Source organism: Lynx canadensis, chromosome B4 (assembly GCF_007474595.2).
Source record: "Lynx canadensis isolate LIC74 chromosome B4, mLynCan4.pri.v2, whole genome shotgun sequence".
In the NCBI taxonomy this organism is placed as follows: domain Eukaryota; kingdom Metazoa; phylum Chordata; class Mammalia; order Carnivora; family Felidae; genus Lynx; species Lynx canadensis.
In genome coordinates this window covers 107,820,933-107,893,021 of record NC_044309.1, presented here as the reverse complement: position 1 = coordinate 107,893,021, position 72,089 = coordinate 107,820,933, and the positions used below count along the sequence as shown (strand labels likewise).

The following is a 72,089-nucleotide window of genomic DNA, read 5'->3' as shown; positions in this document are numbered from 1 at the left end:
ATTTGGAATTCCCAGGCCAGTAGTCTTTTCTTTGTATTTTGATGGCTTCCCATAAATGTGAATGATTTCTGTTCTTTATTCACTGCATTAGTCTCAGGCAATAAGTTAGAGTTTCAGGAAGCAGGAGTATAAATCTTCATTGAATTGTAGTGTTAAGTTTTAATCCTAAAACATTCTAAATGATGCACTGTGACATACATAAGTCAGATAAAAAGGCAAGCCTGACTAAATGAATTTTCAGGGTCTAAAGTTATATCAACCGTATTATTTTCCAGAATATATTTCAAGAGACTTAGTATATATCACAACTGTGGCTTCACAATGTCCTAATTGTGTCACATCCATCCCAATTGTTGTGAGAAGATAAAGTCGAAAATAGGTGTGATGGATAGAATTTTTCACTCACAAATTTAAACATATGTTCCGGTGCATAAGTAAAGGTGCACGCAGTATTTATTGACAGAGACCAGGCTCATAATGTATTGTGACAGAGTTCCGCGTCTGCTTGTCTCTCTCACACTCCCAATAATTTTATGTCCACAGATTTTTTTTTTTACAATCCAAAATCAGATTTTAAAATAGTAATACTCAAAATACAACAAGGCAAAGCAGTGAGATGTTTATTGGGCATCTCTAATGAGAAATCATTCAAATATCTTGGTGTTTTATTTTCATAACAAATATATGACTACCGCCCCGGAACCAGCTGCTTTGTTGTTAAGAAAACACAGTGGGAGCTTTGCTTCCAGACTCTAAATATTAATAGTGGGCATATGTTGCTATCAAAATTATTACTGACTTAATATTTCCCTTTATACCTGAACTTACAGATCTTTACACCTTTAAAAACGTCTTTTTTTTAATCTCCTACCTTATCTCTTACCTCTTAACTATTTGTTTCTTCAAATTTTTTTTAAGTTTATTTATTTGAGAGAGAGCAAGTGCGAGCAGGGGAGGGACAGAGAGAGAGGGAGACACCAAATCTGAAGCAGGTTGCGAGCACTGTTGGTGTGGAGCTCAACATGGGACTTGATCTCAAGAACTGCGAGATCATGAGCTGAGCCAAGATCAAGAGTCCACCGCTTAACTGACTGAGCCATTCAGGTGCCCCATTAATGATCTTTTTTTTAAATGTTCTAAACAAGTAACTGAAATGGCACATGTAAGTTTGTGCTATCAATAAATTTTCGTATCCTATTAACCATCTAAAGACATGAATCCTTGTCATAATACAGACTTCAAGATTTTATGGATGTCTTTGCGTATACTTTGAAACAACTGTTACTGCATCTAGTAAATCCTAGATAATTTGTCTCAAAACGATGCCACAAGAAAATCTGTACTCTGAATGTAACAACAGAAAGCTGAATATTTGCACTGTAACACTTGTTTTTCCATATAGAACATATTTCTTCATAAATGCTTTTTAATGTTTTTATTAATTTTTGAGAGAGAGAGAGAGAAAGAGACAGAGAGAGAGAGAGAGAGAGAGAGAACCAGCAGGGGGGGAGGAGCAGAGAGAGGGAGACACAGAATTTGAAGCAGGCTCCAGGATCTGAGCAGTCAGCACAGAGCCTGACAGGGGGCTCAAACTCATAACTGAGCAGAAGTCGGATACTTAACCAACTAAGCCACCCAGGCGCCCCCAGAACATATTTCTTTATAAATTTGATTCCTTCATTTCAATGAAGCTTATTTTTGATAGATTAATTAAAAACAAAAGTACCTAAGCTTATTTCTATGTTGTTTTTTTTTTAAGTTGATTCTCTTAACTCAATAAATTGAAATACCTAATCATTAAGGATTTCCTTTATGAGAAGAACAAAATTAGATTAAGTGTTGTGAATTTGACATAAACTAATATTTACTCTGTTTTAAATACCTGAATTTCAAACCCAGGCATCTGACTTTTGATCTATGTAGCAAAAGAGATTTATTTGGCTGAGGGCCCCTCACCATGTTAATAAAGAATACTGCAATCTCTATTGTTTTCTCATTTTCTTTCATAATATTTACAAATTTTAATAGCAATTTAAACACTTAGAACTGCAACTCCAGGCATGAAGCTTTCATCTATTTTAAGGTATATGTGTTGGGGCGCCGGTGTGGCTCAGTCGGTTTAATTCTCCGACTCTGCTCAAGTCATGATCTCCCACTTAAAAGTTCGAGCCCCAGTCCAGACTCTGTGCTGAAACTCAGAGCCTGGAGCCTGCCTCAGATTCTGTGACTAGGCCTCTCTATCTGCTCCTTCCCCACTCACGTTCTAATCTCTCTCTCTCTCTGAAAAATAAATAGACATTAAAAAATATTAAAAAATGAAGGTGTTCATGTTCAGATTTCAATTTAAGATAATCTCAGCTTTTCATAATTTAGCACTGACAAAAATAACTCATGTTTAAAGTTATTCCTTTAAACAGTGAGTCTCAGCAATCACGTTTAATCAAAGAAAAATATAAAATATGAGAGGCACCTGGGTGGCTTCAGACAGTTAAGCGTCTGGTTTCAGCTCAGGTCATGATCTCACAGTTGTGAGTTTGAGCCCCGAATTGGCTTCGTGCTGACAGCTCTGAGCCCAGAACCTGCTTTGGATTCTGTGTCTCCCTCTCTCTCCTGCCCCTCCCCTCTCACCCTCTTGTTTCTCTTTCCCTCAAAATAATAAACATTTTTTAAAAATATTTAAAAATATGATACAGTATTCATTTTTAGTTGAAATGACTGGGTAGATATGAATTTTAAAAATGGTAATGCAAAGGCACCTGGGTGGCTCAGTCGGGTAAACGTCTGACTTCAGGTCAGGTCAGGATCTCACGGTTTGTGAGTTTGAGCCCCACATCAAGCTCTCTGCTTTCAGTGTAGAGCCTGCTTCAGATCTTCTGTATCCCTCTCTCTCTGCCCCTCCCCATCTTCCTCTCTCTCTCTCTCTCTCAACCCCTCTGTCAAAAATAAAGAACAAAAAAATAAAAAGATGGTAATGCAGATATTTTGGAATTTATAATTTCCGAAGTATATGTTTTTAGAAAGTAAAATGTATACACAGTATAATACTGTGTCATTCTGTTTAAGCCAATGGTATTTGTGAAATCCTCAAAAGAGCTATATAATTATATTATTCACAAATATAAAAGACAATAAAAATCATATAAGTGAAACAGACACTTAAATGTCATGATATATGTATAGAAGAGAAAGTACAGAGTTTTGTAGAGCTTTTCATACCTCCTTTCCTGCATATTTTCCAACTTGTTAATGTGCACATAGAAATACAGACAAAAACTCAAAATACTGCTCCCAATAGCCCTTCGGAGGGTTATAACGCTTTACATCAATGGCTGGAAAATTCCATCTTGTTTCTTCTGACCCATGGTTATATTAGTAAAACTTCCCATTAACAAATACTGAACAAACTTTCTTTTCAAATGCCTGTGGAACATGGACCATGTGTCTTAATTGACAGTAGGTTGAAGCAAATCAAGTCTCAACAAATTTGAGGGACTGAAGTAACCCAATATTTACTCTCTGATCACAGCAGATTTATTCTAGGAACCATTTATTTTAAAATATTATTGCTATTTGTAGCTTTAATCACCTAAATCCAATAGGAATCCAGTCAACAAAGGGAGGCTAGGGGATGTAGTTCTGGGTTATGGATAGGGAAGACGGGCACTCTTGAAATAAATAGCATCGTGGCATTCTACCTCATTGTTCCCTAAATTTTCTGAGAGAATTTACCATTGTGTTTCACATAAAATTAGGGAACGGAGTCCCTTTACCATATATTTATTCTGAAAATGTAGATAATTGAAGCCAGCATACTTCTGAATTGGAATGATTGCCACTATTTTCATTATATTCTCTCTATAAACTCCCTTTGAAATTTTAAACAATAGAAATTCATTACATGAAGAAATGACATTTAAACTATAAATGCACATTAAATTATGTTCATATCAAGAAAAGGAAGTGCTCAAATGTCCGTGTCTCACCCAGGAAAGAAAAAATAATAAATTTGTTCTAGTTATTACTGTTTACGTAACTAGGCCCTTACTTTATTTTTTTAGATGCTTACTGTAGCAATGAGGTTCTCAGTATTTTTTCTGTTAAATTATAATTTCCACAAAACATATTCTCATTATATTTAAAAACTGCAAATTATAATTACTAGAGTTTAGTGGTGCAGAATGATAGTGAATAAATAAAATCCAGAATTTTACTTTATAATTTCAACATATGCAGCTGTCGTGTTTACCTTAGTAACTAAACAAACAAATGATCGTTATGACTAATTACCTGAAGAGACTCAGTTTTACACTGTGACAGACAATTAAATCACAGCGGAAGCAATAATCTGGATAAGAACCATGTAATATATCTATATAAACTCAGGTGAGAAATGACAAAAGGTATTTGAAATACACCATCCATTTCTGCTGCATGTGAACATACCTCCATATTTTAAATTTCTTTTCAACTCCCAATAAATGAGATTGGGTATCCAAATGTTAAATGTATAAATTAATTATCCGTTTTATTGTCATCCACAGCCCCAAGACTAGTTACTGATTTTTATCCAGTTCTTCCACCCTCTATTATAAATTCCCCTTCTCAAAGGGCCTGGGTGGCTCAGTTGGTTGAGAATCCAGCTACTTTTAGGCTCACGTCATGATCCCATTATGATCCATGATTGACTGGATTAGCCCTGTGTTGGGCTCTGTGCTGAGCATGGAGCCTGCTTGAGATTCTCTCTGCCTCTGCCCCTCTCTCCCACTCACATACTCTCTCTCTCTTCCTCTCTAAAATAAAAAGTAAAAATAAATACCACCGCATCTTTGGGCCACCACATCTACCAGACGAGGTGATCACGATATTCTTCTCAGTTCATGGTGACTGAAAATATGCTGGACAAGTGAGTATCAAGAGATGCCCCACGATATCAATGGAGCACATTTATTAAGTAAATGCATCCCTACTGCCTGATAAAATGGAGTCAGTTATCTCTGGCAGTATCATAAGTTTGCCTGCTGATGTACTGGCACAAAGAACCCAGAGTTACCAGTGTTACAGACAACTTTAAATTTAGTACCAATCTTAACTAGGTTGCATGTTGAAAGAATTCTTTCCTCTGGAAACAGAACTTCTTGACCCAAAAATACCTAAGCAGGAATGGAAAGCATAAATTCCACAAATTAGGAATGGGCAACTGTATGTAATCGTGAGCAAGAACACCAACCCTTGATTCTTGGATCAACGTATGCCTGTCAGGGACACAACACCGTATGATAGCCATGAGTGGTAGGCAATATGAGAGTCCTTGTAAAGTTTATTCTCTAGACCTTTTATTTATTTTTTTAATTTTAAGTGTTACTTATTTTGAGAGAGAGAGAGAGTGCCATTGGCGGGGGGGTGGGGGCAGTGAGAGGGGGACAGAGGATCTGAAGCAGGCTCTGTGCGGACAGCAGAGAGCTCAGTGTGGGGCTCGAACTCACAGACTGTGAGATCGTGACCTGAGCTGAAGTCAGACTCTTAACCGACTGAGCCGTCCAGGTACCCCATGCCTCTAGATCTTTTAAAGCTGATCCCAGATACATCACATCTACTTTACAATGCTTATGGCAGTTTGTTGATACTTATGTCTTTTGATTTGGTGGGTCTTAAAATGTCCAGCTTACAATGAGCAGCAATAGCCATATAGGCTGTTGATAACCCATGGTTAGATGCTCTGTCTCTCTCAGGACCTAGTAGCACGTAAGGGGCTGATATTTGTGCGATGCACATTTCCCTTCTGCACTTGGCCTGGGGCTTTGCTGGTTTGCAACCCTCTTGGGAGCATCCCAGGTGTAATCTGAAACTAGTCCCTGTACTCAGAAGGCTGGGAGAGATAGAGACAGCCCGCTCCAATGGCAGTTGGCAGTTTCGATAAACAAGAGGACCTTATATATAAAGCTTCCTTGGGCAGTGGCAAGACACATGGATCCCTGCACAGGCCCACCAAATCTTAAGAGTTTATAGGGAGGCTTTATCTGGGCTAAGTCACATATACCATGCAGGTATTCTCAATACCACATCACTTTCTCAAGGCTATATCCTGGGAGGAGATTTGGGAGCCTGAAAGGCAAGCAGAACCCACATTGCAAGGACAGGGGAGCAGGGGAGGGGTTGATGAGCCTCTGATTGTACAGGCCCAGCTCCCAGGTCCACTGGTTGACATGTCTTTTCAATGACTTCCCCAATATTCTTCCACTTGGGCCTGGCTCTTGTGATCTCACACTCCCCTCTCTTCTGCAGTGGGCCCTGACAGTTTCACTAGCATAGAGGTAGCTCCTTTCGCAGCTGTCTAGCTACATCAGAGACAGATGCCACAGCAACAATACAGACACATGTAAGAAAAAAAAACAGATTGAAACAATCACTCCAAAATCAGTGACAACTTTTTATTCAAGAGCCCATGATCTAAATCACTGATTTATCAAGTCCCTTAAGCTGGGGGTGGGATCATTCAGAGTGTTGACTTGTATCCCTGTGTGACTTAATAAAGATGATGCATCAGCTGGCTCATCAGGTGTGAGCACACAACATTCTGTTTGGGTAACAGTATAGGTGCCTCCTTGTGAGACAGTAATAATGTCTAAGGCCATCCTATTTTGGAAGATAGCTATTCTCATTAGAGACGTTTCAGTGTTTAGTAAGGACAGGCCTTGTCGGCTATCACTGAAGGCTTGTTGAGTAAATTTAGTATGAGCTTTGCATGTGTTATAACATCCTTCAAGCCAGTGGAAGGAACAAAGATAGCAGCCAAATGATCATACCATGGAGAAGCAGAATGTGCCCATGTGGCCTTGAGGAAAAAGAGGATGCAGCTTTAGAAACGTAACCTGGTTATACATAACATACATGTTGGCTGAATTTCAGGTGCAAGGGGATGAAACAGGGGCAAGATATATCTGACCAAGACCCCTACCTTCTCCCTCTTTCAATGGTGTGTGTCCCATTCCAGGTATAGTATATTTTAGCAGGTCCAACTTGCACTAGGATGATGGGATCCCAATGGAGACTGAGTAGCTTCTCCTTACCCAAGAGTGTAAAGTAACCTCCAACTCAATGGGACATCCCGTTGAAAATTGCAGTAAATAACTCTTCCTCGGCGTGATGGGGCTTGGTGTTCTCAGCAGCGTAGCATGTTGATCCATGGTGAGAGTTGGCACAGTGGCTGTTTCCCACAACTTCCATATGTTTATGGTGTTGGGTGCATCAATAGGGGTTGCCCATCTGGCATATGGGGCACCACTGGCTGGCATTTAAATATATTAAAGCCTGTGTGAAATAGGTGAAGGGGATTAAGAGTACACTTGTAATGAGCACTGAGTAATGTATAGAATTGTTGAAACATCATATTGTATACCTGAAATTAATATAACACTGTATATGAATTATACTGGAATTTTAAAAATAAATTTTTAAAAAGGAAAAATAATCACACTTTAAAAAAAAACTATATATTAAAGCTGGGGATAGTACTTTGGTTTACTAAGCCAAAGTGGTTTTACCTGCTAATAATTTAATCTGCTGCTTTAATAGTCCATTTTTTTCTTTCTTTAACCCTGCTGCTTATGGGTTATAGGGGGGATGGAACCTTCATTCATTGTCCTGTTCTTTTGCCCAGCCCACATCACGACCTTTTAAATGTGACCCCTGATCACTATCTATTCAATGAAAGTGTCCACACATAGCACTCATTTCTCTAATCCACTGACGGTGACGTTTATGATCATCCACCCCTTGGCTTCCCATTGTACAAGCCATCTGGTTAATCTCTTTAGAACAGCCTGTTTGTGCAAAGGGTTAATGGCCAGGGTTCAAGAGTAATCACAAGCCAGTTCACTCTCAGTTTGTCCCCCTGGCTGCTGCGCTGGCTGCTGTATGAGAACCTTTACCTGGGGGATCTCTGTGTACACTTCTAGGAGCTGTTGCTCTGTGGGGGTATGTTGCATTTCTGCCACCTTGCAGGGCTGGCGGAATCCTGAGGGCGTTTGTCCCTTTGGTTGTCTCTGTCATGATGCTTGGCCCACACCTTCCAGAATCACAGATAACTCCACCTCAAATGGTAGCCCTGTTTAGGAGATGCCCAGAGCATCACTAATATTTTTGCTTCTTAAAGGCAGGCAGTTCGGTGCTCTGATCCCCAGTCCCACAAGTTCCCTTTCTTTATCACACAGCATAAGGGACAGAAACACTATTCCATTTGGGGAATAAAAGTCCTCCAAAACTTTAAAGTCCCTATAAAACCTTTCACCTCGTTCACATTCTCAGGGGTAGGAGAGTCTTGCACCTTATCAATCACAGCTCTGGGGACAACATGAGTCTTATGCAGCCAGACAACACCCAAAATCTTATGGTAGTGCCTGAGACTTGAGTCTTCTGTGGGTTCATTGCCCATCCTTTCCCTCGCAGATGCTCCAGAAAACTTGCAGGGTGTCCCAGTGCAGAGGCAAATCCTCACATGTTAATACTATATCACCAATGTAATCATTGATGCGGGGAAGGTGAACGATGACAGGTCCCCAGCTACCATCCCAGACATACTGTAGGGCTATGCAGGTAGCTTTGGGGAACACTTGAAAAGTTCACTATTGTCTCTCCCACATGAAAGCAAACTGATCTTAGTTATCAGAAACCTATACTTGTCAAATTCATGAATCTCCTTAAAGAGGAAGCACTTTCAAAGGAATGTATTTTTGCCAAATCATCAGAGACAATAACTATCTGCAAATGACAAAAGACTACAAAATGGCCACGTTTAAAGATCTGATAAGAGTTCATTATAATGCAGTAGACAGGGGAACATCTACAGTAGTCCATATTTTAAAAACCCTCTCCGCACACACACACACACACACACACGTTTTTTCTTCAGTCTCTGTGGCCAATGTTTTGATTATCTCTTGGGGTGTTTACATTTCAAAAAAATAATAAGATCTACAACTCGAAAGGACAGAGAAAAAATGCAAGTTTTCTACCAGAAGTTTGGAGTCATTCCTATTTAAAATTTTTCTTTGCATAAAGCATTTGGTCCATTATTTCACCAATTACCATAAGTCTTCTTTATTCTCATCAACTTCACAGGGATTCCCCCCTAACATCCTAATCAGGCTTTCTCACAAGTGCCAGAAACTTAATCGAAGGCAGCTTCTGCCCTCCTAGTAAACAGCACACTAAGGTTTCTAACTTATTATCCTGTTCTCCCACCTTGTCCGCCAGTTCCCAAAATGGCAGAGTAGTGGACACTCCCAGGTGCTTCTCCAGCTTCAAATCTTCTAACTTTCTAACTGGAGCCTCAACTTCTAATTGGACACTGGTGGCCAGCAGAACTGCCCAGAGTAGAGGCCAGACCATGACAGCTGCCACATGTTTCCCTTCCTTGCCACAGTTTCTCAAACAAATCACTTAAAGTAGCTTTTTCAGGATGTCTACATACTCATGTGGCAATCCACAGACATCTGACGTATGAACCACCCCTACTCATATATAGGTAGCTGGCAACCCAGGATATGCCCTGTGGATACCCTTTTCCAAGGCTAGGAAACTCATGCAAGAGACTTGTATGGGCTGCCCCTCCACACAGAGACATCGATGGCAATTTCATCCACAGATGACTCATTCCCAAGACCCATTTCTTCAATCTCCTGACTGGCTCATCAACGGTTGGTTTGCAACCTCTTTGGGAGCTTCCCAAGTATAATCTGAAACCCACCCCCATATTCAGAGGGCAGGGAGAAACCAAAGAACAAGGCAGGCCAGTCCAGGTTGGTAGGTGGCAGTTTTACTAAGCAAGGGGAAGTTACATACAAGGCTTGTCTTGGACAGCAGCAAGATGAGTGAACTCTCTCTCCCACCCAACCAAATTTTCAAAGGTTATACAGAGGTCTTAACTGGGTTCTGTCACATATACCATGTAGGTGTTCTCAATACTACATCGCTATGTCAAGGCTCTATCCTTGGAGTAGCCACTGGGGGCAGGAAAGGCAAGCAGAACCCACATTGCAAGGACAGGGGAAAGGTGAGGAGCCTTTGATTGCTCGGGGCCAGCTCACAGGTCTACTGGTGACCATGTCTTTTCAATGACCTTCTTCAACTGCCTTTCTCCAACAACCTAGGGGTGCACAATGCATTTTCCTAGTGGAGTTTGCCAGAGGTTTCAGGGGCAACTTTCTGTAACACAGATACTTTAAGCATCATGAGATCTGCCTTGTTGTATGGTGGATGTAGTGAGGCTGCTTTACAACATTCTGAGCCTCCTACCAAACCCCTCTGTTGTTCGGGGCCCCACTCACATCTATTAGCTTTCCTCAACACCTGATAAGTAGGTCAAAGCAGTATGCTTACTCCAAAGCTGAATAGTCCTACCAGTAACTCCACATCTCTCTTATAAGCAGAGGATCCAAGGCTCCATAATTCACCTTTTCATTTAGAAAATAGGTCCTAGAATGTTCAGATCACTGAACCCTAAGAATTCTACCGATGTAGTGGATTCAAGTCTCTCATAAGTTTATCTCCCACTCTCTTGAATGCATGTGTTTCCAAGGCATACAGAATACTTGTGACTTTTTGCTCATCAAGTTCAATAAATCTAACATTTGAGGGACTATACAGATTGCTAGTAACCCTTTAGATTGTTTTGTGGCAGAGATTAGGTGAATTTACATAGCACAAAGGCAAGACCATGAATAAGTACTTTGCCCATTCCACGTGAATGTGAACTATTTCTAATTGTCCTTCCTGATGAGTATTGAAAAGAACACATTTGCCAGATCAATAACCTTATAACATATGCCAGAGACTGTTCTGTAAAGATAGCACATCCAGCACTGTAGTTGCAACTGAGGCTACTCCTTGGTTGAGTTTGTGATTGTTCACTGTTATCTGTCACAATCCATACAGTTCTTCCATAGACCTAACTGGCGAATTAAATGAGAGTTATGATGAGAACCATAACCTTTGCATTCTTTATAATTCTGAGAGTAGTACCAATCTGTGCCATTCCTGTTGGGATGCAATATTGTTTTTGATTTGCCATTTTGGCCTGAGGTTGCACATTCAGGAGTTTGCCCTTGACCTTTACTGGTACTCTATAGAGCAAGAAACCAATGTAATAATTATACCAACTATAAAGTATATCCATTGTAATTATCATCTGGCAATTTGGGAAATGACTACTAGGCAGTTCTATGGAATTATTGGACCCACTGTGACATGGTGTTGGGCTAGGACGCCAATTATATATTTATATCTATGTCTATGTCTATATCTATATCTATCTATCTACCTATATCTATAGATAGAGATATAGATATACAAATATAGAAATAGATGATATAGATATAGATATCTATAGATATCTTCTATATACATCCCTTATCTATACATCTTATCTATACATCTATATCTATACATCTCTTATCTAACAAAGGAGAGTATAATGGTTCCTTGGACACTGTCAGTACATAATCACATCAGAACTTGTGCCAAATCGTCCTCAGAAGACAGGCATTTCTCTTTTCCTGGTATATAGTGATCTGAGTAAATGGCTGGAGGCCCTCTGGGGCAGGATGGGAAGGTCTCTATACACTTGCCATTTGTTATAGGGTTCTTGTTCCATTGACAGATTCTGGTAACTGTGTCTGATAACTGACTCAGTTCTGGAAACCAGGCATGGGATCACAATGTTTTTATTATAGAATCCTACCTCAGGTTTTGCTCATCCATTTTTGAATGTCCTTTGATTATATAGTTTAAGTAACATCTTTTTGGCTGTGCATTATTCTTCCCTTAGGTACACATTGTGTAGTCCATATATATGCCATATAAGGACATCACAGGTGCCCCTCTAACAATCACTCCAAACCTGCTGATTATTATGAGACTTTCATCCAGTTTTTTCCCCTGATATTTAAGAGATTCCACCTGACCTCTATTTTTCCTGAATCCTCTCATCTTAATTGCTATGCACAAGCCTAGATATGGTAACAGCATCTTCTATTAGCCTCAGATTATAGGTAACGACTGACCCTGAGCTTCTCAAGGATTCTTCTAGAATGTTCTGCCCCCTCACCAGACTATTCCTTACTCCTTTGATAAATATATGTCTTCCTCTGAACCATGATGAGGAACATCCATCCTAGCATGTCCCCTGCTCTGAGCCTTTTCATTTTTACCGCCTAATTTGCCCTGGCAGTTCTGACAACTGTGCTGTGAGCCATCACTTTTTCTGTGCTTGCAAGAACCTTTTGAGCAGCGGATTAGAAGCAACACCTGGGGCCTTGCCAGGATGTCAACTCTCAGTCACAGGAGTGTCCCACATAATTATAAATGCTCATATCCAGCTTTATATTTTGTCCACCCTCCCTTGATCCAGCACCTTCAAGAGCCATTTCTAGGCATATCCTCCAGTTCTGGCCTATTCACTCTAAGCCAGATCCTGCAGCTCCTTATCCCTATCCTCCTTCAGGAGCATTTTCCCAGTTAGACCTTGCTAAGTTTTTAGCTTATTTATGGACTTGATATTCAGAAGAGAGCTTAGGACAGATCCTATAGGCAAGCCATGGCTTATGAAATGCATGTTACTTTTGAGGCCTCTTTGACTTCAGGGGATTTCCCTCAATGAACTGAAGGAAGTTCTTTGACTCTCAAAATTTGATTTAAATAATTAACTGATAAATCTGATCTGTCATTTCATTTCTGTTTATCAAAACCCACCCAAGAACATAATCCTTGTAGTTATTATTTCTGTCATACCTATTAACTTATCAAACATATTACACTAGTTGGTGCATCCTTTTTTACTTTGTATCTTCTCCAAATCACCACAAATGAAAGTCTCATCAGTTGTATCATTATAGCATGTTTGGCATTAAGGATATTCCACCTACCATCAGTGAGAGAGTTCTCATTACCATCTGGCCAGCCTATGATTCACTTCCAGAATACCATCTTTAGACATTGCTTCTTGGAATGATTCCTGGTACTCACTGTTTTAGGTTAGGTTTCCTAGACACAAAGACAAGAATCCTTGAGAAAGTGATTGATCGGGAAAGTGTTCTCATGAAAAAAATGAGAAAAGCAGGACAGGCCATGTAAAGAATGCTAAGCAAAGATACAGTTTCAAGTGGAGACTAGCTTCAGCTTGATTCCATTGGGAGATATGGAGTAAAAATTATACCGGGGCACTGGACCCACCTTCAGACAAGTGTGGCCACCTGGCCTCTGTCTTTCTGGATCCCTTTATATCTCCCATGCCAACTAGTCATTGTTTGCAGGCACCTGGGTATGATGGTGCTCTCATGTGAAGAAGCTCTTATTTGGCCAAAGGCAAGTCTTTATGGGAGGGGCAGGTGTGAGTCAGTATCTGCCAATACTCTGGTAGCAGCGAGGAGATGAGCTACCCGGTCAAACCTCATTAATGACCACTGTGCCCAGTATATGCCAGCACTAGCCACAATCTTGAACCCTTAGATATTTAATTCAATAGTCACGATAAATGGAAGTAACAAAGAAGCACAGGCCTGAATATCTGTTTTATGCCTTTGTGCAAACGATTAAATGAGAATTTTCTCATTTACAATTGTTTCTTTCTAAAATAAGACTGTTTAAAAAAAAAAGTAGACGAGTCTGCTATATAGTGTCCACACCGTTTTTGGTCTCAAAAATGACTGTAAAATAATGGAGTTGGATATTGCACAGCACATTTTTAAAATCTGGCTTTAACATGACTAGAATGCTAATGAAAATCAACAATAGGGTTCCTCTCTGCTCACAGATTTTAATTCTAAGACTCATGGGATGTATGAAACTATAAAAATAGTGTTCCAATTTATAATAAACTCATTGGAGTTACAATGGAGTAACTCTGAACTGATTTCTGTATAAATAGATACTATGTTTATGCATTTTTACATAAGTTTACAAAGTGTGTTTACTTAACATATTTTGCTGTTAAAATAAAATGTAACATCACAAAAAGGACTACTACAACTTTCTAGAATATACAATTGACAGGTTCACTACCAGTCAAGCCAGTGAGAGAATTACTTCACTACATGATTTTGCTTCAAATTATTATTGTTGTTATTATTTTGCTCCCTTCGCTTGAGAAAATTTAATGCTTGGTCATATTCAGATCACAGCAAAAGGAAACCCATCTAAGTTAAAAATGTTTGATTCAAGGTTTTTAAAAATTTATAAAAATTTTTAAGTTTACTTATTTATTTTGAGAGAGAGAGAGAGAGAGAGAGAGAGAGAGAGAGAATGAGCAAGGGAGGAACAGAGAGAGAGGGAGAGAGACAGAATCCCAAGCAGGCTCTGCACTGTCAGTGCAGAACCCGATGTGGGACTTAACCCATGAACCCTTGAGATCATAAACTAAGCCAAAACCAAGAGTTGGAGGCTTAACTGACTGAGCTACTCAGGTGCCCCTGGTCCAAATTCTTTTATGAAAGTCTTCAGAATAAATTCCTTACCACTAAAAATGTTTCAGCATGGAAAATTAACATATTCTACCATTATAGTGGTGCATCAAACAGGATAGTAATACTATGCAAGATAAGTTAAATAGTAAGGAGAAAGGAGGGAGAGAGGAAAGAAGAGAAGAGAATTTACTGAAGGCCCAATGTACTGCGATATTTTAGGTTTCTGTATGTTTGTCTTCCTGTTTTTGAACTTACATCTATTGTTAAATTCTCAACACAAGAATGTGAAATATTAGTGTCTTAATTTTACAAATGAGAAAAATAGTTCAGTGTCACACTACTAAATAGCAGATCTGGGATTCTTAGAATTCTGAACCATGTCGTCCCTCAGTGCCCCTCCCCGTTCCAATGCTTAATGATCTGAATTCAATTCTGTCCTTACCACTTATGGGCAAGTCATATTATTTCCTTGAGTTCACTTTCCATCTGTAAAGTAACATGTTCCAGCTACTATATTATTGTGTCATCCTACTGGAGACTAGCTAAAAAAAGCATAGAGTTTCAAAGAAGATAAACTATGTGTGTTGAATCAACAAGCTATTTTTTATTAATTCCAGTCTCAAATCAACACTTATACTAATAGTACTTTTATAGTTACTATAATCATAAAAATCCTATAGTTTTATAGAATTGTGGTTGACAAAGCCCTTATACACTATTTTGCAATTGCCCTGAATCTGGACACTGTTGTCTTCATTTTATATAAGACTGAGACATTTGTTTCCTTAGCCATTTTTAGAAATTAATGTCAATTCGTAAGCAGTCATACATCCAAAAATCACATTATCCAGTGAGGGCAGTGACAATACTTTATATAAAAAGAATATCATAAAATTGCAAAATATATGGTATTTTGCTTACATTTAAGCAGAATAAATCTAGAAGAAAACATCAAACCTTCACCCCAAAATTGAATATATAAAAAAATAGAAAAATTCAGAAAACCATGAAAAATTAAAACAAACTAGAAGTCTAGAAATGACTTCAGGAACTTGGCTAATGACTGAAAGTAGCAGCAAAAATGATCGGTTACAAATAGACAGACATCCGGAGAAACAAAGGAAGTGGGTAGAGCATGGAATCTTATGTGGAAAAGTAGGGACAGCAATGTCTCTGGCTGAAGGAAGCATCAGGGAGGGAGAAACACCTGGAGCATTAGTGCCCTTGCCAAGTGTGATAAGTGGGTAGAGTGGGCTGGATGTTGAACAGTGTGAACATATCAAGGAGTGACTTCTGGAAGTAGATCCACCAGCAAGAGATGTTGGTTAGCCTAAGTCAAGGAGTTCTGTTGAAGAACAGTTTAATTTTTACCTCTTCTCTCTCTTTGATAATATTGGATGCCCATAGCTCTGCAACACACAATGCAGAGCAAAACCCATGATGGGGTTTTGGAGTGTTAAGGGTTCAGAGCTGATGGCCAAGAAAGAATTCTTGAAGATGTCTTTGGTGCAAAAAAGAGTGATTTTATTAAAGCACGGGACAGGACTAATGGGCAGGAAGAGATGCACTGGAGTTGTGAAGAGTGACTGGTTATACACTGTGGAGTTGGGGGAGGGGAAGGCAAAAGGGAGGCCTCCAGAAGGAATTTGATATGCTTAAGAGACTTCCTAGGATACCTGAATCCTTGCTATTGTCAAGCTAAGGTCATTTCCCCCTAGTAAGAGGTTAGAAAATAGGGGGTTCCTGGAGAAGTGTTATACTCTGTATTTGCCTCAAGTATTTGTCAGTGGGCTGCAGGTTAAAAGAAAATTTAATTTTACCTGCCATTTCCTTCTTGCCTTTGTTCCCCATGTCACTATGGAAGGGAGATGTTGGGGCTCCAGGAAGCCGAGTCTATAGGTTTCTGGAGATTAGGTTATTGATAAAATTGCCTTTTGTCTTGTGATTTACTAAGATACTTATAAACTGATGGAGACTCAGGTGCTGCATGACTGTGATCTCTATCAGCTAACCATTTGTCTTCCTTTTCCTTTGTTCTTGGGCAGCCAGGAGTGCCTGAGGAATATCACACCTGCAGGAGGTGGGGAGGTGGGGGGGGTGGGGAGGAGGGTTGCTAACTTTGCCCTCAGCTTGCCTTGTGCTCCCTCATCACCCACACCTATAATTTTATGACTTACTCTAGATGGAGTGGTTGACTTGGAGTCCAGTAGCTGATACCACTGAAAAGCTGGATTTTGTTATTTACTGAGCCTCCTGATTACCAGGAGCTCCCAACCCAGATCACATGACAACTCTGTGCAATGGAAGTATCTGAAGGTACCTACTCTGCTGCTAAAATAACAACTGATCTCTTTAGCAACATTACAAGTTATTGTAATTAAGATGAAGTTGTTACACATGCAGTCACTAATCTAGGAAGCATTTAAATTTTATTCCATTTTAAACTTTCAGGATATTCAAAGGGCCTTCTTGATGTTATAACCCACTTCCTTATTATGGTCAGAGAATTTTAGAAGTCTCTTTGGTCCACTGACAAATGCTTCCTGCACAATTGCTGCCAAGGGGAATGAAAGCTTAATATCTTTGGGAAAGAGCTAAGCTCTGCTACTGTGAATGGCTTAATCTAACAGAGTAGTTCTCAGTTTTGTTTTGTCTTTAAGATCCAGAATACTATACATTGTCTCAAATACACAAAGAAAATACAAGTCTCACGAAACAATATTGACCACTGCCATGTGCATTTCACTCTGCTCTTTTCCTAAGACCTTCTTCCTAAAACCCTTACGGCACACATCTAGACACATCATCTTTATCCCCTCTGTCTCTTTTGCCCTTTTCTATAATTTTCAAGCTCTTGTTTCCCAGTACTTCATTTTACATATTTTTTCTGACTTATCTTTAATGTTGCTGATATTTTCTAAAGCTCTTTCTAATCTATTTAAACCACTCATTGTGTTCTTTATTTTACGGATTGTACTTTGAATTCTAGTCGTTTGTTTGTTTGTTGCGGTGGGTTATTTTTACAGACCTCTGCTGCATTTCTCACTCTTGTTTATTATTTCCTTGAACATATACAGTACATTTATTTTAAACTATCTATGATGGTTTCATTACAAGGATCTGCCTACTTTAGGCATTGAATATGAAAATTTTCAGATATGTTTTGAGGCCTGCAATGATGTTATCCCCCCCACCCCCCGCCCACAGAAAGGAATTATATTTGCTTCTAGCACACAAATAAAGGCACTATGAATACAATCCTTTAGAACTACAGACCAGGTGTTCAACCCTTTACCATTAGGGATATTCAGATTCTCTTTTGTAAAAAAAAAAAAAAAAAAAAAAAAAAAAAATTTTAATTAATTAGGAAAAATTACCTTTAATTGTATTTGCATAAGATTTACCTCTGGCAAAGATGGTAACACTCACTATGGCCTAAAAAATGCAGCTCTGCTGACATTTTTGTCAAAATTTATCCTTTGGAAGTATGAGAATTTGTATTCTAACAGCAGCAGAAAGATTTATTGTAGATAATGGTCTTGTAATTTTTTTAAAGTCATGAAAATATGACAGAAATGTGTTATATGGTTGACTATCTGATTTTAAAAATATCCATTTGGAACAACAAAATAGGTGTTGTTCAACATTATGAAGATTTAACATCATAAAAATCTGTGCATAAAAATATTCTTTGAAACTGTTTTTTTTTTTGTATTGATACTTGTCTCTATCTTCAACGGGAAAGAGCCTGGATAATTGCAGTTTGGTTGTACTAACTTTATGATACTTCAAAACAGAAAGTTAGAATTTAAAAAAAAAACCTGTAGAAATATTACCTATAAACTGCTGTATTTTTGCACTTTAAAAACATGGCTACATAAAGTAAAATATGTGTATGTGATATTGAAATGCACTGGCAAAGTGTTTATGTGAGAAACCACTGATTGACAAAATTAAACATTACAGTAAAAATTGGTCCAGTGGCACCTGGGTGACTCAGTCAGTACGTCTGAATCTTGGTTTCAGCCCAGGTCATGATCTCACAGTTCCTGGGATCAAGTCCCAACATTTAGCCCTCTGCTGACAACATAGAGCCTGCTTGGGATTCTCTCTCCCTCTGCCCCTCTCCTTTCAATCTCTCTCTCTCTCTCTTTCTCTCTCTCTCTCCCTCTCAAAATAAACAAACAAGCAAACAAACTTTAAAAAATTTAATCCAAAAATAATAAACGTTCACTAAACTTCCAAAAGAAATGAAATCTTTGGACAGCTATTTTATTACAATTCTGTGGATTAACATTACCACCTAGTGGTGAAAACCACGCTTCCATAACTGCATTCAATGTAGACGGCTATCTACCTATATTCCTTGCTAATTTTATTCCCCTCTAGCATATTCTTACTTTCTTTATAATTTAGAGTTTTGAATTTTCAATAAAAGTAAAGGAAAAGTATGCTAAACCCATTAAAACATATTTACCTGAAAGGAAAATGGCAGAAATATGTGAGAATATAGAAAAACTATATATTTTAATTCTTCTGCTTTAAATTAATTTTGATGTAATAAAATATGAAATATAAGATAGAGTAAGAACTGAACAAAAATTTACTAAAATGTAAGTGCTTATAATGTATTACTCGATATTTGGAATATTTGAATAGGAGACTGATATTTATAATTACCAATCTTCATAAATACCTCTATGAGAATTTGATTTGCTACCTGACCCCCAAATCATTGCCCTCTAAATAAATATTCATATTTATCTACTTCTGCTACATATGGACTGTAGCTGGATGATTAATTGTTCTCAAATATATCCACATTCTATTCCCTAAAACCTATGTATGTTATCTTATATAGCAAGAGGGACTAGGCAGATGGGAATAAATTAAGGTTTGTGATAGGGAGACTATTCTGGATTAGCTGGCTGGACCCAATGTGATAATAATCCTCATAAGATGGTGGCAGGATGAGTAAAAAGCAGAGGAGAAGGCAATGTGATGATGGGTGCAGAGTTTGGAGTGATGAGCTTTGAAGATGTAGGGAAGGGCTACAGGGCTACAAGCAAAGAATATAGGCAACCACTAGAAGCTGAGCCAAAGAAAGAGATTCTCCCCTCAGAGCCTCCAGAAGGAACCAGCCTGCAGATGCCTTGACTTAGCAGCTAGCAAAACTGATTTCAGACTTCTGGCCTTCAGAACAACAAGACAATAAATTTATGTTGTTTGCAGCCTCTAAATTTGTGGCAATTTGCTATAGCAGCAATAGAAAATTTATGCAAATGCAGTACCTTTAAACAACACTGGCTGGAACTGGACAGGTCCGTTTACAGACAGATTTTCTTTAATAAACCCGGTACCATACTGTAAATATATTTTCACTTCCTTGCAATTTTCTTAACATTTTCTTTTCACTAGCATGCTTTATTGTAAGAACACAGTATATAATACATATAGGATACAAGGTATGCTGTATACATAAGGCTTCTGGTTGACAGTCTGCTATTAGTTGCTAAGTTTTGGGGTAGTCAAATTCTCATGTGAGTTTTTGATTGTGTGAGGAATCAATGCCTCTAACCCCTGCAAGTGTTCAAGAGTTAATTGTACTTTGCTACCGATCACGAGTTTGCTGTTTGTAGAGCAATGTCAGCTTTCTTTAGAGCCAGAAAAACCCTATTATTTCACTGAAAAATTTAGTTCTGAATTGATTTTGATGTGTAGTCATTAGTGTTCCATAAGTATAAACATAAATGTTTATTTAGCATTTTACTTAAAAGTGTTTTCATCTTGAAATTCTAGTTTTCTATTAGTATAGCCTTTTAGAAGAAGTATTGATAGGATTTTCCGTCAGACTTTATATTAGTGTCAGTAGTCCTTACACATTCAATTTAGAAGGCTTTCACTAATATGTGCCTCAAGATACTCTCTTACATGTTTCCGTTGGCAATAACACTGACCCTGGGCCTACCTTGCATGCCAAAGCTACGAACGTTTTTCTTCCTTTATCGCATACTGTAGTCTGTCTTGTTAAACAGTGTTCAGAATACAGTAAATGGGGAAGGTCCTGCAATATGATTTTAAGAAAGACATGAGAAGCCTCACTACATCCTTACAGCTTTAGAGCCTAAAGGTCTTTTAACAATTTTCTGTTTGTATGCTTCTTAGCAGGACACTTATCAATCTCTCTCTCTCTCTCTTATTTATTTATTTAGCTAATTTTGGTAACTGTTGTTATATGTAGAGAATTAATCAGGGTAGACTATTAGGGATGCTGCCACTTGAAGTGCCAAAGAAAAAAATGTTCCACTAATGGACAAAGTAAGATAATTTCTTAGGTTTCCTATTTGCATTCATAGAGGGAAAGAAACTTTTTATAGACATTCGCCACTACAGCCTTATCAGTTCATTTGTTCTTTGAACCATACTTATTTGATTATTTAACAATGACTTTTTACGTTATACCAAACTATTATTCTCTGGACATCTATCAAGGTTTCTAAGTATATCATAATTCCCACAATTTCCACCTGCTCCAAGCATCAGAGAATTGTACATATAACATACAAATCTGACATACTATTAAGTAAGGAGTTAGCAACCCCAGGATTGTGGTTTTGTAATGCAATTTGTACAATTAAACCCCATTAATGGAACTCTTCACTTTTATTTCAAATGTGAGATAAAGATGCAAATAAAGATGCAAACAGCAATATTTTTATTTTAAAATGCATGTTATATCATGTGATTTATGCTCAGTACACATTCAACTCAAATTGTATTACCTATAATGTTACAAGAAATGCTGGTTCACAATGTGACAAATTAACTGACACCCTTCTGTTTGCATGAGCTTACAAACTCCAGGACAGGGGACACTGTTTTGTATTAGCACCATATTTCTGGTGGCCCAGCAGGGAGATTCTCAACTGGTGGGGCTCCTTATAACCAACGATAAAAATACTCTTTTAACATCAAAAGGTAGGATTATTGAACAGGAGGCATATACTCTTTTTAAGTACCAGACAGTATAGTTTTGATAAAGAAATCAACATTCATGACAATAGCGTATACTTCTCTTTAGGTAAGTAGTTCAACAGGAACTGAGTGACATTCATTGCTGGTTCTGAGCCATTTCCTCTCCTACTTTGCAGCAAACTAGTGCCCACCTCTGTGAGCAGATGGACAGAGAAAAAAGAAAAGAACGTTAAAATATATGCAAGAAACAAGAAGGGAGAAGAAACTGGGTTTCCATTTTATTCTGAAAAATGACGTTACGCTCAAAATGATTATGGTAGTATTAAAGAAGGAAATATTTGCAAGCTCTTCTAATCTATTTATCTATCCCTGTCCTGAATCTGGCCAAGATTCTAAAAATCCAGTTTTATGATAAATAGTTAAAGGTTAATCATATAGTAACATATCCATAAATATACATGTGTGTGGACTAAACTTGATTCATTCTCAAACCAAAATACAAGTTTGTAACCACTTTTTGATTAATTTTAAGATAATCTACCAAAAAGAATGTGGATATTATATTTATCTCTTGACTCTTTTCAGTATTTGACTATGATAAAGCTTTCTGACATCAAGGTGTAATAAAAGCTTTGCTTTTCATTCCACTTATAACCATTAGATGGCAATATAATGCAAAAAATAAAAATAGTTAAAAATCTCTAAATTTTCTTTTGTTTGCAAATAGTCTTATGCATATTTTCTGTGCTTCTCTGAAATTTACTTTTAATTCAAGAATAAGATCATGTAATTGATTTATTTATTTTTGTTTCATATTTCCTCCTTCCACATCCTTAAAATTATAAAATGTGTAAGAAAACCATCTGCCTTATACCCCTGACTATGAAATTATTTCTAGACACATAATCACAACAGAAAATTATACCAATGATGACTTTAAAATAAATGGAACATATAATGATATAACCAAGAATACTAGAATAACTTACAGGTTCTCTACTCTGGTAAGATCAGGAAAGACTGTTTTCCAAAGTAACTAAAAATCTAGAAGTATATCCTATCCTTTAACTCATCTTTTTAATTTTTTTAAGCTAATTCATTTATTTGAGAGAGAATGCATGTGTGTGCGAGCAGGGGAGAGGCAGAAGGAGGGAGGGAGAGAATCTCAAGTAGGCTCTGTGCTGTTAGCATGGAGCCCCACATAGGTCTTGATCCCACAACCATAAAATCATGACCTGAGCTGAAATCAAGAGTTGGATGCTCAACTGATTGCATCATTGAGGCACCCCTCGCTCATCTTGGATTATTACAAAGGAGTGTCTTGGAGACCAACCAGAATACATATGAAGTAAGCCCCAATATTCACAATTACTCAGAGCAATAGTCAATTGAGGAGCACAGATGAACTCCATGGTCAGGGAGTTCAAAGATTTGAATCTGACCTATAATAAGTCCCTTAAACTACAAAGTAGATGCATTTAGATGCTTGGTCACACTTCTATCAACATTCTTCCAACTACCTTTCAATTGTTTATTATCCCTTTAAAATTGTCTGCAAATATTTATATTAACCCAGTCTAACTATGATAAAAAGTATTAAAGAAAAATGGAGACACAATCAGGGTAAATGGTTTTGGGTCCACAATCCTTTTACAAGTAATTTGATCTAATATGTATAAAACTCTAAAGATTCCACAAGACAAACAAACTGTTGGAACTAGTAAACAAATTTAGCAAAATATCAGGGTACAAAATCAACACACAAAAATCACCTGCATTTTTAGAAACTAACAATGAACAATCCAAGAAGGAAATTAAGAAAAACAATTCTATTTACAATAGCATTAAATATTATTAGATACATATGAATTAATTTAATCAAGAGGGTGAAGTCTTGTATGATAAAAAATACAAACCATTGCAGAAAGAAATTAAAGACATAAATAAATGAAAATATTTCTGTTTTCATGGCTGGAAGACTTAATATTATTAAGATATCAATGCTACCCAAAATGATCTACAGTTGACCTTTGAACAATATGGGTTTGAACTGTACAGGTCGACTTACACACCGTTTTATTTTTATGAATATAATACAGTACTGTAAATATATTTTATCTTCCTTATGATTTTGTTAATAACATTTTCTTTTCTCTAGCCTACTTTATTGTAAGAATATGGTATACAATACAGTATATAGCATACAAAATAAGATTTTCAAATGTGCAGAGTCAGTGCCCTAACTCCACATTGTTCAAAGGTCAACGCTACATATTCAAAGCAAACCCTACTGAAATCTCAACACAGTTTTTGGCAGAAATATAAAATCCCAAACTAAAATTCATATGGAACTTAAAGGAACCCCGAATAGCCAAAACAATCCTGATAAAGAAGAACAGAGTTGGAGGAAGCACGCCTCTTGATTTCAACACTTGCTTCAAGGCTACAGGACTCAAACTAGTGTGGTACTGGCATAAAGAGGGACATATGGACCATTGTAATAGGACAGACAGTCCAAAAAAGAATGATCACATAGATAACCAAATGATTTTTAACAGTCGTGCCAAGACCATTCAATGGGAGGACAGTCTTTTCAATAAATACATACAGGAAAAACTGGATGTCTACATGAAAAAAAAAATGAAGCTGGACACTTACCTAATACCAAATACAAAAATTCACTTAAAATGGATCAAAGATGTAAAGATAAAAGCTGCAACTATAAAATTCTTTAAAAAAAAGAAAGAAAAACAACGGAAAGTCTTCATGACTTTGGATTCGGCAAAGATTTCTTGAATGTGATACCAAAGGTATAGATAAAAGTAGACAAATTGACTTGGTCAAATTAAATTTTTTTATGCAGAAAAGGACATCATTAAAAGTAAAAAGGCTTCTCACAGAGCAGGAAAAAAATATTAGCAAATCACCTATCTACTAAGGGATTAACATCCAGAATATATATTGAACTATTTAAACTCACAAAAGGCAAACCATCTAATACACACACACACACACACACACACACACACACAACGGACAAAGGGCCTGAATAGATCAGGCTACAAAAGAAATTATATTTCTATGAAGTAGAAAAATAATGTTATTATTTACGAGAGCAATTACAATCAAGTATTTACGAATAAATTAAACAAAACTTTGTAAGACATCTATGTAAAACTTTTTTTAAAAGTTATTATTTTTGAAAGAGAGAGCATGAATGAGAGAGAGGCAGAGAGAGAGTGGGACAGAGGATCTGAAGCGGGCTCTGTGAGGACAGCAGAGAGCTTGATGTAGGGGCTTGAATCCACAAATTCTGAGATCATGGCCTGAGCCGAAGTCAGCCGTTTAACCAACTAAGGCACCCAGGTGCACCCTTTATGTAAAAATTTCTAAAAATAAATTATTGAAAAGGATTAAAGGAGAATTAGATAAAAGAATTGGAAGACCAGTCATGTATATGGATTGGAAGACTCAATAGTATGAAGTTGCTACTTTTTTCCCAAAGTAATCTATAGATTTAATGCAATTTTTATAAAACTCCTTACAGGTTTTGTGTGTGTGTGTGTGTGTGTGTGTGTGGTACTTGACAAACGTATTCTACATTTTCAATCGAATGTAAAGTTCTAAGAATAACAGTCTTTAGAAAGAAAATAAAAAGTAGGAAAACTTGTTTAATGAGCTATTACAAAGTTACTTATGAAAGTATATTTATTGCTTCAAGGACAGAAAATTATCCAATGGAAATGAATAAAGAATCCAGATTATTATCCAAGCATAAAGGAACACAATTCTTGATAAATTTGACACTTTGGAATAGTGGTGGGAGTAAAGACTTATCCTTAATAAGTGACGCTGGAAAAATGAGTATCCAATGGAAAAAAAAGAAAATTTATCTTTTCTCCATATTTACACAAAAATCATCTCAAGATGGATTTGGGATCCAACCAAAAAGGTAAAATAATAAAGATTTTAGAAAATTACAGAAACATTTACAAGACAGTAGATGATTTTTTAAACACTAGAAAGATTAATCATAAAGGAAATATTTACAAATGTGGCTACAATAGAATTAAAAATAACTATTTCTTTATAAATACCATCATGAGAATGAAAGACACAGCAATTCTACTTAAAAGATATTTACAGTACCATGCAATAGTGTAAAAAGAGATTTTTTTTAACATTGATTTCTAGGTGATAAGTGTCAAAATGAGGATATTTAAATAGCCAGTAAAGATATGAAAAAGCATTCAATTTTGTTAGTCATTAGGGAAATGTGAATTAAAAACAAATTTCAAGGGGCGCCTGGGTGGCTCAGTTGGTTGGGCGTCGGACTTCAGCTCAGGTCATGATCTCACGGTGGGTGAGTTCCCGCCCCATGTCAGGCTCTGTGCTGACAGCTCAGAGCCTGGAGCCTGTTTCAGATTCTGTGTCTCCCTCTCTCTCTGCCCCTCCCCTGCTCAAGCTCTGTCTCTGTCTATCTCAAAAATACATAAACATTAATTTTTTTTAATTCAATATAACTGTATATGAGTGAGAATGACTAAGATTGTAGACTGACAATTAGTAAGTGTTGGTAAAAATGTAGAATATTCAGGGTTGCCTGGGTGGCTTAGTTGGTTAAACATCCAACTCTCGATTTCAGCTCAGTTCATGTTCTCACGGTTTCTGAGATTGAGCCCCAGTCAGGCTCTGTGCTGACAGCACAGAACCTGCTTGGGATTCTCTTTCCCTCCCCTCTCTCTCTGCCCTTCCCTCCCCCCTCTCAAAATAAGTAAATAAACTTTAAAAAAATGTAGAAGAATTTTCATATATCACTGGTGGGGTTATAAATTCTTACAACATCTTTATTTTTTTTAATGTTTATTTAATTATTTTGAAAGAGAGCCAAAGTGTGAGTGGGGGAGGGAGGGATGGAGAGAGAGAGAGAGAGAGAGAGAGAATATCTCAAGCAGGTTCCACTTTTTCAGTGCAGGTCCCAATATGGGGCTTGATCTCACAAACCATGAGATCATGACTTGAGCTGAAATTAAGAGTCAGAGCCTTAAGAACCACTCAGGAGCCCTAGTATGACACCTTTAGAAAGCAGGTGACTTTCTTTAGAAAATATGAGAAATGCATAATCTAAGAGCCAGCAACCCCACTCCTAGATGCATGTTTCAGTCTAGATGAATATGTAACTATGCACATCAAGAAACACATTTAAAAATGTTCATAGCCACATTACTTGTAGTAACAAAAGATTAAAACTATCCAAAAGTCCATCGAGAGGAAAATGGATAGTATGTGGTGAGTTCCATTTAGCAAAAAAAAGGAAATGAACTACAATCATGTACAACAACATAGATGGCTCTTGCAAATCAATGTTGAGCAAAAGAAGCAAAGCATGAATGAGTACGTGGTGCATGATTTCATAAATAAGATAGGCACAGCTAAGATACAAAGAGGGGTTAGCAAAACATCCTTTGATGATAAAAAATATAACAAAAAGCGAGGGCGATTACCAGAAGGGTCGGGACAGCGATTGCCTCAGAGAAGGGTAGATCATTGCTCAGGATTCTGGGGTTCTGGTAGTGTTCTCTTTCTTCTGCTAGGTTATGATTACACGAGATTTTGTGTTCTAATAATTTATGAAGCTGTACTTTGGATTTTATGCATGTTTATGCATTATATTTCCCAGTAAAGAGTTTACACATAAAAAATAAAAGTTTTATCATTTAGAAATTCATCAAAATCTCTATGAAAGATTTACAAAGATTTGTAAATTCAACCTAAGTATATGGGGGGTTTTAAATCTGAAATTTTAACTCAGGAAGTGACCATTTCATATACTTTTGGAGGATCTGATCACCCAGCCTAACGTAGCCCCCATAATTTTCATGCCATTTTGTTTTATTTTTCTTCTTAAGCCAATTTACTAAGTTAAATTTTATTGCTGTTTATTTCCTTTCTTATTTATCATTATCTTTGTTCCTGTGTCTAGAAAAGAAACTTCAGGAAGTAGTGACCTTGGATAACTTGTTCTCCTTGTATTCCTAGTACCACAACCATGCCTGGTATATACAATGGATTCAGGGAGTAATTAAGTTAGTGTAGGTGCAGGGGATATTTTTCAAAATGTGTATGCATGGACATTGTCAAGAAATGTCCCAATAAAGAGTTCCCTGGTTCAATATGTTTAGGAAATTCTATATCTTATATTTTCCACATGGTGAAAGGCATTGTACAGCAGCATATCATGGGTGGTGCTGAATCCTAAAATATAGTTAATTAACTTGTCAGAGCATTTTCTAAACTTCGTGTAAGACATTTTATCAGGGGCACCTGGCTGGCTTAGTTGGTTGGGCGTCCAACTCAGCTCAGTCATGATCTCACAGTTCGTGGGTTCAGAGGCTCAGAGCCTGGACCCTGCTTTGAATTCTGTGTCTCCCTCTTTCTCTGCCCCTCCCCCACTAGCACTCTGTCTCTCAAAAATGAATAAACGATAAATTAGGTTTAAAAAAATGAATAAATGTGAAAAAAATTAAATACTTTCTCAGAGTAGCAGGCCAGAGGCTTGTCAAAAATGAAGAGTCAGAGGAGCCTGTGTGGCTCAGTTGGTTAAGCATCCAACTTTGGCTCGCATCATGATCTTGCAGTTTATGAGTTCAAGCCCCATGTCAGGCTCTGTGCTAAAAGCTCAGAGCCTGGAGCCTGCTTCAGATTCTCTGTGTGTGTCTCTCTCAGACCTCCCCCCGCCCCCCCACCCCTCTCTCTCTCTGTCTCTCTTTCTCATCAAAAATGAAATAAATATTAAACAAATTGTTAAAAAAAATGAGGAGTCAAATCCTAAAGAAGTTATGGCCGACTCAAAAGAGCATACAAGAGTTACCAGTTTGGTGTTTGGTGTGGTTTCTCAAGTTTCTAATTCCTCATAGTAGACAAAATTTAGTAGCTGATAATGATATTCTTCCTGCCCCAGGAGAGGTCCTTCATGTCAACGGAAATTCATAATGTGTTTTTCTATATCTCTTATATCTTGAACATGTCTCTATGAAACCTTACCCTAATTACCTTAGATGGTTATAAAACTACCTTTTGCAAGCTATATCTCTTTGGAGCTCACATCTGGGTTTGAGATATAATTGCTTATTGAAGTGACTTTTAATTATGACCAGGCATCAAAACTGTAGAGTTTCACTGAACCTACAATGTGATGAATAGTCCTAGGACACATACAAGTTTTTAGCAATGTCTTGAAGGGAATGACCACACTAGGCCTGATGGGGCTTCCTCTATCAAGTAAACTTAAAAAAAAAATTAATATCCCATGGAAATAGTATTATATGCAAATATTTTGGAACAATTCAGTGAGCAAATACAATAAATATCTATACATTAATTGAACAGTTGTTTTTTTTTTTTTTTACTGAACATTTATTCTGTTTAAACTTTGGATGAAAACACTTTCATAATGTTTCAATTTTCACATAAGTATTTTTCTATCAAATAAATAAAGTCAATGTCAACTAACAATATTTTTCAGGCAATCCCAACCTAAAGGTAAAACTTGGATCGCCCTTCCTTATTTTAGAGCCAAACTTCAAAGTATACTGAACTTTATATTTCATTCAATTCTCCTTTTGCTATTAAGTTGATATTTCCTTTGGTTATTTTATAATATTGAATTCTTTCATCACTTGCTGTCATTGAGCTCTTGAAAGAAGAAAAGGTTTTTTCTCAATTCTCATATTGGCAAAAATTTTCCCACTCCTTTATAAAATCACAGAAGCTATTTTCTTTTACATATTTATGGAAAACTTTCTGACTTATGGGCCAGAACATTCAACTGAATGTAGAATTCTACCCCTTCCCCAGTTAATGAATGTGACCTTGTTGCAGAGACAGAGGGCTTCTGGGAACTGTTTTCCCTTAGCTTTTAGTCACAAATAATGGAGCAACACAGGCTCTGCATCATTACCGAGAACTCTGGATTGATGCAGCATGCTGATTGCTTCAATAAGAGGTACAGTGAGAATGTTTCTCAGAAATCACCTATTGCCAAAAGCATAGAGGTGACCTGGTTGATGTATGGTTCATTACAAAGAGATGAAGAGATTCTTTTCAAAGAAGTAGACAACTATCTACTGGATACTTTTCATCTTGGCATCTGGCTGAAGGATCCAAATAGAACTATATACATACTTATTTCAAAGACTGTTTTGGTCCTGGGAACGGGGCAAAATAAAATTCGCCATAGTCTCCTAGCATCAATCATAGATGTTTTTGAAGGTGCTGTGCTCCTTTGTAGTTCATATAAATGTCCAAAACACATGTTGGTTCTTTGTCCATGAATACATAGAAATTCTGACTCTGGTCTCAGCATGTTTACATATTATGTTATTTCTCAAAGTAGGACTGAAAAAAAAAAAAAACAAAACACCGAACTAAAATGAAAAGGTCATCGGTGGCTGGTGGAAAACAAAATTAGTTTGGAATAACTCTAACAATTCTGCAAGCTAAGTTTTGTTCCATTTTGTTTTGTTTTTTAAAGTTTCTATTTAAAATACGTTCATTCCAAATCTTCACCTCTAAAACTCTTGCCATCTGATGCAGACAAATGCACACAGTGTTATGGAGGAATTAGGCTTTTAAGCTGATTGCTATTGGAATGAGAGAGAGTGCCTATGATAATAAAATAGGGTGAAGTTCAGCCTTTATTACCTTCCTATTTCGTTTTGAAAGTTGACAATATTTTAGTGTTTCCTCTAATTAATGAGTTTCATATTCTGTCGTGGATACAGTACTTTCCATATGCCCTTATGGATACTTGAATAACAATAGTATTAATAAATGTGATTCTAGTCCATTCTCTTTCTTCTTGCCAAATCCCTCAACATTTTAAAAGGCTTTTAGGAAAGCAGCATTATAAATACCTAGATAAAATTAAACTGGTCTTCCCAAGGCATGAGTCATGTAAGAAAATGTAGATTTTATTCCCTTTCTCAGCATGCTCTTCAGGTTGTTTTGGGTATTAGTGTTAAAGTAGAGTTCTATTGCTAAGAAGTTTGGGAAACAGTAGGCAGATAAAATTAAACAAGTTTCTCTGCTGCAGAACTTCTCAGAGCCTTGAATACTCTGGTATGCTTTGTAACTTTCCAAGACAGGAATGAATGATGCAACATCTTCTAACTTTTTTGTTGGGGGATTAAAAGTTCTAGTCACACACACACTGGGAAACACTGTCCCATCTTGGTTAATGACCAGGAATCTAAATGGTAGATCAAATTAGAAAACTTTTGGCTTTTTGAGGCCATATTCTCTATGCCTCCAATTCCATTAAATGTATCCTTCATCATTGCTCTTAGCTTCTTTCTTAGTGACTCAAGTTAGGTGCTACCATCCCCAAGAGTCCTTTATTAACATCACTGTGCTGAATATGGTGCAGTTTCTCTGCATACCCATGCTGCTCTGGTGTCTCTGTGAGTGTTTCCCAGAGATTTCATGAAAATATTTTGTCAGCCCTTTATCAGTTTCATTTTGGCACATTTTAGGCAGCAGGAAGCCATTTCAGGAAGAAATAAAGTGAACATCTCTAAGTTGTTCTGTCTGTAGGCAGCTTTCTCTTGATTAAAAATTGGTTAGGAACGGCAAATGAGTCAGATTGCTTCCTTGAAGACAGTTAAACAGCAGGCGTCTATCTACTAGAGAAGTGGTAAGTTCTTAAGCGAACAGGAATTAGCTTCACAAGCACAACTTTGAGGGTATTTTTACACGCACTGAATTGCAATCTTAGGGATATGAAGCCTTTTCTTGTAAATGTCAGATGCTTTGTCTTTCATGAGGCGGTGCCTGGGTAAATGAAGCTGCCCATTAGGTTGCTTTACACCTCCTTTCAAGAGGTTCCAATAATAATATTGCAAGAAATGGCTTAAATTATCCCCCTTTATTTTTCCCCAGGACCTTGCTAATAACACCAAAATGCTTATTTAGGTTCACTGAGCTTATATTTCCCACCGATAGCATTTCAGTATTTGTTTTAATTCTCTTAAAGTGAAAATCCATATATTGAATGCCCTGTAAAAGTCTGAAGTGATTTAAATTGAAACAAGATAAAAATCAGATGGCATTATTTGCAAAAGGCTTCAAAGCACTGCAAGATTTTCTGAACAGACAGCCTACTCTTAAATAGGGAAAAACTGGTTTGTTTTGGTCCCTGTCAGGGTAACGATACAGGTGGAGGGAATCAATTTGTTGACCAGGGTAGCTGGACTCTGTAAGAAGATATTAAACTTAAGATGTTTCCTGGATGGATCTCCGACAACTAGGATTGCTCTCTTTCAAGAAGGACTTTGCTTTATATGCTACTCACTCCACACTGAGTGCTACAGGCGAATCCCTAAAGCCACTAGTTCTTTAAGGTGCTGATGGCACTCCAGATTTTGGGTGGGCTCCATGGCCATTCTGAAGTAAGAACTGGAGAACTACTATAGGTAAAATCCTTCTCCCCAAAGCGAATCCTGCAGTTGAGTCTACAAAGAGTTAGATCTGGTTTTTCCTGGAGGGCATCTTTGTAGAGGATTATCCACAAAGAAGTAGGTTGAGGGTGAGAGATTGCCATGATTGACAGTCATCTATCTTAGCTAGACAGTGATTTACTCACTCAACAAACATCTTCATTAGTGTGCCGAGAACTGTGCGAGGAACTGTGAAGGGACAGAGAGATGAGCAAGGCATAATATGTAACTTAAAGACATTTGGACAATTTTCAGAGAAACATACAACCTATTGCTATATAACAAGTGGTGAATGTGCCAACAGGGACATAAAGGAGTATTAGAGCAGTTCAGGAGGAGACCTGAGTGACCTCTGGGTGGTGAACTGGTAGGTTAGAAAACGCTTCAGAAAAAGGAAAGGAAGGAAAGGAAAGGAGAGGAGAGAAGGGGAGGGGAGGGGAAGGGAAGGGAAGGGAAGGGAAGAGAAGGGAAGGGAAGAGAAGGGAAGAAAGGAAAAGAAAAGAAAGGGAAAGGCAAGGCAAGGCAAGGCAAGGCAAAAGAAAAAGCTTCCAGGAAGAAAGAAAAAAGCATTTTAGTTTCAAAAGAATGGGGCATGATCAATTGGATAAGGGTAGATGTAAACTGTAGGTAGAATAAATGGCTTAAGAAAAGGTGTGGAACAAAGAACACGAGAAAAAAAATCACTGTAAATGCACAGAATGTGAAAATGAGGGAAGATAGGGGCACCTGGGTGGTTCCGTGTATTAAGCATCTGATTCTTGGTTTCAGCTCAGTTGAAACCATGATCTCACAGCTTTGTGAATTCTAGCTCTGCGTCAGGCTCTGCGCTGTCAGAGATTCTCTCTCTCCCTCTTTCTCTGCCCCTTGCACTGTCTCTGTCTCTCTCAAAAATAAATAAATAAAATTGAAAATGAGGGAAGATGACGCTAGAGAGAAACAGATTATATCCTAGTGTGTAACATGCGTCATGCTATATATAGACTCTGTGGCTTATTCAGATGTGCTTTTACACTCAAACACATTTGGGGCAGAAGGCAAGTTCAGGCTCATTTTCATTATAATTTTAAGTTTTATCAGTGTGTGAAAATTTAAAGCCTTGTATTATTTTGATCCTGTCAACTGAAGTGTCTGAATGCTTCATTATATCAAGTTCCACTGGCTTCAGGAGTATTTCTGTGCCATCAACAATCATTCCAGGGGAAAACTGAAAAATTGATAACTAAATGAAAAGTTTCCCCACATGTGACACCCAGCAGATTTCCTATCTCAGTGTGGCATGAAACTTTTGTGGAGTAATAAATCAGGGGAGATAAGTTAAAATACACAAGTCTCCTGTTAACATTCCTTCTTCAACATATTTCATTTATGAATGTTAATGGAGGGTAACAATAAAGCTTTATTTAGTGATTTTAAGATTTTTAGTATTTTGGCGGTGCTTGGGTGGCTCAGTAGGTTAAGCGTCTGACTCTCAATCGCGGCTCAGGTCATGTCATGATCTCACAGTTCATGCCCTGCATCAGGCTCTGCACTGATAGTGCAAAGCCTGCTTGGAATTCTCTTTCCCTCTCCCTCTGCCTCTTCCCCACTCATTCTTGCTCTCTCTGTCTCTCAAAATAAATAAATAAACTTAAAAATTTTTTTAAAAGAAAAAAAAGATTTTTAGTACTTTGACACATTATCTTTTTATAATCCTGAAAGGAAATTTTAATACAACTATAATTTTCTACATCTGTTTCCTTATCTGAGTTAATACTGATTTCTTTTTTATTATTATTTAGCCTGGAACGTGATACAAAGAAAATCTATTAAACCAAATAAATTATCAGGTGGGAAATAAATCTCTAAAAATGGCTAACAGCGGTGTTTCTCAAATTTAACTATGTATCCAAATCATCTGGATAGCTTATAAAAAATGAAAGTACTTCCAGTACAAACTTCCAGTTATAAAATAAATAAGTCATGGGATGTAAGGTAGAACATGAGGAATATAGTCAATAATATTGTAATAATTTTGTATGCTGACAGATGGTTGGTACACTTTTCATGGAGATCATCTGGTAACATATAAAAGCATTGAATCGCTATGATATATACCCGAAACCATAGAACCTTATGTGTCAATCATGCTTCAGTTAAAAAAATTATATATCAACCTTCACCCTCAAAAATTCTGAATTACTAAATCTGCAGTAGAGTCATAGAACCTTGGGTGAAGAATCCAATTCTCATTTGTGAAATACCGATCTGGTGTCAGTGATCCACAGGAATGAGAAGATCCACTCATGTTCCCTGCTCCAAACTGGGGCTTCTGCTCTCCTTGCAAAGTAACCTCAACCTAGCAGACTAGTTTGAAAGTTTGTAATGAACTGGCTTTATTTGCAAGTTCTTTCTTAGTCAAGAGCCTACGTGAGGAACAAAGAGTCCTTCCTTGTTTCTAATCCCAGTTTTGTAATAAATTAGCAAGAGGGTGCTAAAACATGTCACTTCACTATTTCATACCTCATTATGTCTGGGAAGCTACGTGTGGCAGGTGTGGTCACAGATCACCTGCCTTTCTAGCCAATCAAGGAGAACATGGTAATCACCAGTACCCATAACCCCTCTGCAACAGGAGGAGAAGCTGTTTAAGAGGGAACAGTTCATTTGAGGTTTTTATGATGCAGAATCAGTGAAAGGACAAAGAGAGCAGAACCTGAAGGGTGAGGGACTTTGCAGAAGAGCTTGTAAACTCCTGGTGGAGAAAACTCAGTCTGCCCATTCATAGATTTTATCCACAGTGCCCACCCCAATACCTGGCATAGGCTCAGGAAACATTTGCAGACTAAATGAATGAATGAGGCTAATGTGTTTTAATATTTCTGTAGCTGCTACGAATGATTTCAAAATATGATATTTTTCCCTGTAAGCTTTGATTCCAAGAGAAACTAATTGAAATCCTGCTAATAAATTTACTAAGGGGCAGTGAACAGGTCTGAGTGACTCATTTTAAATTGCTACCCAGAGGAGGAAAAAATGATGAAAGATGGTGGCAGAAGATAAAGAGAAGAAAATTGTTCAATTGCAATTTTGTCCAGAATTAATTCTGACTTCCCCAAATAATTATACCATAAAGACAGACTTGGAATTAACTTTCTTTCTTAAAATCTAATTTGTCACTTCAATCATGAATCAGTAAGTTAATATTTATTAATCAGTAAATGCTGGACTTCCAGTACAGGATTTTTTTCCTCCTTTAGTGTAAAATAAGACTCAAATTAATATCCAGTTGATATTTGAATTGGCAAGCAGTTTTAAGTCCTTCAGGATGGCCAGTGTCTACATTTGAGCAAGATGTGCCCTGCACAAGGATCTGGAAGAGAGGATGGGTGGCCACAGAGCTGACCATATTCTGCTAACCTAGCCATGTACCTGAGCACAGAGCTGTGCCCACTGTGAGGAAGGGCACCCTCTGCTAATTGGACCCAGTGGTAATCCTCTTCTTTATGTATTCTCCAGCGATCTGGTTTCTAAGAAGGATCAAGTTGGCTTATTTGCAGTGCACATCTCAACAGGAGATAAAATCAAGTAAGGGTATAAAGTTTTTGAAAACATTAGTACATTTTTAAATGTCAAGATTCTGAAAGAGACATGGTTTTTATTTAATTTTTTTTTTTCATTTTTGGGAGAAAGAGAGAGGGAGAGAGAGACAGAGAGAGAGCAGGGAGGGGCAGAGAGGGAGATACAGAATCTGAAGCAGGCTTCAGGCTCCATGCTGTCATCACAGAGCCTGGTGTAGGGCTTGACTCACAAACCAGGAGATCATGATCTGAGCTGAAGTCGAATATTTAACCCACTGAGCCACCCAGGCACCCCGACATATGTTTTTATAATACTAATTGTTGTGTTTTACAAGCAATAAAAAATTTGTAAAGGATCAAACAGTTTAATCATTATGTTATTTTTGGTACAATAAAAGTTCTTCCATTTGGGGAAAATAAATGGCTTTTCTTTTCAAGATCTTTATTTTCTGGCCTTAAGTAAAAAGCTGAATTTTATTTTCATAGGCAAATAAGTGGGAATGAATAATAGCTAACCTTTTCAGTCGTTAGAAAGGCAAAAAGATTTCCATTCTTTTCATAGTACATGTATTAAAACACAGATTAGAATTTTGTTGACATTTCTGTATGGCCATTTAATGATTGTATTTTGCACAGAAAACATTTATTCAGCAGGCAAAACAGCGAAATATTTATGCATAATATAATAAATGTATTTGAAAGAGTAATGTTCTAAAAAGTTTTCAGGGGCGCCTGGGTGGCTCAGTCGGTTGAGCGTTCGACTTCAGCTCATGTCATGATCTCAGAGCTCCTGAGTTCAAGCCCCATGTCAAGCTCTGTGCCGGCAGCTCAGAGCCTGGAGCCTGCTTCGGATTCTGTGTCTCCCTCTTTCTCTGCCCCTAACCCACTCGCATTCTGTCTCTCTCAAAAATAAATAAACATTAAAAAAAATTTAAGTTTTCAAATGATTCATCTGTCAATTACTGATAATTATATAATAAAATAATTAGAATGAACAGAAATGTTTTATTTGAGAATGTACATAATTAGCACATTAATACAAAATTGGAAACTAAATTTTCAGAAATATTGCGTCCATTTTCTTCATCTACCAGAAGAATGTTTTTAACTGTTTTTTAGCCAATATTCACATAAAACTTCAAATGTGGAAGCTCACTATCTAAAACCCAAGGATGTTGTCAATAGTGGGTTCTTGCTGGGGTAAACAAGAGTATAGCAACAGGATTATGGGCCTTTGAGTTAAGCACACTTGAGTTTAAATCCTGATTCTGTCACTTACCCTCAGTTCAAAATTGGACAGGTCATTTAATCTCCCCTCAGAATCAGTTTTGTCGTTTGTAAAATAGGGTTAATAATATCTCCCTTTAAATAATATTGTATTTTTATATTTTTATATAATATTGTACCATTTATATAATATTTTAAATATATATTTACAATAAGAGAACATGTAAATGAAATCCCAGAAACATAATAAGACTTCTAATTTTGTAACTCATTTTATAAATATTATGATCACTTCTAAAGTAGATATTTGAAACAGATATTTCATATAATATAGCAATTCTTAGTATAATTTGCATTAAAATCTATGCTTGATTCAAAGCATTCAGACTCCGAAGGCATGAGGGGCAAGGACTGAATTTACTTTCTTCAGCTCTATTTAGATAAAACTGACAAAATTGAAAGATAATTAAACTGTACATGGTGATTTGAGATAGTGAGTGGATTTCCCCCAATAAGCTAGTTGGCACATCCATTACTTCACATATTTACTTAAAAAAATTTTTTTTTTTGTTGAGACCATTTACGTTCTGCTCTCTTAGTGAATTTCAATGGTACAATGCTGTGTTAGCAACTATCATTGTTACGTATATTATACATTAGATGCTCAGACTTCATTCATATAACTGAAAGCTTTTACCCTTTACCAACTTCTCCCAGTTTCCTTCACCCCTTCAGCCCAGCCTCTGGCAACTACTCTTCTACTCTGTTTCTAGGAGTTCAGTTTTTGTTTAGATTCCAAATATAAGTGATACCATGCAGTTTTGTCTTCCTCTGTCTGGTTTATCTCACTTAGCATAATGTCCTACAAAAGGTACACTTATGTTATTGCACATAGCAAGATTTCTTTATATATATATAAACATATATATATATATACACACCACACACATATATATACACACATATATATATACATACATATGTGTGTATATATATATATAATCACACACATATATATACACATACAAAATACATATACAATAAAGTAAATTACATACAGACACACACACACACACATCACATTTTCTTTCTTTCTTTATTTATCTGTTGGCAGACACTAATGTTATTTCCACTCCTGGGCTTTTGAAAATAATGCCACGGTGAACATAGGAATACAGATGTATTTTCTTTTTTTTTTTTTTTAATTTTTTTTTCAACATTTTTATTTATTTTTGGGACAGAGAGAGACAGAGCATGAACGGGGGAGGGGCAGAGAGAGAGGGAGACACAGAATCGGAAACAGGCTCCAGGCTCCGAGCCATCCACCCAGAGCCTGACGCGGGGCTCGAACTCACGGACCACGAGATCCTGACCTGGCTGAAGTCGGACGCTTAACCGACTGCGCCACCCAGGCGCCCCATGAATATAGATGTATTTTCAAGATAATGGTTTTGTTTCATTTGGGCATATACTGTTTTCCGTAGTGATGCACCAGTTTACATTCCCATCATCAGTGAATAAAGTTATTCTTTTCTCTCCACACTTGGCAGCATGTATCTCTTGGCTTTGCGATAATAGCTCTCCTAACATGTGTGATGTGATATCTCACGATTGTTTTGATTTGCATTTCCTTGATGATTAGTGTTGTTGAGCACATATTCATACCTGTTGGCCATTTGTATACCTTCTTTGCAAAACAAAATTTATTCAGGTCCCATTTTTAACTGGGTTATTTGGTTTGGGATTTTTTGTTTGTTTTTGTTTTGTTTTGTTTTTATTTGTTATTTTGGCTACTCAGTTAAATGAGTTTCTCATATTTTGGATATATGGTTTACAAATATGTTCTCTCATTCAATAGGTTACCTTTTCATTTGATTATTATTTTGTTGTGCAGAAGATTTTTAGTTGGGTACATCTCACTATTGTGCTTTGGCTTTTGTTTCTTATGCTTCTGGTGTCATATTCAAAATATCATTGCCAAGACCAATGTCAAGGAAATTTTTCCCTATGTTTTTCTCTCAGAGACCTATGGTTTTAGGTCTTATGTTTAAGTCTTAATCCATTTTGAGTTAATTTTTGGTGGGTGGTGTAAGGTAGGGATCCATTTTCATTCTTCTGCATGTGAATATCTAATTTTCCCAGTGCCATTTATTAAAGAGACTATCCTTTTCCCATTGAGTAGTTTTGACTTTCCTATCAAATATCAATTGATTCCATACTCATGGTTTATTTGTGTTTTTTAAATTAATTAATTTATTATTAACTTATTTTTTATTTGAATATAGTTGACACACAATGTTACATAGTTTCAGGTGTCCAACAAAGTAATTCAACTTCTCTATACATTATGCTATGCTCCCCACAAGTGTAGCTACCATCTGTTACCATACAATGTTATTACAACATCATTAACTATATTCCCTATGATGTACATTTTATTCACGTGATTTATTCATTCCATAACTGGAAGCCTGTATCTCCCACTCCCCTTCACCTATTTTGCCCATCCCTTCTATCCCCTTTCTTCTGGCAACCATCAGTTTGTTGTCTGTATTTATAGGTCTGATTCTGCCTTTACACGTGGTTTATTTATGAGCTCTTGATTTTGTTCAGTTGGTCTATGTATCTGTTTTTATGCCAGTTCCATAGTGTTTTGATCACTATAGCTTTGTAACATAATTTGAAATCAGGAAGTGTGATGCCTTCAGCTTTGTTCTTTCTTAGGATTTCTTTGGGTATTGCAGGGAAGGGGGTGATTTTCTGTGATTTTTTTTTTATTTCTATGAAAACCAGCATTGGAAAAAAATGAGAGACATGCCCCCCAGACTGCCACTGTAAGTGAATGTGAGCTTCAACATTTCAGATTCGCTGTTGCTTCATGTAAGACCAGGGACCTCTTGTAGATACCTGAGCTCAAACTCATCCTTCAGAAATGTAATCTCTAATTTAGGACTTCAAAATCTGTAGAAACTATGTCTAAACCCTATTGTTATAACAGAAAGAGTCCTTTGGTTGCTAATGTATTCAGTCATGAAACCAGTCCTTGCTGATACTTAGCAGGTCTAGTGCTCAACCTTGGGAATTCAATGATGAATAAGGAAGACAAAATCCTTGTCCTCACAGAGCCTTACACATTCTAGTAGGAGTGATATACTACAAATAAGTAAATAAATGACTATATAATTCCAAGTTATGTTATGTGTTGTACTGATGTCCACCAGTCAAAGACCACTGGAAATACACTCACATGAAGTTAGGTTTATTGATACTGGAGATCTCATTCTTTGGGAAGTCATGTGGCCTCTCAATAAGAGGGTTTAAGACTTAGGCTTGTGCTGAGTGCTTTGGGGAATATTCCAGAAGTATAGTTTTCTCTGGTTTGGGTGTTATCAAAAAGCAAGGGCAATTCTGCTTAGGTATTATAATAGTTTTTATCCAGGAAGTGGAAGAACAGAGCAAAATTAATGCAATAGTTGCTAAAGAAGGAGCGATCACTCAAATTATGTGGTAAAGGAGGATGTTTGATCATTTTGTGGTTTATAGTGCTCTTGTTTTTGTTTTGCTCTGACATGATTTCCTCAGAGTAGGCTTGTTGATTGTCTTTTGCCATCACAGTTAGAGTGACCCAGTCTAAAGTTTTAGTTCAGTGAAATTGTTAGTGTTTAACAGGAGAAACCTGAGGCCAGGTCCCAGGTGATGACTGTCATTGACTTTATTTTTTCTTTTTCAAAAAAAAAAAAAATAGAGCAAGTGGAGATATTGACTCATGAATGAAGGTTAAGACGGGATATACATAAGTGCAGAGATCTGATTGCTGTGAAGAAATAAACCATGAGAAGGCCTGAAAACGACCGTAACAATTAAAATAATGGTTGAGATGTTGTATCAACGAGGTTAAAAAATACAGTGCCCTAAGTAAGTTAGAATGCATTTCTCTGTCAAGTAACAGTATGGCTGGCCCCGGATGGTGAGGTAGCTTTTCCACACAAAGTTGTTTAAGGATTAAGCTCTATCAATCAATGCCATCCTCAAGAAAATGATATTCATTTGTGAGGCTAAAATCAATTCATATTCAAGACATAAAACATTAGGAAAAAAGTTTAGGGAATGAAGTTTCTGTTTAAGTTATAAAAGACCCACCAGTTGAACACACTTTTTTCCCACTCAATATCCCATTGGCTTCAACTTAACCATTCCTACCTACATGTAGTCTCTAGCTGGGTGTTTTCAAAGGCTCATATAGGATAGAAGATCAGGATGTTGAGGGTTTCAAGACAGTGATTTTAGTTTTGGCTCACAAAATCTAAGCCAAGTAAATTGCAAAGTAAGGCCATAAGCAAAAGGTATTAAGAGTGAAGGAAGTTGAAATAATGGATTTGTCAGAGTGACAGTGTTAGGTTATACGAACTGGAGTGAAAAGATGATGTGAAGAGTGTAGAATGCTTATAATTGAGATTTTGGAGAGGTTGAAGGTATTGGTAGTAAAAGTTCTGTGGCATGACCATAAAGTGATTGATGATGAACAGGATAGAATTTTTTTTAATTTTTTTTTTAATTTGAGAGAGAGAGAGAGAGAGAGAGAGAGAGAGAGAGAGAGAGAGGAAGCAGGGAAGGAGCAAAGGGAGAGAGAGAGAATCTTAAGTAGGCTTGAAGCCCATCGTGGAGCCCAGTGTGAGGCTCAAACTCAAGGCTATGAGATCATGATCTGAGCCAAAATCAAGAGTCCAACACTTAACCAATTGAGCTACCTAGGCACCTCTGGATAAAATGTTTATTACTGAAAGTATAGATGTCAGGAGCTAAGAAGGGAGATTATTGGATGGCTCTTGTGCATGTATGTGGAAATCCTCAAGGATATTGGATGAAGCGAGTAATTAAGACATCAATAGTTGCTGAAAACAGAGGATTCACATGAAATTGTGTTATGCTCTGTAGTTTTTGAAAGAGAAAGAAAAAAAATGATATGAAAGTGGCCAGAAGAACTGCTAAATATAGGGTGTTATAAATTTATTCCAAGCTCCATTCTAAGCATTTTATGTGTATGAGACCATTTTGTCCCCCTCCAAACCAATTATTATTCATATTTTATAGTTGAAGAAACAGAGGTTAAAGTTGTCCAAGGTTATTAGTGAATAGTGGGGCTGAATCTGACATCCTGACTCAAGAGTATGCACTCTTTTTTTTTTTTTTAATATTTATTTATTTTTGAGAGAGAGAGAACTCGCACCAGTGAAAGGCAGAGAGAGAGGGAGACAGAGGATCTAAAGAAGGCTCTGTGCTGAAAGCAGGGAGCCAGATTTGGGGCTTGAACCTCACAAACTGAACAGTGAGATCATGACCAGAACCAAAGTCAGATGCTTAACACACTGAGCCACCCAGGCTCCCCCAGAGTAGTACTCTTAATTACTGGGAAGTAAATTTTATCTTAGGATCAGTGTCTTTGGTACTTTTTAATATTGAAGCTGATAAGATGGTGAAAGATGGTTGGCTAGCAGTCATTAGAAGTCATGGTTTTACCAGAAAAACTCAGAGACTCGGGCTGTTGCTGTATCCTACTGAGTGAGGGTTTAGCCTAGGCAATCTTATCAAAGGTACATGAAGTTCTGAAGCCTCCTTCATTCCACAACTTAAATCCTGATATTTTTCCTCTTGGATGACTATGAACTAGGTTGCAGCCCTGTGAGGAGAGGACTTTCAAGACACTTGTAAGAGTGAGAACCTAAAAACCCACAGCTATTGGCAGAATGTATAGACCGTGAGGGCGTACGAGTCCGTAGGTATGGTCTTAAATGAAATTTATGAGGAATTATTTCAAGTATTCCTTCTGGCTCAAACATGTTTTCTACTTGGAAAAAAAACAATAGTCACACAAATTCCTCAATGAATTTAAAACTAAAGTTATCATTTACTGTATCAAAGTGTGTGTGGGGGAAGTCAGTAAAGGGTAACTCTTCTAATGGAAGTGCATTTTGGGAGAAACATGGTTCTGATGGATCACTGCTTTTTCCTAGCCGTTAAGTTTAGTTAACAGAAAGACAAATTCAGCTGAAGATCATTCATTAAGATAGGCATAAATGACAATAGTTCATTAATCATCCTTTTAAGATGATCCTATTTTATCACTATTACCTTCCCCATATCTGAGAGAGTTATGTGAGTCTTGAAAAGAACATGTAGTTCTCTCAATTAAATATATATATATATATATATATATATAACAAATAATAAAAGAAGTACTATTACTTTGTTTTGGGTTTATGCTGTATAGGTTAGACTTTGCCATAGGACTCCATTATAATCCTTCATAATTTGGTTTAAAATGTCGAACATTTTGGGGCGCCTGGGTGGCTCAGTCAGTTAAGCATCCGACTTCGGCTCAGGTCATGATCTGACGGTGCGTGAGTTTGAGCCCCACGTTGGGCTCTGTGCTGTCAGTCCAGAGCCTGGAGCCTGCTTCAGGTTCTGTGTCTCCCTCTGTCTCTACCCCTCCCCCGCTCACACTCTGTCTCTATCAAAATAATGAATAAATGTTAATTTTTTTTTTAAAAATGTCCAACATTTTGACTGTTTAAACAAACCACTAAGTGCTTTGCAAAATTACAACACATTCTTTATGTGACTTAATATCTACTCCAATTATACACAACACATTATCATGCTCAAGATCTAGATTTATTTGAAAACATTTAGTCCAATTTATATTAACGCAGAAAAATCACATCCAATAAACCACGATAGTAAGAAGAGACACAATAGTTGTGTACTGTCACATTACCACACAAGTATAACTTGATATTTAAGTGAAGGATTATAAATCACAATCACATATAAATAAAATATTTATCGTCTCAGTAGTAGTAAGAACCTCTTTTCAGTATGTAGGGTCTTCTAGGTTTATTCTCATATAGCTGACGTTTCAGAATGTAAGGGATTTTTCTCTTTATAACTTCTTCCTTTTCATTTTTGTCATTTCCAGCATCAAGAACATCCTCCTGAATTAACTGCAAGAGAGGCAGAATATGAATCAAACTTACATGTGGCATGTCTTTCAGGGTATTTTGCTACATTTCATCTCATTTGCTATTCAGACAGTAAGACATACATGGATAAGATATATGAGGTTTAAAACAATTAAATGTTTTGTCCAAGGACAGATGACTGTCAACTGACTGAGATGGGATGAGAACGTGGTTTTTCCGATTCTCTGTTCAAGGCCATACACTGATACCTCCAACTGAAGCAACATAACTAGTACATCTTCGAGTATGTTTCAGCCTTTAATTTATGATAGAGAGACCAAAATGTTATGAAAATATGTCATAAATCACAACACACATAGAGTTTTGAATTCAGTAAGTCATGTTTGGCCTTAAAAGGCAATAGGATTTTATATTTCTTGAAGTTAATTACTGACTTGTGTTGAAAGCCATTCCAAAGATCCATTTCTCAGTCTCAGAGAGAGGATTGTTTGCTCTGCTTAGCTTAGTTGTTGTAGAAATTAACACATGTGAAACAGTAAAGGTCTCTTTAGATTGTGATGCCTAATAATTAGAAGCAAATTCAGATTCAGTAACGTTAGGGAGTTCATCTCCATGTAGAATCTTACCAAAATTTCATTAAATATGCCACATTCTAACATTAGTTCTGAATACTTCTTTCTGGTATAGTTGCGATTCACAAATTTCAGCTAGCAGAAAATATTTAGAACTCTTCCCAGAATTTTGCACATAATTTATGTGAAATTTAAAAAAATGTTCAAGATAAAAATTGTATTTGTACTTGTGATTATCCTCTAAACTTTAGGGTCATTATAAGAAAAACTAACAGGAGGTTAAGTTTTTAATTTTAATGCATATGAACTGAATCGTATCACCAAGTACTTTATTTCAACCCACAGCTATTCAGTTTCAGAGAAGGAAAACGAACTACTGTTAGACAACCTAATTTCTTAATTGCATGTTTGTCTGTGAACATAATCTATAATTTGTGGTATAATTTGTTCTGAATGATATTATAGTTTTTGTTTTAAATCACTCAATAACATTTAAAATAGCAGAAGTTCTAACCTTATGAGCACCTGATTTGTGTGTATAATAGTTTATTGAGTTGTTGTTGTTTTTAATCCCTGGATAAATAGCACACAACTGACATTTCCCTATGTTAAAATTAGCATTTTTCAAGTTTTATTGACTTAAACAATATTTTGAAGACTAAGTTATTTAGCTGGAATTAGAATTAAGAGATGAGTAGTAAAATTAAACCTAGCTTTTTCAGTCTATCATCTAGAAAACATCTTTTTGTCTGCAAGTTAGAAAAAACACTAGAAGTTCTGTCTTGCATTTCTTCTTTTCCACAAGGTATTTTTGTGATAGTCGTATATAAGGACTGTTATATTAGCAGCAAAGACACCCTCAGAGTCCCAATGTTGGTGTTAACCCAAAATATAAAAGATGAAGCAAATCTCTCTTAGAGATTAATATGAGAGAAATGGTTTCCTTGTTGGGAAATTTATTTATTTACTTACCTATTTAAATGTTTATTCAAGAGAGAGAGCGAGGATAAAAGAAGAGGCAGAGAGAGAGAATCTCAAGCAGGCTCTGAGTTATCAGCACAGAGCCCAATATGGGGCTCAAACTCAGAACTCACAAAACATGAACCAAAATCAAGAGTCGGAGGCTCAAGCACCTGAGCCACCCAGGTGCCTCCCCACCTTTGTTGGGATTTTTTTTTTCTTTAAAGCATTTTCATTTCTGCGGCACCTGGGTGGCTCAGTTGGTTGGACGTCCAACTTTGACTCATGTCTGATCTCACCCTTCATGAGTTTGAATCCGGCGTAGGGCTCTGTCCTGACAGCTCAGAGCCTGGAGCCCCCTTAAAGATTCTGTCTCCCTCTCTCTCTGACCCTCCCCCACTCACTCTGTGTCTCTCTCTCTCTCAAAAATAAATAAACATTTAAAAATAAATAAAAAAAATAAAGCATTTCATTTCTCTTTCCCTCCTTCAAAGTAACACATATTCTAAAACCAAAGGCAATAAATCACTAGTATGGCCTTAAATACAACTGACTCATCCACTACTTAAGTGTAGTTGTGTATAATGGATTTGGCTGTCTTGGCTGTTAGTGGACCTAATTTAGAGGCTAAAGATGCCTGAAATCCATGCATTCAACTGAAATAGGAATATATACATATATGGATTTTTTCCAGTTTTATCTGCTTAATATATTCAAATACAAATCGAAACTTTGTGTTTTATGTTTTGTGTTTGTTTATAGATAATACACATGACTTCGTGTTTCTAAGAACACATTTTGAGTCCTTAAATTTTGTAGGCACACCACCGCCACAAATTGCCTGAGTATGCCATTCGTTTAAGCACAATAAAAGCATGTGGATCAAATCTGCCTTAGGATATTACTCCCCCCCCTTTTAAGACTGAAGTAATAATATTTTGCCAAACTCCAAATATTTGAAGGACACTTTGAAGATCTGAAGGAATGTTAACCTCAACACATGGTTTATTCTTCTTTAATATTTGTAAGTCTTCCTGTTATGATAATGATCGCAGTGAAAAAAAAATCAGTACAAATGAGAGCTAACTAGTATAACGATAATTATATTCATATTTTGTTTTTGCTTTACCTCCCAGTGTTGAAAGGCCCTGCTGTGGCAGATTTTTTGGAGCTGGTATATTGTCAACATCGCTTCCAAGCTAAAGCCGTCTAAGGCAGTGGGAAATTTCCTTCTTGTAATAAGCTCGTCTTCTTGAAGCTCCCCTGTTTCCTCAGCTTGGCTGTTCAGGTTATTTACAAAACTGCAAACATTTAGAAGGGTCATTTTCCAAGAAGAAACACCTGCTTTATTGGTCTGAAATATAGAAAAAAACAGGTACTTAAAATTTTAAAAAGTAGGTAATTAAATCTTGTGTCATATGGATAAGAAATGAATTTCCATTGTGCGAAGCCATTACATTTTAGGGCCTCATTGTTACTCCAGCCTAATAAACACACTGTTATTAGTTTAGTAACTTTATATCGCAGAATTGATTAGTGCCAATTCCTCATACATTCTATTTTTTAAAATGTAATACAGTTATACACAGGCACACATACATAAGCAAAGCAAAAATTTTGAAATAATAGTGAGTGTAAATGTATAAATATATATGTATGCATCACAGATAAAATTTTAAAAATACCAAATTTACCAGAGTTTAGTGTCTAATGGAGCATGGACTATGATGATATTAATAGATTTGCACAATTACAATAATGTAGGATCACTAATCTATTCCATACATTGATAATTCTCATAAACAGCAACACAGCTGATCAATTTATTTATTTGCAAATAATAATATTTTCTAGAATTACTATTTTTTTTCTAATAAGATAGGGTCTGAAACCACTATTTTCATCAATAATTTTCCTGTGTGCCAATAGTAATAAACAAGGAAACATAAGGACTTAGGAGAAACTAAATGTGAAATAAGAAAAAATAACAAAAATTTCAAAGGGCATAGATGAAGGAAAGCATACATTTTTCTTAAAGACACACACACACACACACACACACACACACGTACGTGAATGACCACACAACCACGATGGGAAGATTCAATAACAATACTATCATATGTCAATTCTCTCTGAATTATTCCCCAACTGTAATGCAATTGCAAATCAAAGTTCCAATTTGGAAAATATGGGAAGACTGGAATTTGGCGGTGGGGATTTGGCAAAGTAATTATAATGTTAATTTGGAAGTATGAATGTGTGAGCATAAGCAAGAAGATTTGGAAAAATAAAAATGTAATGAGGAGGAACTTACTCTACCAGTTATTGAAATTTATTTTAAAGACTCAGTAATCAAAGGAGAGAATTAATAAAACAAGAGTAAACATTAAACCCAACAGAAGAAAATATAATATCCCCCAAATTAGTCTAAGTACAAATGAGTTTATAGCATACAGCAAAGTTTGCATTTGAAATCCTTGGGACAGTAGTCTATCAGGAAACTTGGACTTACATCTACTTTTAACTATTGACATATAGTAGTCTAAAAATATGCAGATGGGTTAAATATGAGTAAAAATAAAATAATGTGTAAATTATACAGAATTTACTCTATAAACCTAGATTATTAAGCAAATATCCAAACCATGATCCACAAAGAAAAGGATAACTTTAAACACATAAATGTGTAAAACACCTCTGGAAAATTAATAGCCTGAACTAACACCAGAAGCAAGCTATACGGTAAAAGCTGCCACAAATATTAATATCCTTAACACAGGTAGAGCTCTTCAAAAATAAACTGTTGAATCCACAAATTAAAAAAAAATAATAAAAATAAAAATTTTAAACCTTGGATAAGTGATATAAGTAAACAAGTCACAGATCACTCATCAAAGAAGAAATATGTGGAAAGAACTTGGCCACCATCAGCTCAGAAGACTATCAAAGGCTAGGTACATTCGTTGGTGTAGTTATAGGGACATGGAGAAACAGACACTTCCTTTTCTAAATATTTGTTGATCTGGATGTAGATTGTTATAACTTTTTGAAGGATGTACTGCATTAAAATTGAAAATGTGCACACCCTTTGATTAAGCTTTTATCCTAAGAACATGCAAATATATGAGTATAAAGATATTTACTTGAAAATATTATTATGATATATAATAATGTAATATACAATGGTTTTAACCAGTTTGAAAATACTTTCAACTATGCTCCTTGAATACGATTTTCCAGCCATTGCTTAAACTTTTCTGATATGGGAAACTTAGAGACAACATGCTCCATTATCTGGCAGCAATGCCTTATATCATACCAATTAATGGAATACCTTAATTTTACATTTTCTTCTTCTTTTTATTTTTTATATGTTTATTTATTTTTGAGAGAGACAGAGTGAGCACAGGGGAGGGGCAGACAGACAGGGGGACACAGAATCTGTAGCAGGCTCCAGGCTCTGAGCTGACAGCGAGAAACCATGAGATCATGACCTGAGCCGGAGTCCCATGCTTAACTGACTGAGCCCCTAATGGAGTGCTTTCTAAAGTGTACTTCTTAGAACACTAGTTCTGCACTCACTGTTTTTAAAAGAGTTCCACTGTCAAGTAAATTGGAAAACTTGAATTTAAAGGAAATGTAAAGATTTCTTGAACGTAGGTATCCTCAGAGCCTTGTACTTGCAAATATTCATTGTAACTTTCTAATGGAATCAATACAGTGTCAAGAGTTTCCCAAACTAATTTGACCACAGAAAGCTTTATTCATAAAGTCCAGTCAGGACTAATGTTATCTGATTCTTTCTTTTCTTTCTTTCTTTCTTTCTTTCTGAGGAAACTGAATTAATCATCTCATTTCTTTCTGCTAGTTAAAATAGTCACTACATGACTCAATAATACGATTATTTAAAGTCACATTAAAAGCACAGCTGAGAAAGTATGACTGAAGAATGTGTAAGTAGATAGACATCATGTATTTGAGAACATTTTGTGTAAGGTCTCAACCATTTCGTTCAGAAAAATGGTAAAGACTCTCTTTCCTAGAATCAGGCTCTTCTAAGTCCACTTCTTGACTAGGTCCCAACCTCAGGCTCAGTCCTTAATCCACTTAGCCCAGTTTTAGCAAGAATCTTGCTGAGCCTGTTTACTGCAAATGCCTCACCCATGGTATCTGATCACCCTAGATATCTGATCAAATATCAGATACTTGATGAAATTTCTGGCCCTAATATCACAATCTTGTGTCTTCTAGCAATACTCCTTCTAGCCTTAATGTTTCCTCTTATTCCATCCACTGACCCCCACTCTGTTTCTTGGCTATAAAGGCACACTTGCCATTGTTGTATTTGGAGTTGAGCCCAGTCTCTGCAAAACTCCCATTTCAGTAATTCCTCTTGAATAAAGTCTTCCCTATTATGTTTAGCTAGTGTCATGAATAATTTTTCTTTAACAATAAACATTCTTACTTATTACATTATTTTATACAAATGTTTATAATAGACCTAAGCCTATAGATAAGAAATTTAGAATATCATCCCTTCTTTTCAAGATAAGGAAAATGAGAATATTTGTGGTTCTTACTTACCATTACTTGATTTTAACTTTTCAATACTAAATAAGATTCTGGTCAAATTTTTGTTACCTTAATTAAACAGGACCTAATCCATAAGATGAAGATTTATCCCCTGTAATACACTGAACTCAGATAAGTCCAGCAAATTGTGAATTCAAACATTTCACAGAATTGAAAACAATTAAAGTCATCTGTGGTGAAGCTCTGAAGTTTTATAGTTGCATACAAAATGTGACGGTTAATAATGGATCCTAGATTCCCACTGTTAGTTCAAAAATATTTATTAAACTCCTACTGTATACAAGGCATTAAATTTGATCATAGAAAATTACAACATTATAGCAGCTTTTTGAGATCCTGAAGAAAACATCCTGTACCAGGTTCTCTTTCTGAATAGAACAATAGGAAAGTACTAGCACTGGTAATAAAGAGAACCGTATTGTGAGAAAAAAAAAATATCTTCCACTTTTCAAGCTTTGGGCTCTCTCTCAACCTTCTGTTGCTTAAGCAAATTTTCACATTAATATTTTAATGTCTAAATAGCTTTACTTCACAAGTGAAATTCTTCACATACTTTATTTTTAAAATGGAAAGAAGAAACCTGAAGCTTTCTGAAGCTGTTAATAATGGAGTTAGTTCCACCAATATCAATTATTATTCTCTTAAATTTTTAAATGTAGTAGTTTAGTTAAAATGCTCATAAGTTTGGGGTTTCATTTGCATAGAACGCTACACACACCAAAAATCAATTGAGTCAAGGAGAAAGAAATGATAGTAGTTCTGTAAAACATAAGGAATGAGCTTTTTGTTCCCATCCTAACAGCAAAATTGAAATAATTATGCTTCTTGGTGCTTTCTCATTATAGACTGTATTTTGCTTATTTCAATTGAAAGGAGGCAATGGGATTCAATTTTCATTCCATGATCTGTTTAGAGACATATTCCAAGATTAAATAAAAGAGAAAAAATTTATTATGCCTGTATTTTTATGTATTTATTTTTTAATTATTATCATTATTATTTTTATTTTTGAAGGAGAGAGAGAGACAGAGCATGAGCAGGGGAGGAGCAGAGAGAGAGGGAGACACAGAACTCAAAGCGGGCTCGGCTCGAACTCACAAACCGCGAGATCATGACCTGAGCCGAAGTAGGATGCTCAACCGACTGAGCCACCCAGGCGTCCCATTTATGTATTTCTTTTTAAAAGAAAACCTAACCCACTCCATAAATTGGGATCGTTTTTCCCTTGCAACTCTAGGGAAGGAATCACAACTCTACTTTCACATTTTCACAAGGTAGCTAGCACTCTTGAAACTATACTAGCTTTTGGGGATTATTTAGGACTTTGATGTGTCTGTAAATTTAGAATTACTGAGGTAACATCTCTACTGTGAAATTAAGTCATTTCCTAACCTTCCTCATTTTTAAACATAGACGATTGACTTCACTTGTCTTCCCATTTCTGGGGTGATATCATTGTCACCATTGCTCTTCTGACTGAGTATTCAACAAAGGATCCATTGTCTTAAGGTTATTATTTGGTTATTGTGGTTTAATGACTAAACTAAATCTGATCATTCCTGATATGAAAGCTACCAAATTAAGAAAATATTTGGTGTCAGTCCATTCAGCTTTTGTAGATCTGGGCAATGGTGAAAATATATGCACTTAAATTTTCCCCAAATGTCTTTTAAGGATCATAGCTGGCAATGTATCTTTGTTAGATTTCAGATAATAATACCCCCACGCTCCCAAATACTATTTCCCCTTATACCCACATAATTCTACAAATATAATAGGGATTGTTGTACCTGGAATGTGTTCACTCAGTTAAGGAAGAGAAATCTGAAGTACAAGACCTGAGTTAGGGTATTGCTTCAGAAATTAGACAGAACGTCTGAGCACTTACTTTCTTACCATAACATCTGTCGAATCCTCTGCCTTAATATCCTAGGGCTATAACAGTGATTGAACCAGAGGTCTGCCTCAATTCAAAATTTATTTTTCTTTGAGAAACATCTTTTGGTTGAGAACCCGGTTCTCTATTTCTGCCTTTAGATACCCACTAATTGACTCACTCTGAGGAAATCAGCATTGCATGGTAGCATGGTAATCACGTATATTGTAATTGTGTTTTATTCCTAAGTACAGATTGGGATCTAGGCACCTTGTTTTCAAGACCCCAAGAGAGGAATAAAAGGGTCCGATATACAAAGTCTCAGTTGGTTCAGTAACAGCAATGAGCAGGTGTAGATGACACTTCTGTTATAGGGAGAACGTAAATCTAGGCACGGATTTGATGTAAATGTGAGATCATAAACTCCAACCCTTAAAAATAAGGAAGCAAAGGCAAGCGATGTTAACTAACCCCCTTATTTAAGATCAGATGGTTCATAAGTCACAGTTGCAGGATCAGATCTCCAAGCTTCTGTTTGCCAGTCTACTGATCTTTAGGCTCTACCACATTTCTTTCATGAATTGTCATGAACTTTCATTTGTAATTTAGAACTCCATTTTACTCTTGCCAATATAACAAAAAAGGCTAAAATGTCACTTAGCTTTCATGTATATACTTAACTTGAGGCATACCCTTTGCCATACACGATGTGATAGGAATGGAAACAGGATTCCTTTAAATACATTTTCATCTCCACATAAACAATATGTGACAACTTAATTAAAGTTGCAATATACTGATTGATAGTCACTATAATTTCTGTCCCTGTCACATCAACACCCTTAACTCTTTTGAACTCAAGGAAAATTTTCTGAAAAAGTAAATGCCTCTCTATGAACTTTGCAGTCTTGATGGGAAGTTATTAACTATAGGAAAAGGACACCATGTTTATAATAAGAGCTTACAGGTTTTTCAATCCTTGGTTAAAGAAAAAAAAAGTTACCTTTGATGTATGCATATTGGTCAATAAATCTGCTTCTAATGCTTTCATTTCCTCTTCTGAATCTGAGTAAAATCAAAACCACATGTTTACTATATAATCATAGATAATTATATTGTAACCTACAAACTTTAGATTAATCTCAAAAAACTAGTCTTAGAGGCTTATTGTTTTCCTAAGTATTTATTATCCTTAAAATAATATTCAAAAAATAATTATGGTTTTATTCTGGGCTAACCGACAGCTAGAATAATAGAAGCACTTATAAGAAGATAAACACTTGATTATATGCCAAGAGAACTATTGATGTATTGAAGTTGTTTAATCACTGAATCTCAGTATTTAAAAAAAAAAGCTGATTATATCATATAATAGAGATTTCATCAAAAATGCTGGTTAATTTTTGCCAGCAATAGTTTACATATATAGACTATATGCATATTGATATTTTAAACACACTATAATGAGAAGGTGTGTGCAACAGACTTTTTCAAGACAAACCAAAAGGAATTGTTTACTGATGATTTTAGAATAAGATAGATACTGAGATTTAGTCAACATGAGATGCTGTTTTACAAAACATACTTTGAAAGATACGTTTTTCTACTTTAAATAAGAATTCAGAAATATGTACTTAGCTATTTAATCACAGGCTATTAAGCAAATTGGTTAAGCAAAAGTGGAGCTGTCCTTCAGTACATGTGTAGTTGTGCTGAAAATGGACTTCTGACGTTTTTTAGGATATCCATTCCAGTTTCCACTGATGAATATATTGCAGAGAGGAAAATTTTAGAGAGTACTATATATAAGCAATAGAAATAAAGTTATAGAACACCATAGCAAGATGACTTAATTCATACTCACTGATCTGTCATAAAACAAAGCAGGGGTTTCAATGACTATCTTCCTTGCACTACACACTTTTATTAAAAAGAAGTGTCACACTTAGAGGAACCACTTCTTACATTGCATCTAGGAATTAAATTACACCAGAGATCTTTTTCTCCTCTTTGTTCAAGGCCAAATCTGTTTTTCAAAGGAATGACAAATCCCTTTAGCCATTTATGAGAAATGTACACCAAATTCCCTACAGATTTTGGCTTTTTACATCAAGAAGTTCTAAGACTGAATGAACACAGTGTTTAATCAATAACCCAGTTTTTCTCATACACTCTCACTATACCTTTAGCCTCCTGTAATAGCTAAAATCATAATTGTAGAAAATTTGTTATTTATATCATGGAAATTTTTGCAAAGTCAGTTCAAGATCTTTTCTAGCGATCAAAAGAAATTAAAGATTTTTCGAAATAACATTTATATCTTCTGCTAGATGTAATTTCATAATTTAAATAAAATCAGCAGGAGTTTGAATTAAACATTTCATGTCATATTTATAAAATATGAAAGTATAAAACAGGTTAAATGATCTTACTGCATTTATTCCCTCTGCTTTTTTTTCCACTTTGGTGTGATCATTCAATTATTTTTCAAACATTAATTGGAACATATTGCAACATTTCATGTTACTGTTTTAAATTTAAATCTTATTTTCAAGGTAAGTTATTGATAGATATTGAGCAGTACATGGTCTCTCAATTATCACATGCAAAACAATCTATAGGTAAATAATTTTTATTAATGTAAACATGCCAATTTTCCAATTACATTTTATATCAACTTAAACAGCATGCAGAAAATTAAATTAATAAGATGCTTATTTGTCACATAGACTATATAAAGTGTATTTTCAAAAAGTACTTGGAATATTTATATGTTTTTTAGAAATAATTTTCTATAAATAATGGTTCATTCATTTACTCATTAAACATCAGTTTTCACTTTGTTTGTATCTTAACATATGCACACCATTCAGAAAATAATTTTGGAGGAGGGAGAAACCACTGCTTCCTAAGAGATGACTGAGGATGAGAAAAAAGCATTCTGAATGGAATGGATTCTAACTATGGTTTTGCACTTTGACAGGCACTGCCTCTGTACTTCTCATCAGATAGTGACCAGCCTAATTTAAGTTCTACATATTTTTTTTTCCCTACTCTGGTGGTCACATTCCAAAGGGAGAGCATGAAGGGTTTCATTGAAATCTTTTTATTACCTTGCAGATTTAAAAAGAGAAATGAAATCTTTCCGTTTTTGTAATCATAAAGACAGAGAATGAATATATTCAGTTTCTATCACTAAAAAGCAAATACAGAATAAAGAAGAAGCTCTTCTTCCCGGCTGCATTAACATAAGTAGCAGCACAGTGTAAAAAAAAGAAAAAAAGAAATCACTTCAGGGAATTGTGAAATGCAGCTGCGCTTACCTGAGCACAGACTCCAGGAGCTGAAAGCCAGAAGTATCATGCATACCAGCTGGATTTTCATTGCTGCCATCATCTTGAGCATTCTAGCAAGCCAAGTCCATAAACGTCACAGATGCTCTGAAAGGGGCTTTCTCAAGCTCTTCCTCTGCCTTCAGCTGACTTTGAAAGTGAACTATGAGAGATGCTTTGGCCATTCCCTATATATACATGTAGAAGGATGATGTCATGATAGTACAGGGATTATCTTTTCAGGATGTGCCCTCCTTCGTCTCTACCCCTCCTCTCCTCTCTCCACTTCCTCCTCCCCTTTTCCTTTGTCCCCCCACTCTCCTCCCCCACTTCTGAACTTCAAATGGAAGTGACATCTTCCCTAATTGCTCCGGATTTCTGACGCACAGGAGTCATTCTAAAGCAATTCCATATAGAGCATACTGGAAAAAACTTACAGGATCTCTTTTGCCCCATTTCCTCCCATTCCTGACTCCAAGAAGTTGTTATCTTGATTTTGTGAAGCATGGGATCTGATATTTCTAATATAAATACAATCTCCAGGATAAATGCATGAAATCAGTGATTTTTAAGGCTTGGAAGTGCTTAAGGAGTTGGGGTTCTTTTCTGATAACCCACACTTGTGAGCAAATGTTTTGTGATTTAGGGACTAATATAGGTTTTAGATAATGAATGCTAGAAAAAGGGAGAAACTGGAAGATGATCAGAGAATCAGTTAAGATATAGGGATTAAGAAAAAATACAATTAAAAAAGAAAAACTAGGGGCGCCTGGGTGGCTCAGTCAGCTGAGTGTCCAACTCTGGCTCAGGTCATGTTCTCACGGCTGGTGAGTTCAAGCCCCGCGTCGGGCTCTGTGCTGACAGCTCGGAGCCTCGAGCCTGCTTTGGATTCTGTGTCTCCCCCTCTCTCTGCCCCTCTCTGGCTCATGCTCTGTCTCTCTCTCTGTCAAAAATAAAAATAAACATTAAAAAAAAAAAACTAGTAGCTCTAAGGAATAGGACATTATTTCCTAACACATTGTAAGATTTTATTTTAAATAACTGGGAGAATGACTGAATTGTGTATGTTGACTTTTGGTTAAACGTCTTAGAAAAACAATGTCATGTCTATGAAATCCAACTGTAAATTATTTGTCTGTTAATAGGTGGAAATGCATATTATTATATCACTGATTGATGTTTTCTGATACTTTACTCATTTTTCTGTCTGCATTGCTCTGCCCCTTTTGGATTCGTTGGATGCTATATCCTAACCTTCTTATAACCCCTTCTCACTGTTTTTCACCATTGCATAATTTTTTTCCCTGTTATAAAAGTGAAATTGTACTTTTGGAAAGGAAACAATCCTAAATAACCACCATCTACCAAAGTCAGATTTCTGAGACAGTGTCTTCACATTTTACTTTGTAAGCCACAATGATGCTCATTTCCTAGGTTCTCAGGAAAATAATTGCTTTTTTGAAGTGAAGCTTTCTTCTTGCATTAAGTATTTCAAGATACATGGAATGATCTGAAAATGGGATGCTGTTAGGAATGTGGATATTTGAAGGTAAAAGTGTCTGAGACTTGTTCACTTTTTAAATATATCAATCATGTAAAATGATAGACAAAATAATCTGGATTATTCTCTGTAGAGAGTTGATTTATATTTTATGGTATATTCTATGATAGTAACTTCTCTATTTTACCTTAAACTTAAGAAAAAGGGTAAATTCCAAACATTTAGTCATTATTTAAAATAGCAAGGAATCATTCATATAATTTAATGTTCAGGAATTTAACAATAGGTGATATTTCTATTACTTTTAATTTGTTTTATGAATTTAACATAAAACACAATATTGAACATGACTCACTTGAAAAAATTTCAATGAAGGGTAATTAATTGGCAAAGAAATGTGAAATGTATACTTCTAAACATTTGCTTTCCTACCACAAGAGGGCGCAACAGAAATTTAAAAGGTTTTTTTATTTACACTTAATTAGAATTCTGAGGATTATATATACTTTCTTCTCATTATCTTAGTGATAGAATCTTTTAAAGCCACTTTGATAAAAAAAAAAGTAAAGGAACTTTATATTATTATTCTTTGCGTGATAGTTAAATTAGTTGTTTTATCTGCTTTTGGATTGCCAATACAAAGAATAATCTTTAAAAAATGTGTGATAGCAGCCTACTCGTAAGAAGGAAGTGCGCTTCCTATTGTCCTCATGTGATTAATAAATAAAGCTCAAGTGAATGTTGACAAAATATCACTTGAATATAGCTGTAAATGTGAGAATTGTTTTAAATATATAATAAATCTGAAAGAATTGAGGGAAAATGTGTTAACTAATGTCAAATGATCCAAAATCAAATAGATGCTGGAAACTATTTTTCTTTTCTTTTTTTTTTTTTTTTTTTCAACGTTTATTTATTTTTGGGACACAGAGAGACAGAGCATGAACGGGGGAGGGGCAGAGAGAGAGGGAGACACAGAATCCGAAACAGGCTCCAGGCTCTGAGCCATCAGCCCAGAGCCCGACGCGGGGCTCGAACTCACGGACCGCGAGATCGTGACCTGGCTGAAGTCGGACGCTTAACCGACTGCGCCACCCAGGCGCCCCACTATTTTTCTTTTAAAGGAAAAAAAGATAAGTAAATTTTTGTGGTAAAATTATGATATAGATAAACTTTATCTGATCTCTATCTTGTATCTTTTAAAAAATCTGTTAACGCCCCCCTTCCTTTTTTTTTTTTTTTTTTTTTTAGCTCTGGTGACTTCAAGCAATAGAAAATCCAATTAAATGATTTGTTTTAAAAGAGTAGGCTATGTGTAGATATTTGCCTTTAAAAAATATTCTAGAAAGTACCCAAGTGATGCTTTTAAAGCAGGATTTGAGGTGTTTGCCTATAAAAATGGGTAAACTATTTTTACTTTATTTTTTAGAGTTTATTTATTTATTTTGAGAGAGAGTGAGAGAGAGCAGGGGAAGGGCACGGAGAGAGAGAGTCCCAAGCAGGATCTGCACTGTCAGCACAGACCCCAACACAGGGTTCCATCTCACCATGATCTCATGGTGAGTTCATGAACTAGGCCAATATCAAGAGATGGACACTTAAGTGACTGAGCCACCTAGGTGCCCTAATTGTTTCTAACTTGAAGGCTTTCTGCCCCAAATCCCGCTAACATTTATTTAGCTCTTAAAATAACTTATGGAGTTTGAACATCACCCTTTGATAGTCTTGATGTGTTGGCCTTCCAGTTTGAGGTCACCACAAGTAGCTAACTCTAAAGGGGTTTGTATATTTACACATCTAAATAAGTTTATCTGGGTACCTGTAGATCACAACATCCCTACCTGTGTAGATTTCAGAGCTTCTAGTGCGAATTAAGTCAGATTGTTATTAGGTAATTACTTAAAATCATCCACAGAAATGGCTGAAACATTGGCATTTGGAAAGAGTGGTCTGGAACAGACTTATTTTATTTGGAGATGGGAAGGCTCAGAAACAACTTGATGAGTTCTTCTGTTCCAGATGATTTCTTCCTGTAATTGTGGACGCTTTGTCATCCTCATCAACAGCTTCCTGAGCTCGCTAGGATTTTAATACCTTAATACCTAAAACTTTCTCTGTGGTGTTTCTACCATCTGGAATCTGCCTCCCATCTTCCCTTTGACCTCCGTGTTGTCATTTCTGACACTATCTCTCATTTTTTAAAAGACTGTATTTTATGGCCTTATAAAAGTAAACCTTTCCGAGTTTGAATTCTGACAGTAGTTTCATCTACTACTCTCCCCAGTTTCTACTAAATGCTCATCTCTTTGTGACAAACCATGAAGGAGAGAAGAGAATTTGCCACCCCAAAATATGTCCCTTTGGCATATTGAGTCTCTTGAAATGGTTATTTTTAAGAAACAGCAGACACAGAAGCTCTGAAAAACATGTAGAAGTTACCTTTTTGTAAGAGATATTTGTGTTAATAAGGAAAATCTCCATTTGTAAGGGTGCCTCCCCCTCTGTACCAGAGAGAGAAAGATGACAAACTCTCTAGAAACTCTTATCAGTGGAGAAGGACTTAAATCTGCACAGCTGCCTTACACTTGTTTATGGTGCTTTTCTTGGTAGTCTTCCATAACTGACTCCCTCATCCGCCTCAACATTGTCTTATGTCTTTAGCTGGAGATGGTATTTAAGGTGGTGGGTTGGCCATTTGGGTGAGTTATCGCCCATGGATATCTCCCATGTTTACAGGAGGTAGGCATGTTATTAAACTTCTGTTTGTTTTTTCTCCTGTTAATCTGTCTTTTATTACAGGGTTTCTTAGCCAAGAACCTAGAAGTGTAGAGGGAAAATTATTTTTCCTCCTCTATGACTATAAACTTCTAGAAGGATAAGATTGTATTCATCATTGTATTCTTGCAAGGCTTACAGTCTATTCAACATATACTTACTAAATTGAACTTAAATGGTAATTATTTTAAATTTCTCACATATTTTTCCATGTTTCCATTTGTACCATCTCTTTCAGCCACATCTTTACTTTAATTTCAATTTAAAACTCCTTTATTGTCACTAGTCTTAATATTTGATGTGAGCCTTCAACTAAGTCAGTTTTCTCAACTTTTTCTCTAGTCATTCTCCCCCCCCCCAGATGGGAAAGTCAACTTTCAAAAATTATTTATGAAGAACACCCTGGGATCATGTGCACTCATCAGCTGACTACTTACGATAAGTTGTGGGCTTACTCCATTCCTCTAAATGAGCCTCTGGTTGGAACTGTAACTCTGATTCATCTGAACAAACAATGATGTCAATCTCTTTGTAAACTCAATTGATTTTTCCATTCAATTAAAATCCATTTTCCAGACATACAGTTATGTGCACGTACACACCCACACCCACATATACTATCTTACACATGAAATGCATGTAACCCAGACATTGGAGACTTAGGTAAATGTAAACCAAATGCCCAATTTCTTCATCTATGTGTAACCATGCCTTGCCCATAATCTCTGTAAATTCCAAGCTCATTTCCCTTTGGCTCTTCCTATCTCCACTCTTGCATCTTTATAGGTAATTAACTTGGAAAAACTGATGATGGATTTTGGAGTCAAGCTTATTTTGCAACTTAAACTCCAATTATAACACAAGCTTTGCCTACAATCCACACGTTAATGAGCTGCCATATTTAACTAAGGATGCTCCACATTGTAGTTACTATTGATCATACTTATAATCTTCTCATATCAAAGAAAATATTGAGATGCTCACAAAATCACTACACCCCATGTGTAATGCTCAAATAATTGTCTTATAAATTTCCATTTAGAGTAAGATCAAAATGAGAGCATTACAGAAAAAAAAATAATGTCCCTAGCAACTTTCTTCTTTTGCTTTTCTTAGTTTTAAAATTAGAATGTAATCCAGAGTAAAAACTAGGATGGATTTTTATTCAAAGAAAAATTTTACCTTTTTTTTTTTAAATGTTACAAAGTCTGAGAAAATTTCTGTAGCACCTGTAATACCCAAAACAGAACAGATGCACTAGAGCTACCATTTGCTAAGAGCAGATTTACTGAAACACTTTTTCTTTCTTTACCTTAAGAAGGTAATAGATGCTGAATTTGGAACATGATGGTTTATGTTATTAGTACTCCTTGGTCCTATTTTTTCAAATTAGATTCTTTCCCGAGTGATCCTGATAAGAGTCTCACTGCTTTGAACTCTATCTATTCCCTAACAACCTCCCAAATTGCATCCCTGACTACCCAAATCATATACTCTGTCACATCCTCAGCAGCCCTACTTAGAAGACCATTAAGCAAACCTACCTCCAAAAACAAGTTTTGATTCCTCCAAACACCTTTCTAAAAATATCCTTCTTCTCTAGTGTTCTCCATTTCGGTTGTTGGAAGCATCATTCACTAGGTTGCACACATCAAAAACTAGAAGCTATTTATAATTTTTTCTCACTCCCTATCATTTCCAAGCTATCAAAACCCCCTGAGGTGTAGGTCCACCACCAGTATGTATTCCAAATCCAACTGCTTTTCCTCACTCCATTATCGCATGCAGGTGTAAGCCATCAGTGCTCCCCTGAGTTGCCAAAAGAGCCACTAGGATAGTGTTCTCACCGACAGCCTTGATCTATTTCAATGAAGTCACCACACAGTAGCCAGAAATTTGTTTTCTCTCTCTCTCTTTTCTTAATGTAAACATATTCTCGTTACCCTCTGCTTAAAATCCTATAAATGTTTCCTACTATGCTTAGAATAAATTTCTGTCTGTGGTCTGGATCATCTCGAGTGGGCCTGTTTCCCCCTCTACTGTCATACCCTAAGGTTCTTCCCTTCTGTCTGTCTATGTCAAGCACACTGGCCTCTGGCTCCTTCTCAAGCATACCAACCATTCTCCTCAAAGATTTTCAATGAACACTATAATGTTTAGCAAATATTCATTCCCTGCTTCCTCCTAGAGTGGGTCGAATATTCTTTCCCACTCTCTGACCATGACTTTGGCCATGAGGCTTTCTTTAGTCAATGGCGTGTTAGCAGACAAAAGGAAAACAAAGACTTGAAACGCGTTTGCAGGGGCGCCTGGGGGGCGCAGTCGGTTAAGCGTCCAACTTCAGCTCAGGTCACGATCTCGCGGTCCGTGAGTTCGAGCCCCGCGTCGGGCTCTGGGCTGATGGCTCAGAGCCTGGAGCCTGTTTCCGATTCTGTGTCTCCCTCTCTCTCTGCCCCTCCCCCGTTCATGCTCTGTCTCTCTCTGTCCCAAAAATAAGTAAACGTTGAAAAAAAAAAATAAAAAAAAAAAAAAAGAAACGCGTTTGCAGCATAGGGCTTGCCTCGTTGCTCTTTTGCCACTGCCACAAGAAGAACTTTTCCTGGATGGTCCCCAAATGAGGAGAAAAATGAATCAAAGCTGAACTAGCTGCCCTGCAAATCTGCAGTTAAACTGAGCTTCCTGAGCTTAAAGCTGAGTCACCTTATCTAACTCACATAAAAATGGGATTAAACAATTTGTTTTAAGTAACTGAGTTTTAGGGTGGTTTGCAATGCAGCCTTTTTGTGGTGTTAATTGGCTAATGATACAACCTTCCATTTTAAAACCCATCCCAGTGCTACCCCATTCAATCTCTATAGTCTTTATTTTTCCATTAATATTTTGTCTTTTGTAAGTAACAATAATAATCTTTGTGTGTGTGTGTTATTTCTTGTATTTTCGCAACACAAAATGATTTTCCCTAGTAGTAACTCATTAAATATTGTTAATTGAATGAATTAAACTAATGCAATTAGTTTGTTAAATGAATGAATAAACTAATGCAACTCTAAGTACCTCTCCCTGATGGTTTTAGGGTAGTAATCTCTCCCTTACCTCTCACAAGGACATATTCATTCTCCAATCTATGGAGAATGAAACCCAGGAAGCAAATTGCTTTTGGAGAGACTCCTAGCCACGTGGTATGAGAGAATGCTTTTCTTCAAGGGAGTCTTGAATATTATCTTAAAGTATAATTGACATTTTGTAAATTACCATTAAAAAAATTGAGAGTATGGTAGTCCTAAAGGCACATATTGTTCTTTCCAGTGTGGTGAGCCAATTTGTGCAGAAAGTGCAGGTAAGGTCAAGTAGTTAGAGGCAGAGGTCTAGAGGGAACAAGATAGCCTTCTGAGCCTAGAAATAGCCACCAGAACCAATACCCCAGGCTTCAGAGTAATCTAATGATTAAACCTGAAATTTATTTATTGAGAACCTACTCTATGACAGTCACTGTCATCAGGTTAATCTGATTTCATGTAACAGAGCATACTGTGAAAGAAGATGCACAGAATGATTTTTTTTTTTTTTTTTTTTTTTTTTTTTTTTGCCATTGTGTAGGTTAAAAAACAATAGAAAGGGCGGTAGAGAATTTAAGGATAAGGGGATTTATTAAGTAGAGCCTGGATGAGACTAAACAATGCTTCCTATTACAACAGCTAATCTTTCTAATATTAATACTGGATCCAAGTACAAGTTAAAGAATATCTGGTATTAACATGTTGTAGAAAATAATATGCCAAGTAAAAGACAAACACTTTAAACTTTAAAAGTACATTACTAAATTTTACTAAAAATGTCAGATTGTATTGTATTTTCAAATTGATTGTAATTCATCAGTTTAGCCTTGTTTCTCTCCCTTTCTGGGCTTAGATGTGTTTTATGCATATTAAACAAATAAAGAAACTTTTTTTTTTTTTCAACGTTTATTTATTTTTGAGACAGAGAGAGACAGAGCATGAACGGGGGAGGGGCAGAGAGAGAGGGAGACACAGAATCGGAAACAGGCTCCAGGCTCTGAGCCATCAGCCCAGAGCCCGACGCGGGGCTCGAACTCCCGGACCGCGAGATCGTGACCTGGCTGAAGTCGGACGCTTAACCGACTGCGCCACCCAGGCGCCCCATAAACAAATAAAGAAACTTTTTATGTCAGCGTCCTTTTTCCTGTTATAAGGACTATGTAGAACTTAAGTGGGCTCTACATGCATTGACTTGTTTAAACTGGGGTGGAGAATGAGAAAATATGAACAAAGAATGAGGGAGAAAGCAAAGTTACTTACACCCCAAGGGGAGTCCAAGTGGGCCTGGGAAGGAGAACATTTCCCACTTTGTACTCTAGGTGGAAGCACTGGTATGTATAGAATAAAAACACCAGAAAAGCACTCTTTGGGGTACTAGAGCATATTTGAATGCCATCCACACTCATTAAATCAAAGAATGTAGGAAATGAAAAAGGGCTGTTTGGAACAGCCATATTCTACTTTAATTTTACAGGGAAGGAAATACAGACCTAGATACTCTAAGTACATTACACATTCTCTCCACCTTCCAACCTTTCATCACATTGGTCACGACTGCTCAGTCTAACCTCACTTCTTATGCTAAGAGAAAGGTTATTCTCCAACATCAGTCAAGCTATTTTGAGAAATTAATTAATCTTCTGTGAATTTCTCTATTATTAGTACAGCATTTCCACAACGAGTTGAGAAACATCCAAAGGGTATTAGTCACTATAACACGTGCTTTCCTTTTGGAAAGGCCTCTCCTGTTGTCCTTTTCTGTATGAAATGTCTTGCTTTTGGCATTATCAGTTTCTGTTGCTAACTTTCAGAAAACACAAATCTGTTAGCTTCTAAATCATGTATTCTCTCTTCATATGATCTTTTGTCTCCCCCTTATGTTATAATATCATCACCTTGTTTTCTATGTCCTCTCTGGCCTTAATGTCAGATAACCATGGTTATAAAGCAAGGACCCACACTCAAATGCCTACAGAGACCAGGCAGGTAATATGTCCCACTTAAATCTTGCTTAAGGGAGGGGCGCCTGGGTGGCTCGGTTGGTTGAGTGACCAACTTTGGCTCAGGTCATGATCTTGGGGTCTGTGAGTTCAAGCCCCGCGTTGGGCTCTGTGCTGACAGCTCAGAGCCTGGAGCCTGTTTCAGATTCTGTGTCTCCCCCTCTCTCTGCCCCTCTCCTGCTCATGCTCTGTCTCTCTCTCTCTCTCTCTTTCTCGATAATAAACGTTAAAAAAATCTTTAAAAAATCTTATTTAAGGGAGTTAGCTACTTGCAACTGAGCTTAAATTATTTTTCTTCATATATACATGTAAACATAGACGCAAGTGACAAATCTTCCAATTTTTCAACATTTCACAGAAATTCAGACTTTTATGGAAATGTCACAATCTTTACATGAAAATATTTGGCTCAATTTTCTTTTCCACAACACTCAGCAAACTCTAGGGCCCAAGGTGGGCCACTCTGGCCTGAATAGTATTCTGAGCGGAAGGCAATTGAGACACTATGGGCTCAGCAGAAACTTTTGCCCCTCCCTTAACCATGTAAAAGAATCTAAATTGGGGGTCTTTCCCAGAACAAGAGTTATTAGCAGAAATAAATTGTCTGAGTGACACAACCGTATGGCAAGGCAAACATCTAATTACCAAACATCTGTTCTTCTCATTGCCCTATGGATTGCATTCCTTTCCCGACCCCCTCCCATTCTCGTTAGTTCAAGATGACATCTATAGCTCATTTTGCCTGATTGTCTTTGGGATTTCTATACTGTATGAATTCCCTGTATGTACGTTATTAAATTTGATTTTCTCCTGTTAATCTGTCTCATTTCCATCTGAGTCTTACCCCAGCTACAAGGACCCTTGAAGGAGACAAGAAATCTTGCTCCCTGACACGACAAGTTGAAATGTCTATGTCTGAATTCAACCTCAAGATCCACCATTTTGTTAGTCTTGGTTTACGTCTTATGCCAATAACTGTTGAGCTGTGTCTTTAAATTTTAACTCTCTGAAACTTTTCCATCATCAGTAAATATAAAAATAATAATTACTGTCTAAAACATGGCAATGTAAGTTACATATGGGTACCATATATCACAAAGTGTGTATGGACCGAGCATTCAATACGTTAGCTTATGCATCTGACTCTAAGCTACAAACACTCCTCTCATTTATAATTGCCCCTGTCCTCTAACTTCCTACTTGACATTTACATATGTTAATCTTTTCAGATCATTCTATTATCTGTTCACGAGATCTTAAATTAGACTCCATCTCAGAGATTCTATGGAAACTTTTTTCTTCTTTCTTTCCAAAGACCCTTTGATTTTCAAATTGGAGATCTTTTAATGGTAGTTCAATATATAACTTTTGTTCCTCTGTGGCTTGTTTTTTAATTGAGGTATAATGTACACACAGTGAAACGCACAGATCTTAAGTGTAAAGGTTAATGAATTTATGCAATTCACAACTCATTAAAGATGAAGATCATCCCTTTCACACTTGCAAATTTTCTCAGTGAATTCCTCTGATATCAAAAGCAAACACTTAGTTTTGCTTATTCTTGATTTTCATGTAAATGCAATCAAACATTGTGTACTTTTTTGTGAGCGTCTACTATTTCTCAGTGTAATGTTTTTCAGACTATGTTATTGCACATGTGAACAGTTTGTACCTCTTTATTGCTATTATTCTATTGTAGACATATACTATAATTTGTTTATACGTTCTCTTTGAGAGGAATATTGCGTTTTTCCAGTTTGGAGTCATTAGGAATAAAACTCTTATGAATACTCACGTTTAAGTATTTTCCTGGACATATATTTTCATTGCTGTTGTATAAAATACTTGGAATGGATGTTCTGAGTTATAGAGTAGGCGTGTGCTTAACCTAAAAATAAATTGCCAGTTTCCCATGTGGTTGTACCATTTTAAAATTCCACCAATAACATCCTTGCTAATATATGGTGTTGTCTTTTTTTTTTTTAATTTTAGCCATTATGTTGGGTGTAAATTGGTGTCTGATTTTAATTTGCTTTTCCTTGAAGACTAATGATGTGGAACTCTTTTATGTGCATAGTAAACATTTTTATATTTTCCTTTGGGAAGTATTTTTTCAGGTCTTTACCCATTGTTTAACTGGATTGCTTGTCTTTTTTATTGCTACGTTATATTTTTTTTTTTTTGAGCATATATATGTATTGCAAATACTTTACTCTGGTTTGCAACTTGGTTATTTTTATAAGAATGTCTTTCAATAAGCAAAAGTGTGTAGGTTTGATGAAATCTAATGCCATACTCTATTGATTACTGTGGCTTTACAGTAGCTTTGAAATCAACAAGTATGAATTCCCCAACTTTATCTTCTGCCAAATCATTTTTGCTACTTTAGGTTCTGTGTCATTCCCATCAATTTTAAAATTGGATTTTGTTTAAATTTTAAAACCTTGTTTTGATCAGGTTTGATGCAAATCTAGAGAGCAAATTGAGGATGATAGATATCTTTGAAATATTGAGTCTTCCACATGGCATATTCTCCATTTATTTGGGTCTTTTTATTTATTTGGGGGGGGTCTTTTTAAATTTAACTTCTCTCAGTAATGTTTTGCAGTTTTCAGACTAGTGGCCTGTTTTGTTAAATTTTATCTTCTAATTGTTAATTGTTAGCATATAGACTCCAGATAGATATTTGTATTTTGTCATTGTGTCCTGCAATCATGCTAAATTCACTTATTAGATCTACTAGCTTTTTTGTATATTTCTTAGGTTTTTCTTAAACAATCATAGTATCTATCATTAAAGTAATTTTTATGTGTTCCTTCTAAACTTTAAGTCATTTGCTTCTTTGTGTTCTTTTTCTCCCAAATTGAATTTGCTAGAATCTCTAGTACAATGTTGAGCAACAGTGGCAAGAGCAGAATTACTTAACCTATTCTTGATATCAAGTGAGAGGAGTTCAATATTTCACAATTAACTTTTATGCTACTTGCAGGTTTTTCCTTGTTTTTCTAATTTGCTGAGAGTTTTTATCATTAATGGGTATTTAATTTTGTCAAACACTTTTTTCACATCTTTTAAGAGATCATATGGATTTTGTTCATTCCATTAATGTAATGAATTATTTGTACTGATTTTTTAAAAATAATAAATCAACATTTTGTTACTGAGATAAACCTTCCTGTCTTCTCATTATATTTTTATATTATTGAATATAATTTCCTTGTACTTTTTAAAGGATTTTTCCATGTCTTTTGATGAGAGATAGTGGTCTGTAGTTTGTTTTCTTGGAATATATTTGACTAATTTTAGTATTAAGGTTTTTCAGACCTTATAAAATGAGATGGGAAATTATTTTTGTTCTTCTATATTCTGATAAGTTTGTATAAGGTTGTATTCTTGTTTTATCATTCGTTAGAATCTGCCAGTAAAAATACTTTGGCCTGGTAGAATTTTGAATTTTTAAAAAACAAATCTAGTCTTATTAATATGTTCTATTTATCTTATCTAATCTATCCTTTATCTAAAACTAATCATGGGAGATAACAGAAAGGTCATCTGGTGCTTATTTTAAGTCCTTTCATGTGAGTTTGCAAGAGGCTGAAGGAGTACCACAGATTATTTAAGACATGGATAATCAACAGTTTAAATGAACATAAATATTAAGACTAACACATCTCAATAATTGTCTTCCATCATGATCATGCTAAGAAATTGTCTGCAAATTCTGACAATATTTGTCAATATTAGTTTGAAGACAATACTAGCTTAAGATGTTGCTTCAGTAAGTATATCTCTGTTTTTAAATGCATATATAGAACCCAGCTGGATTATTCTGGTTCTAGTGATTAATGTCTCTCAATGAATTTTACTGTATTATCTAAATTATCAAGCATTCATTAGATATCTGCTCGTATTTCTTTATTATCTCTAATTGACTGGAGGATGTATAGCAACATTCTCTTCTTCATTGCTGACATTGTTTGTGTTTTTATTTATTTATTTTTTGATCAATTTTGTTAGAAAATTTTTAGTGTTATTTATCTTTCCAATGACCAACTTTGGGCTATGTTATTTTTTTTCCATTATTTGTTCTTTATTTTACTGATTTTCAGTCTTATTATTATTTTCTTTTATTTACTTTTGGCTTGGATTATTCCTTTTCTGTTTCTTTTTTTCTTTAATGTTAGGCTTAGAATATTGAGTTCAAGACTTTTTTCTTTTATAATATAAACACTTAAATCTATAAATTTCCATCAAATCATGGTTTTAGTTATTTTTCCACTAATTTTGATAATTTGTATTCTCACTACCATTCATTTAAAAATATTTTCTAGTTTTCTTGTGAACTTTAATTTGATATAGAGTGCTGGATCCCGTCTGCAGAGTTTCTGATTCAGTAGATAGGGCTGGAGTCAGAGAATTAGCATTTCTAACATGTTTTCATATGATGCTGACACTGCTGTTCTGAGGACCAGACGTGAGACACCACTGCTTTCAGGCACCATTCTTATTCTTAAAGTGTGGCCTCTAGTGATTTGGAAATCAAATTTCTCCCAACACCTGGCTAATTCTAGAATCTCTGTTCTTTTCTCATCCTTCCAACAATTATTCTGTGGTGGGCCTGTGGAGTCAAGCCTTGTACCATTGTTTTGTGTTTAGCCAAATGTCTGAAATATGCAGATTTCTGAAACTCTTTCTCTATGCAACTCTCTCATTTCTGCTAACGTGTGCCACAGAGTACAAGAAGCCTCAGCAGTTTCAAAATGGGACCACTGTTTGTCCAGCGAGGCTACTGTCTTCCTTTTGGGCCCTTCTTCCTGGTGCTGTGGTTTTGAGAAGTGCTCAGAGGAAAAACCAGGGCGAACAAGGGACTCAGCTCACCAGTTATCCATCCTTCAGGAAGTATAGTCAGATGCTGTGCTTTTCCCAAAGCCTCCTAAGAGTTCTTTTCTATATTTAATCCTATTTTGCTGATTTTTTATGTCAGGACAGTAAACCTGATGTCCATGACTCTGCTGTGGCCAGAACTGGCAGTGTGTGTGTACACACACACACACACACACACACACACACATCATTATTGCAATTCTTCATCCTCAACCCAGTGAAAGATATTACCTCAAAGAGCTAGTTCCTTTTCCTTTCTCCTGTTCTCATCTTCCACTCTTCAGTGCCTGCTCCAATTACAAAACACAGCAAAATACTTAATATTTGGAACTCAGTTAAATGGGACCATCAATGAAATACCTCCCTAAGTAACATGTTGACCAAAACTAGATAAATGTAAACAGCAAACAAACTGATATAAAAAATCTGTTTTTCAAGTAATCATTCAGTTTTAGTTAATACATTCAATTTATATTTATTGACAATTTACTTTTTGTCAAGCACTGAGCTAAAGATTGGAGATTAAACAGTGAATAAAAGAGCGATGGTTCTTTTACACTGTTTGCAAAGAGAAAATCTGAAAGAAAAATCTACTGATGAAAAAAAAGAATATTCTAACTGCCCTAGATGCCAATAGTTCGGTTTGGTTGGCATCTATCTTGGTGAGTTTGCCATGGTTTAGGGTCCAGAGAACTGGATCATGTCTTAGTTCCAGATATAATAAAATTCTAGGCAACTAATTCATAATAACTGAACTCACCAGATAATAAAGTACTTTAATTAGAATAGCAATTCTTAAATTATTCTAAGGTCTCTAACTACCATAGTGTTTGCTCTCACACACTCAAGCCAAGGATTCTTTCACTGCACACCACGTCTATTATAATCAGGAACTGTTCTGTGAGAATGAAATCAGCACAAAGACCATTCAATGATAAGAATGGTTTCTGGCACCAGTCTCTGGTAATCTAATATTTCATCCTTAAAGGAATAATAGCCAATATTTATGAAGTCATTACTTTCTCACAGCATTTTGATGTACATATCACAATAATCCTCGTTTTTCACACAGAGACACTGAGGCACAGAGAGCTTTAATAACTAGTAAATGGTAGCAGGATGCAAATATATGGAGTCTGGCTCAAAAACCCAAATGCTCAATCTCTCAGCTATATGGTTATACAGAGTCTACTATAGCAAGATCTGATATATTGATTTTGGGGATGGGCAGTACTTGTATTGACATTGCTTGGGCAAGTCATTTCTTTCTACTTTTCTACATTTCAGTAGCTGGCTAATGTCTCTTTGATTAAGTCATTATTTCTTCATATATAATAATGAATTTAATTTTCTTTCAGTGAAGTTTGTCAGGTGGCCTTGAATAGTTCTCCTTAATCGATTATTGCTAATTTATAGTAAGATCTCAACCTGGAACACTCCAGTTGGTCTCTGCATTCAGTAATATTGTATTTGGCTTTAGAATCTTTAAAATAATAATTTTGGCCATGCATTTAATATGGTAAGATGGCATATTAAAAAAAAATTTAATGTTTATTTTTGAGAGTGAGACAGAGAGACAGAGCATGAGCTGGGAAGAGGCAGAGAGAGAGGGAGATACAGAATCCAAAGCAGGCTCCAGGCTCTGAGCTGTCAGCACAGAGACTGACACAGGGCTTAAACCTACGAACCGTAAGATCATGACCAGAACGGGAGCTGGATGCTTAACTGACTGAGCCATCCAGGCGCCCCGTAAGATGTCTTATTTTTTTTAAATTTCATTGGATATTCTTTCCTGCTTTGTTGAAGATTAATTGACCGTATAGTTGTGGTTTCGTTTCTGGGTTTTCTATTCTATTGATCTAAGTATCTATTCTTGTGCTAGTACCATATTCTTTTGATCACTACAACTTTGTAATATAACTTGAAGTCCAGAATTATGATGCCTCCAGCTTTGCTTTGCTTTTCCAAGGTTGTTTCGGCTATTTGAGGTCTTTTGTGTTTCCATACAAATTTTAGGATTGTTTGTTCTAGCTCTGTGAAAAATGCTGGTGGTACTTTAATAAGGATTGCATTAAATGTGTAGATTGCTTTGGGTAGTATCGACATTTTACCAATATTTGTTCTTCCAGTCCGTGAGCATGGAATGTTTTTCCATTTCTTTGTGTTATCTTCAATTTCTTTCATCAGTGTTTTATAGTTTTCAGAGTACAGGTCTTTCACCTCTTTAATTAAGTTTATTCCTAGGCATCCTATTGTTTTTGGTGCAATTGTAAAGGAGATTGATTACTTACTTTCTCTTTCTGCTGCTTCATTGGTATATAGAAATACAACAGATGGTGTGGGGAAAACTGGACAGCAACACACAAAACAATGAAACTGGACCACTTTCTTACACCACACACAAAAATGAATTCCAAAAGTAATAAGGACCTAAATATGAAACATGAAACCATTAAAAATTTTAGAGAACATAGGCAGTAACCTCTTTGTCATTGGCTGTAACAACTTCTTTCCAGATATGTCTCCTGAAGCAAGGGGAACGAAAGCAAAAATAAACTATTGAGACTTCTCAAAATAAAACATTTCTGTACAGTGAAGAAAACAATCAACAAAACTAAAAGGCAACCTAGAGAATGGGAGAAGGTATTTGCAAAAGACATATCTGATCAAGGGTTAGTATCCAAAATATATAAAGAACTTACAAAACTCAATATCCAAAAAACAAATATTCCACTTCAGAAATGGGCAGAAGACATAAATAGACATTTTTCCAAAGAAGATATACAGATGGCAATAGACACATGAAACAATGCTCAACATTACTGATCCTAAGGGAAATGCAAACC

General features: G+C 36.2%; 1 protein-coding gene across 1 annotated transcript; it reads right to left on the bottom strand.

Annotated features, from left to right (window-relative positions):
- Positions 1-43,376: 43,376 nt before the first annotated feature.
- Positions 43,377-55,203, bottom strand: NTS (neurotensin). Its single transcript, XM_030322658.1, has 4 exons — positions 55,019-55,203; positions 52,699-52,760; positions 46,353-46,577; positions 43,377-43,712 (listed from the first exon to the last, which is right to left on the bottom strand). Exons 1-4 carry the CDS (start codon positions 55,098-55,100, stop codon positions 43,560-43,562), a joined length of 522 nt encoding a protein of 173 aa, XP_030178518.1. The 5' UTR covers positions 55,101-55,203; the 3' UTR covers positions 43,377-43,559.
- Between the last annotated feature and the right edge of the window lie 16,886 nt (positions 55,204-72,089).

Excerpts from the sequence above, each read along its gene's own strand:
- NTS (XM_030322658.1), bottom strand. The coding sequence starts at position 55,100 with ATGCTCAAGATGATGGCAGCAATGAAAATCCAGCTGGTATGCATGATA. Across the intron at positions 46,578-52,698 it reads CCAATATGCATACATCAAAG|ACCAATAAAGCAGGTGTTTC; the intron begins GTAACTTTTTTT and ends TCTATATTTCAG. Across the intron at positions 43,713-46,352 it reads GGGCCTTTCAACACTGGGAG|TTAATTCAGGAGGATGTTCT; the intron begins GTAAAGCAAAAA and ends CCTCTCTTGCAG.